Source organism: Cupressus sempervirens, chromosome 7 (assembly GCF_028749045.1).
Source record: "Cupressus sempervirens isolate cs-2001-9-10 chromosome 7, ASM2874904v1, whole genome shotgun sequence".
Lineage (NCBI taxonomy): Eukaryota > Viridiplantae > Streptophyta > Pinopsida > Cupressales > Cupressaceae > Cupressus > Cupressus sempervirens.
In genome coordinates, this window is record NC_143124.1 from 630,302,104 (window position 1) to 630,374,192 (window position 72,089).

A 72,089-nucleotide genomic window follows, 5' to 3' on the forward strand; every position below is an offset into this window, starting at 1 on the left:
ATATTTTTTTAATTCCTTAATACATTAGCCTTAGGAGATAATTTAATTTAATTAAAGTATAAATACTTTAAATTAAATTAAATTTTAATTAATATGTTTAATGTGACTAATATGAGTCAATACTTTAGGAATTACATAAATAACATGATTAATGTGGATTAGGGTTTTCTACATTTGATAATTAAGTTAAGTAGCAATAATCATAACTAGAATTTCCTAGTGACATAGGACTTAGGATTGATTGAAACAAACTAGAATTGGTAATCATGGCAATGTGCCAATTTTGGGGTATTACAAGGGTTAGGTAAGAATCAATGATTGTGCTTCACCTATTTTTTCACTTGGAACATCCCTCAATTTGATTGGTTGCATGTACTACATAGGGTTTCTTAATATAGATTCATTCTTATCATCTAGAATTGCAAAACAATCCTTAAGTCAGCCTAAAAATGGTTTACATAGAAATTTGTGCCATTACAAAAAACTATGTCACCAAAATTATTTACTTGGCACTTAAATCCTTTGATGCTTAGCATCCACTATATCTTCAATTTTGTAACTAATCTCTTGAATGAATCAACATCCACTATTCACTCAACATCTAAATCACTCAACATAAACTAAATTGATTTTCATTGGAGTGACTCAAGACTAACTATGTGCTTGACACATACTGGTGCTTAGCATATACTACATATTTTGCTTGACTTACATTATCTGACAACTTATGCTTGACATATGTTACTTACTCAACATGAACTTTTAGGAATATGACTTAAGTGTGTAGTCAATCTTATGTCAAAACTAATCTAAGATTAACAAAGACTACAAATTGTAAGTTGGATTTATATTTACCACTTCCTATCCCAGATAAACCTTGGCATTCAATTTAAACGAATTTTATGTCTAGTTTTCCTACTACTTAATATGGGCATGATTGTGTATATATTGTAGTTGACACATTTTCAAAAATGGCAATGTTGGTGGCTTGTATAAAGACAATCTCTATAGAAGCAACTGCAAAACTCTTTTTTGAGCATGTTTGGGTTCATTTTGAGATACCAAAAAAGAATTATTTTAGATAGGAATAGTTAGTTTCTTAGTAAATTTTGGTCTTCATTATGGGCAATGATGGACATAAAACTAACAAAGTCTACTACTTTCCACCCCCAAATAGATGGTCAAACAAAGGTTTTGAATCAAATGATTATTTAGATCCTACGTATGTATCACTCCAAACATCCTCATACATGGGATGAGAGCCTTCCCTATGTACAACATAGCTACAATAGGGAAATTCATAGTTCAACTGGCTATAGCCCATTTGAAGTTTGTCTCAAATATCAGCCCTTAGCACTAATAAATGTTTCTATTCCTATTATACAACTCAACCTGGTACCATGCTTGGATAAGGAGAAGGACAAAGCAATGAAGCTCATTGACAAAATTCATCATTTGCAGTAGCAAGTTCATGAAATTTTGGAGCAGACCACTAAGGAAAATAAAGAGAGACATGATGAGCATCAAACTCCTCATCATTTTCAAGTTTACATTTGCAAAAGGAGAACTTACAAGGCCCTCATAGGAGGCTTCCTCCTCTTTGCTATGGTCCCTATAATATTATAAAGAAATCTTGTGAAAATGCATTTGAAATCAACTTGCCTCCATTTTTGGGTGTTCATCTAGTCTTCAATGTAGAACTATTGAAGCCATATTCCCCTCCTTTACTACATATTGTATATGTTGCTAAAGAAATCAATCATATGGAGTTGAATCTAGAAGCTTTCCATCCACTTCAAAGTGATCAAATTGTGGAAGTTGTCATGAAGAATTTGAGGAACTAGGAAATCTATTTGTACCCTGTACAAAAAGCAGGATAATCTATTCAACAAAGAAAATGCCTACACTTGAACAAATTCAACTTCATTTTCCACATTTGATGCAAAGTGTGGATGAAATGGGGCTCATTGCCTCTCAAGGAGGAATGAATGATCAAAACACAATCCGAGAAGATGCAGAGGATGTTGGCACAAGAAAAAATGGGAAAATATCAAAATCCATTTTTTGGTATTTTCTATATTCTAGTATTTTGCATTTTTGAAGGCCTCCAAGGAATTTATGGGCTTTGGAAAGGCTAGGAAGTCATAGTGGAATACTTAAAACTTCAAAAAATAAATATAGAACTCTAGAAGATTTTTCCATAATTTCTAACAATTTGTGATTTTTAGCTACGAGTAGAAAGTTATGACTTCTACAAGTAGATGTAATTTTTAATATAGATTTTTGTAGTTGTAGATTTTATTTTGTAATTAATTAGCTTGTGGAATTTTTGTTTTCATATCCAAGGGATAATGGTGACCCTTGGGATCCATCAAATTTGTATGAACTCTATTTTTTGAAATGAATGGACCACTTTTTAGCTTGTAGAAACATCTACTGATGTATTTTAATTGCTTTCAATTTAGTCACAATACCATAGGTTCTACACCATGTATTGTAATTTGAAACCCTAATTCATGTCAGTGGTATTAGAGCTTGTTTGCTCATGGATGGATTGAACAACAAAAAATAATTATAGTTTATGCTTTTGGAGTATTTTGGCACTTTCATGAATTGAATTTGGTTTTTCAGTAATTAGAAGTTTTTGAGGTGTTTATTGCAAGATTCTATAGATTAGTAGTTTGTGATTTTGTAAGGTTCTTATTAGTTTTTGAAATTGTTTTGTGTTTAGATTTCTTGTTGTTCTAAATTAGGCAATTGAGAAAATGGAGACATAGCTCATCTTTCTACCATAGGATCTATAGGGGCTCTTGGGATTAGGAAGATGACTCCTTGTACATACTGTATAGAGAAGGAGGGGCCCTAGAAAGAAAGGGAATTTTTGTTGTTGTGATGACCTAGGCAAACCAGTGATGCATGGCTAGGGATCACAATATGCAACAGAGGTGTTAGGAGGGATTGAATGCTTGGAATTCTTAAATAGAAGTTTGGAATGTGATAGTGGGATGTTTTTTGAAGTCCCAACTTCAAGGGGAGGTATTGGTGAAAGTTCTAAGGAGGGTAAAACTCCATTCTTCCCAGACTAGTTCAATTTCTTACAAAACCCTAATTTTTAGGCACAAAAGTAGGTCATACTATATGGATTTCCTAGGAGCCTAAGACCCAACAAATACTTTAGTACTCTAAAAGGGTATCTAAATCCATGTTTTGTTTAATCCCCTGTTAAGGATTTTTGCAAATTAATCCAATTTTTCATCAAATGGAGGGCTAATTGCTTGTAGCCTTTTTTCAAGTAGTTTTGAGCAATTTTATGTGTTTCTTGAAACTTGATTAGGGTTTCAATTCCAATTGTGATAGAAAGTATTGGAGAGTATCCTAGTGTCTTCTAAAATTCTCATACCTTCATTTGGGGTGTTAGTTATGAAGTTGGGGTGGATTGTGGAGTTAATGAAGAGGAAGAAATAAGGTTAAAGCAAGCCCAAGAAGTAGTAAAGGAATGCTTTTTCTACCTATTTGGTGTGCACTAGTTGAATGGAATAGGACCTCATAGATAGGATCCTAAGGAGAGTAGGGTGACTAGCAACCCTAATGGGTCAAAATAAAGACCTAAGGAGACCCTAGAGGGAACTAGGGTGGGAGAAAAACTAGTTGTTACTGTTAGCATAAATGTTGATAATACTTCATTGGGGGAGTAACCTAAGAATTGGAGAGTATTGACATGTTGCTTTCATGAATGTGTTTGTAATTGATGTCAACTTAGCATAGTTTCTGTAAAGATTGGTTGAGTAATAGATATAGATCAATGGTTTGATTTTCTAGTGATGCACAATTATGGACATGTTTGGCACTATGTCTTGATGATGTGGTTAAGTGCACAAAGTCTAAGTCAAAGATGTAAAAAATTTGTACCTAATTTAAAAAGAGTGGTTTAGAGACAAACAATTGGGAAAATAGTTCCTAATATTTGTTTGCTAGATTACATTTGAGATGCAGTAAGAATATGTGCAATCAAGCAGTGATAGAGGATAGTTAGTTGATGATGTCAATGAGTGCACAAGTCCTGGTATTGCACATGTGAATTTTTGTATAGATCATGAGGTGACAGTACTATTTTAATTCTAATTAATTAATTATCTTATTCTAATTAATTAGGAAAGCCTAAATGCCAACTCAAGGAATTATTATAAAGATATGGTATAAAGGAAAGATGTTTTCCTTGTTTGTAAGGAATATCTATTGTTGGAAGAAGTTTGAGTGTGAAAAGAAGTGGAGTTATTACTAAATGTGTTTAAGTGATCTAAGGGATTAGTGGATGTGATATTTATGATCTGGTTACAAAATTAGAAGGAGAAGAAGTTTGGTTTATAGGATAGAGAAAGAAGAAGGAGTAATACAGTACAATTCTATTATTTTGTAAGGGATAATACATAGATCATTTGGACAGTGGGTTCATTTGTCTTTCCCTTGAAGCTATTTGGGTAGTGAGTCTAGTTGTCTTCTACAACTCCTAATAGGGTTGGCACAACTCTTAACAGGGTTGGAATCTCCTAATAGGGATTCAAAGTCTTCTATTAGGGACTCATATGTACTAAATATATTCATAGACTCCTAACAGTGTCCATCTTCTAATAAGGAACATTTATATTAGTACATCATGTTTCGAGTACCATCCCCACTAGGGTTTTCCCTCTAATAAAGGGCTTCCCTAGTTAACATATTTGGTGTTATTGTGTATGAGTACCTTGTTGTGGTTTCAATTTATATTACCTCATATGATTAAGGTTTTTTAAGGTTGATAATTGTGATAATAGTTGGATAACTTATTCAACACCTCCCCTTTATATAAATGGACTGTATATTCTAACAATTGTTATCAAAGCTTTGGGTCCTTGAAGGATAAGCTTAACATCTTTGGGAGATGAATGGAAAATTGTTTTAGAAAGGATAGTCCTAGATTTGATGGGGCCAACTATGATAGTTGGAAGGAGAAGATGAAGACTCATCTGTTGTGCATGGGTCCAAGATATTGGATCATGAGAAAGAGTAAGAAGACAATTGTTGAAGAAGAAAAACTTGAATGATGTAGTGAAGAAGAGTGAGATATATTCATGTGTAACATGAGAGAAAGATAATCTCTACTAATAGCTCTTCCAGAGAATGAATAAAATCAAAAAAAGTCACTTGTAACATCTTATGAAATTTGGAAACCATTGAAATCTACTTTTGAGGATGATGATCATGCAAAGAGAATGAGATTACAGAATTGGATATGTGCATTTCAAGATGCTATAATGATGGAAGATGAATCTGTAAGAAGTTATATTGGTAGAATATCAAAAATTATTGCAGGAATTTTGGTCTCATGGTTGAACCAAGGAAGAAGATGACATAATATGGAAGATCTTAAAAATTTTGACACCACCATTCAAATAAGTATCTTAGATGATTCAGTTGGTAATTCCCTACACTAAGGATTTTACAAAAGAAATATTGCTTGGAAGATTAGAATCCATAGAAGTAGCTCTGAGATGATCAAAATATCTAGCAAGAGTCAAAACAACTTTTAGTGCCCTAAAAATTTGACCTAATCTAACAAGGAGTGAAAGCACATGTGGAGATTTTGCAGTAGCAACAGATCTGATGAAGACAAGAAGATTGAGGAAGGAATAACCCTTCTTGTGAGAAGAGAAAAATATGGCAGGAAAATATTTAAATTTTGGACTTGTGATGAATTTGGTCATTATGCATCTAAATGTCCTAAAAGAGAGAAAAAGTATAAAGGGAAGTTCAAGCCTAGAAGAGATAGAGATAGAAATTGTTTGTATGCATATGAAGATGAAAAATTTGCTAAGAAAGGTCAAAGTGAAAGTGATGATGAATTGATATTTGTGGCTATCAAGGAAGACAATCTTGATAGAGAAATTAGAGAAGAGAGAGCTCTAATTTCCCAAGTGAAAAAGCAATCTAATTGGATAATTAACACTGGTTGTTCCCAACACATGATTGGTGATATTAATAAGTTTCTAAAGTTTAGGAACCATAATGGAGGTATTGTTAGAGTTGGTAACAATGCAACCTATCATATATTAGGAATTAGATCCATTACTCTTGATGGTAAAAATAACAATGATGATGTTTATTTTGCTGATGGATTGAAACATAACTTGTTGAGTGTTGGACAGTTGGTGGACAAGGGTTATTAGTTAAAATTCACTAAGAAGACATGCATTATCAAAGATAGAGATGGTAAGTTTATTGGAATTGGCACTAGATCTAGAGGTAATGTATTTCAGTTGAATCCTATTGAAATGACATGTTTGGTAGCTAAAGTGGATAATAGTTTCTTGTGAAATAGAAGATTTTGTCATATAATCTTTGATAATATTGTGAAGGCTAGTAGCACTTTTTTAGTTAGACTTAACTAAGATTAAAAAGCCTACTAATTTTGTGTGTAAAGAATGTATTTTGGCTAAGCAGAAGAAAGTCTCACTTACGAGCAAGAAGTGCACTACCATAGAAAAGTTGGAGATCATTCAAACAAATTTGAGTGGTCTCTCTAGAACAAGAGGATTCTATGGTGAAAGGTATTTTATGATTTTTGTTGATGATTTCACTAGAATGATGTGGGAAGCATTTCTTAAAGAGAAATCTAAAGCTTTTTAGAAGTTTAAGATATTTAAGAATAGAGTTGAGAATGAATCTAGTATTAATATAAAGTGTTTGAGATTTGGTAGAGGAGGAGAATTAACCTCTAGAGAAATTAACATATTTTGTGAAGAGAGTAGAATCAAAAGGCATATATCTTCATCTAGAACACCTGAGTAGAATGTGACTACTAAAAGAAAGAATAAATCAATAACAGAAGAAACAAGAGTGATGTTGTTTGAGAATGATGTTTCTAAGACATTTTGGAGAGAAGCAATCGATATAGCAATATACACTTTGAATAGAGTACAAATCAAAAAAGGTATGAAAAAGACACCTTATGAATTATGGTTTGGTCATTCACCATTAGTTAAGTACTTTAGAATATTTGGGAGAAAATATTATATTAAGACAGATGATGACATTGGTAAGTTTGATCCAAGAAAGGATGAAGGCATGTTTCTTGGTTATTCATTGAAAAGGAAGGAATACAAATGTTTTAACTATAGAACTAAGGCAATAGTTGAATGTGTTAGTGTAAGGATTGATGAAAAATTTGGAACTAATAAAAGATGATAGAATATAATTTAGATGATGAAGAAGATAATTATGGAATTTTTAGACAAAATGCTGAAGTTTTCTTTGAGACTAACAATGATTTGCAAAATGATATTCTAGTTGTTGAGAAAAGAGGAGAGAAGAGATAAGAGTTGAGATGTCAACTCCTACCTCCAATAGGAATTTGACAAAGAATCAACCTCCTAAGTAGATAATTGGAAGCAAAGATAAAGGTGTGATGAAAAGGAATGGAGTAAATAAGGAGATATGTTTGATATCTCAAGTTAAGCCTAAAAGAATAGATAAAGCATATAAATGTGATCATTGGATTCAAGAAATGAAGGAAGAATTGGATCAAATTATGAATAATGGTACATGGGAGCTAGTTCCTAGACCTAAAGACAAGAATGTGATAGGAACCAAATGGGTGTTCAAAAACAAGATGAATGAACAAGACAAAGTTGTAAGGAACAAAGCTAGACTTGCATGTAAGTGATAATCATAGCAAGAAGGCATAGACTATGAGGAGACATATGCACCTATAGCTAGAATGGAAGTAGTAAGGATGTTCTTGGCTTATGCAAAAAATAAAAAGTTCAAGGTTTATTAGATAGATGTTAAATAAGCCTTCCTAAATGGAGAACTTGAAGAAGAGGTATATATTGAGCAGCTTTAAGGTTTTCCTTTATCAAAAGACAAATACGTGGTATGTAGACTAAAGAAATATTTATATGGTTTGAAGCAAGCACCTAGAACTTGGTATGCAAGGTTGGACAATTATTTGGCAAAGCTTGGATTTGCTAAAGGTATGGAAGATAGTAACTTATATTTGAAAGAAGTTGAAAATGGTTTTCTAATTATTGTAATATTTTTTAATGATTTCATTTTTGGAGCTAATTATGAAGCAAGTGATAAGTTTTTTGAAGAGATGAAGAATGAGTTTGAAATTGAGCATAATAGGAGAATTGAAATTTTGTCTAGGATTATAGATTTTATAGAATAGTGATGGTATTTTCACTTCACAAGCTAAGTACTTGAATGATTTGTTGAAAATGTTTCATTTGGAAAGTTGTAAACTTTTTGGTATACTTATGATAACTAGTCACAGGTTATCCACCAAAGATGAGACACCTACATTAGAGCAGAAGAAGTACATATCCATGATTGGAGGTTTGTAGTATCTAACTCACACCAAACTAGATATAACAAATGTAGTTTGGATTGTAGCTAGATTTCAAGATGATCCTAAGGAATATCATTTTGTAGTAGTAAAGAGAATATTTAGATATTTGAAAGGGACATCTGACTATGGAATTTGATATGAAGAATCGAGTGATTTCACTCTATGTGCATATACTAATGTAGATTGCATAGGAAGTATAGATGATAGAAAGAACACCAGTGGTGGATCATTCTTTCTTGGAGGAAGATTGGTTTCCTGGTTAAGCAAGAAGCAAGAATATATTTTGCAGAGTACTACTGAGGTAGAGTATGTTGTAGTAACAAATAACTACAATCAAGTTATGTGGATGAAGTAGATGTTGAAGGATATTAGAATTGAGTTTGAAGAACTTTTTATCATTTAATATCATAAAAAAAGTACATTGAGTATGTCTAAGAATCTTGTATTTCATTCTAGGAGCAAGCATATATCTATTAAGTATCATGTGTTGAGAGAGAATGTATAAGAAAAGGAGATTGGATTAGAGTATGTGAGTACTAAAGATCAAATTGCAAATATCTTTATGAAGACTTTTCCTAAAGATAAATTTGATTACTTTAGAGGTATGCTTGGGGTGATGCCCATGCCTACTTCTAAGTAGATGATATAAAGGGTGCATAAGTCTACTGGTATAGAGCACTATTGTTAGCATGGAATGAATGTTGATGCTTCCCATATGGGGGGTATCTATGATGATCTAAGTCACTCAAGACTCTTGGTATTTGGTATTGACTAGTGCCTTTGAATGCTTGAGATGGTTAAAGACTTGGAGTAGCTTATTAGCAATTAGTATCTATCAATTGGTATGAAGCAACATTGAGATTGAGGTCCTTGACATTGATGTCAATGGGGGAGAGTATGCATGAAAAAAAAACATCTCCTAAGGCATGGGGGGGATTTTACATGAAAATAAAAATCTCCTTAGTATGGGGGAGAGATGTCTTTTTACATTCATGTAAGTAATCTAAGGGATTACTGGATGCAAGATTTGTGATTTGGTTACAAGATTAGAAGGAGCAGAAGTCTAGTTGATAGGACAGAGAAAGAGGAAGGAACAATACAATATTATTCTATTATTTTATAAGGAATAATACAAAGATCATTTGGATAGTGGGTTCATTGGTCTTGCCCTTAAGTTGTTTAGGAAGTGGGTCTATCTGTCTTCCACAACTCCTAATAGGGTTGGAATCTCCTAATAGGGATTCAAAGTCTCCTAACAGGGACTCATATGTACTAAATATATTCATGGACTCTTAGCAGGGTTCATCCTCTAACAAGGACATTTTTATTAGTACATCATCTTGTGGGTACCATCCCCACTGGGGTTTTCCATCTGATCAAGGGTTTCCCTAGTTAACATATCTGGTGTTATGGTATATGAGTATCTTGTTGTGGTTTCAAATTATATTACACATATGGTTAAGTTTGTTTAAGGTTGATAATTGTGATAATAGTTGGATAACTAATCCCCCCCTGCCTTAGTTATATTAGTGGACTATATATTCTAATAGTTACATCACCATTTAAACATTCAAAAAGTATCAAAATTTTCTCTCAAAAACATCATTTTCATCATTCTAGAGTAATCATCAACAAATAGAATAAAATACTTTTAACTTTGTAGCTTTTCACATCAATTAGTCCACATAGATCATTATGAACTAATTCCAAAATTTCTTTCTGAGTATGAGTCTTATTCTTAAAACTAGACTTTCCCATCTTTCCTAACTAACATTGTTTGCAAATCACATTATTAGGTTTCTTTAGTTTTGAAAAACCTCTGACTCTTTTCATCTTATTGATACTAACCAAGTTGTCATAATTTACATGACATAATCTTTTGTACCATAGCACACATCATCAAATTGTACAACAAGATAGGTTGCTTTAGTCATGTTAAGATAAAATAGATTACCTCTTGTCTAATCACCACTTCCAATGAGTTCTCCATCAACATCATAGATCTTAGCCTTCTTGTGTTCAAACTTAACTTTTTATCCTAAACTATTCAATTGTGACACACTCAATATATTATAGTTAAGTCCTTCCACCTAGTAAACATTGTCACACATGATCTTGTCTATTAATCTTATTGATCTAATTTTACCTTTCATTGGACATGGGGCATTGTGAACTTACTTTTTCCACTAGTCATGTGATGAGAACATATACTAACAATGATCCATCTATCACTTTTGGTTACATAAGATACTAACGTATTTGCCTCATCTTCATTTGAATCATCTTTGTTAGCAACATAGACAACTTCATCATCATCATTTGACTCATCATTAGATTCTTCTTCAACAATGCATCAAGCTTTCTTTCCCTTGTTTTTATAGCCTTTGATACTCCCATCTTTTATACTTTTGTCTTTCTCTTTGTTTTCATTGTTTATCTTCTTAGAATATCTTGCTACAATATGACCAACTTCATTACAATTAAGAAATATGATTGGTAACTGTTGGGGACCCATTTTGTATGAGGCCAATTGTGGGAATCCATTGCATGATATCCTCTCTTGAAAAGCTAATCCTTTTAGGGATCAATTCCAAGGTTCCATATTTGTCCTGCGACGTACCAAAATTCGCTAAGTTGAAGATAAATGTGATTGTTCACAAGGAGGCTTTTGCTAGTACTAATCACTTTCTTTTGTTCTAAAATCAAAGTAGATTTGCTTGCTATATTAGAATCACACACAAAAGAACATTATTTTGTTTTTTGTTTTTTTGAATGAATGCAAACTACCAATGTAACTAAAATGCATTCCTATTCTAACAAATAGGGTTAGTAAAGAAAATAACAAAACCAAAAGAAAATAACTTGAAATTGAAAATCTTAATTGGACATAAGCTACAAAACACAACACATTGTGAGTTAAGCTTTTGAATAAATAGGTGGAAAAAAAGTGCTTCCTAGAATCCACTAGTGCAATTGATGATGAGAAACTTTAATGACCGAATGATGTTTCACCTTCCATCAAATCACAAGGCCACAAAGAGTGCACTCATGCGAGATAGAAATCTATGCAAACACAATTTTTTTGATCTCTTCGCAAGCTCGTTACATCAATAGAATTTGTATACCTATAGCAAACACTAGAACTATAGAATTGCACAACCAGAAATCATGCAACAAACTTTTTCCTCAATCACAATTTCGTGATAAAATCCGCAAACAATGACACATTCAAGAAAGAATCATTACACTCCAAATGCAAGCACCAAAAGCATAATTTTATTGCATAATAGTGGTGGCCCTTGTTACATTTTACAATGGGGTATTTATAAGAAATCATCTCCTCAATTTGTGTTGAGAGTGAAAGATATCTTTCATGCAATAAAAATTCTTTTAACAATAAAAATAAACTAAATATATACAAACTAACCATTAATTTGGTGCTTAGAGGGATTTCATCCATATTTTATTCCTTTATGGGATGCAAGAGCCCTTTACATGTCAAAAAAAAAGAAAGCATGAGAGAGCAAGTAGGAGGAAGCCTTCAATCAAAGTAGGAGTGTCTAGAGGTGCCAAAAGTAGAAGGTGATCCTTCACTAGGCATGTGTCGAAGTTAAACTTTCATTAGAATGCATTCCCGATGCATGGAAATCATTACTTTTGGAACTAGTAGTTAACTATCTATGCACCTCTAAATTATAGACCTACAGACTTGTGTACCTGAGGAGTTATGCAGCTCTAAAATGCAGAGCTATGGACCTATGTACTTGCGGAGCTACGCACCTCAAAAATGTGAAGCTACACACCTTGATAGCTCAAATCACCAAAAAATCAAAGTTGTCAATTTTGGGAATGATTTCTAGGTTATGCTCAAATGAGCTTTTAGATCACTTTTGTGTAAATACTTTGCCCCTTTTTGATGATTTATACCCTCTTTATAGCCAGTCACTTTCATAAACTTGAACTCCTACTTTGATCTAAAATCCCAAGGCACTTGCATTGAATCTTGTCATTAATAGCTACACAAGATGAGGAACTTGTTCCACTTCATGTGTCCAACATCTATATATTCAACCTTTGTCTTCTCTTCAACTACCTTGTCCTTCCTGGCGAGAAACCAAGTGATGCAAATGATCAAATATTTGAAACTTTTTCATATTTTTTCACAAGTTTTTCTAGGCATTTTTAAATGGCTTTTTAAGAGGTCTTCTACTCAAAATTTCAAGTCAAAACCTTCATTGATCCCTAAAATTGGGCAATTAGAGGCTCACTATTTTAGGGACTAAAATTAGATCTTCAGTTCTTCTTTCCAATGATGTAAACGGTTCTAAATTCTGAGCTCCGAGTCAAAAGTTATGATCCCGACAAGTTAAGGATACCCTTTTTACCTACAAAAAGAAGAAAATATTAGTTTGTAGAGTTGAAAAATACTTAATTAAGACACACCCTAATGACACTAGAATAAAAAAATACTAAAAAATAGTTGTGTGGCACACATGAGGTGAATGGGAGGTGCGGTGGTGCATGTGGCACGAATGAATGCACAGAAGAGTAGAGTGTCCAATGCAGTGTGTAGTGCATTGTGGCACGTGTAGCATGAATGAAGTACACACGCAGTGTGTATGAAGTGGTAAGGTGCATCGCACGTGCAAAACACTTTGGAAAATGGCACACGTGGTGTGCTTTGGCACATGTATGGTGTGCTTTGTGGTGATTTCTTATTTATTTATTTTTAATTTATTTTTTAATTTTTTTTCAAAATCATTTTGCAAAAAATAAATAAAATAGAAAAAAAAAATGTGAAACAATGCATGGGCATGCCATGTGGCATGAGGGTTCCATGAGGGCACAGGCACCAATGTATGGGCAAGAGTGCCAATGGGCAGGTGTAAGTGCCACCACGTGGGCATGGGCATGGGAGCCGCATAGGCACTATGAAGGGCACCACGTGGGTGCCGTGATGAGCACCATGGAGGCACTATGTAGGCACCAAGAAGGGCATTACACAGGCATTGCATTAAGTGCCATGTAGGTGCCATGCTAAGTGCCACATAGGCACATGCATGGGCATCAAACAAGCTCCGTGTGGGCATTGCACTAAGTGCCACATAGGCATGAGTGCCACCGCACAAGTGTAGCACATGTATGCACCCATAAGGGTGTGGTGAATGAAAAGAAAGAGAGGGGGCAGGAAATCACCTCTCCCTCCTTCAAACCCCTCTGAAAAAAGTGAAGATGAAATAGGGAGGAGGGTTTTATAGCCTTTTCCTCCCCTCACACAAAATGCAATGCGCGCCATGCCTTGGTGTGTGCGTGTAGGTGAGAGGAGAGGAGATTTTTTTCTGAACTTTTCTCATTTTATAATGTTTTTGTGTTTTTCAACTCTATGACTCAAACATTTAACTAAATTTTCTTCTCTCGACTCTCAAACTATGAGTCCCCGAGTCAAAAAAAAGTAGGGTGTCCCCATTCCTTACGAGGAATGGAGCATGTGTTGTGGACACCACAATAGTAAATTACCTTTGTATTTCCCTTTGTCTTTGTGAAATCTCCAACTAGCAATGCTTCTAGTTTCTCTAGATCTTCATCATCTATTTTACTATCACTAGAAACATGCTTGACCTTTTTATTTCTCTTATCTTTAAGCTCTTTGAGTGCTAGTTTAGCTTTGAAAGTAGAGTCAATATTTTTAGATTTGAAATTATCAAAATTTGGAAGTTCAAAAGTAGTGAGTCTACCAACCAGTCCTTCAAGGGTCAGATCACTACCAGGAGTACACCTCAGTTCTTATATAGTAGAGACTCTAATAGCATAGATAGGAAGCATAGTTCTTAACACTTTGTTGATCATAGTTTCATTTTCAATATTTCCATTAGATCCTCTAATTGCATTTACAACATCTTTGATTCTTCCACAATACTAAACTATAGTCTCACCTTCTTGCATTTTCATATCATCAAATTTTCCTCTTAGACTTTGTGCCTTGGCTCTTAGCACATTCTTGTCTCCTCAATAGATTTTCTATAGAGTATCCCACATTTATTTAGCATTAACAAATTATTTGATGTCATAAAACTCTAAATAGCTTAGGGAAGATGCAATCTCCATCATTGCTTGATTGTGTTCTCTCTTTTCTTTCAGTTGTTGAGCAGTAGGGGCTTCAACCACTTCAACATATTTAGTGGTCACAATTAAATGTGCAAAATATCCAAGTCATCCTAGAGATGCAACTTCATCAAAAATTTTCATGAACAAAAAATTTCCTTGTTTAGCTTGGGCACATCTTTTCTATACATCTTGATCTTTAGCTTCAAGTACCTTCAAAAAATTTCCTCACAAGCACCAATTTCTCTAATACCAATTGTTAGAAAGGACAAGGTTGTCATTGAACCAAAAGATAGACATATTCAATGCCTGATACAACCAATAGTTTTATAGAACCACATAAGGTAGTTAATTCATGTCATGACTCCTACAAGGGATGTTGGCCCACTGCCAACAATCCCCCTTCTAGTGTCACTCATCATGATTTGTAAGATTCAGACCTATAACCAAGATCTGATACCAGTTATTGGAATAATTTAGAATGGTTGAGGGGAGGTGCGAATTAGTTATCCAAGGTTCAAATGTATAGATAAAAAAATTTAGTACTTAACAAACATATGTGCATGCATTGATTAGATCATCCAATATCTCAAACCTTTGTATATTACTATCCTAAGTCAAATGAGCTTTACATAAATATAAACAAGAAATACTAAAAAATCAATCACACAATTTGAGAAAAGGATTTAATGTGAAAACCCAATTTGGGAAAAACCACCAGTAACATGCTACCAATTTTCAATCTTCTAAAGTGAGATTTGTGAGGAGAAAACCATGTTAAAAGTTACAATGCACATTGTTAAATGTGACCTTGATTAAAGGATTTCTATCTTCCTATTAAAAGTGATCCTTGCTAGAGGACTTTATAACATTTCATTAGAATGTCACTCAATTAAAGGATTTACTCATGACTACTAGGTCAACCTTAATCCAAAGGATTTATCTAGATTGATACAATTTCTAGAAATAATAGTAGGACTTGATCTGATAAGAAAACAACTCACTTGGAAATTTCAGATTTCTCATTTAGCTCTCCATCTTGCCTAGAATTCATTCCCCTTTGTCTCTAATTTCTTTTTCACCCTTTAAGCCTTCACCTCCTTATGCCTTCTTACTTAGTATGCTAATTATAGGTTTATTCCTTTGGCCGCCATATGAAGCAACACCTTCAGACTCCTTCTCTTTCTTTCTCACACTTTGTTTCTAGCCTTGTGTCTCCTTATATAGAGAATTTGATCTTTTCTCACTTAATCACAATCATCCATCTTAGGTTTAGGTTAGATTCATCGAATCCTCCCTTCTTTCCATTATGTTCCCTATAGAAACTTCTCTTATAATCCTCATTATATTTTTTTTCAAATAATTTATCTTGAATTATGTGCCACCATCTCATCATACTTATCTTCAACATGCTTCAAATAATTCAAGAAATCAATTTTGTCAACTCAAATTTGTCAAATCTTCATTGAAAATCTTTATACTATCACTCAAAAATAACATGTTGTCACTTGACAATAACATGCTTCTGATGCCCAGTCAATACTAGGTTGCTTAGTATGAACTAAGTCTTACTCAATCATTAATTCCATCTCTGACACTTGACACAAACTAAATTTTGTTGACACTCGACACAAACTGAACTTTTCTTAGCTTGACGATAACCATCTTTTTGCTTGACTTGAACTAAGTGCTTGGTTTACACTGTTTGCTTATTTAGGCTTGGCAGACACATTATTTTTTCTTGGTCTTCTTCTTGTCTTCACTTAAATATCCTTTCATTTTAGACTTAAGTAGATAAATAATACACTATATCATCACTTGGTCTTAGTACTCCTTTTATACACCATATAACTCAACCTTTCTCTAGTTACTCTTATTATCCTTTCTTTTCAAATCATCTTCATCAATCAAACAAATGATAGCATTCTGACCAAAGTTAGTAATTGTCTTACCAACAAGTAGAATGTTTGACATTAGTGACAAAATAATGATTATTCACATTATAGGTTTCAATAGTCTCCCTCATTTCTATACTTCAACCACCTTCTTTTACAACAATCTCCCTCATTTCCATATAGCTCAAACTTTCTATAAGTACTCTTATTATCCTTTCTTTTCAAATCCTCTTCATCAATCAATAAAATGATAGCATTCAGACCAAAGTTAGCAATTTTTTGACCAGAAAGTAGTAGGTTTGATATCAGTGACAAAATAATGATTGTTCCCGTGATACGTTTCAATAATACCATGATCCTTGGCTTGTTTGATGATGGAGGAGAGATGGGTGTCACTGTCAGCTTCTTCTTTTTTCCTTGAACCTTCTTTCTCAATGGCATGAAAACTAGGGACTTTCCCTTATCACCTTCTTCTTCTTCCTCTTCCTCATCACCATTTTATTTTTCTTCATCTTCACCAAGACCTTGTGTCAATTGTAATGGTTCTTTTCCCTTTCCTATGATTCTCAATTTAGCTTCAAGATCTTCAATCATTTTCTTCCTTTTCTTCTCCTTGGAAGCTATCTTTCTGTTCATAGTAATTCTTATTGGAAATATGGTTATATAGATGTATTGCTGATTTTCATTTATGGCAACATGTATTCAACATTTTATTTATGCATTTAGAGATAGAAAATTATATAAGTGTTAGATAGTTTGCAGCAACACAAAGATCAAATGTGATGTGTATAGATGACTCATTGAGAATTAGCTTATGAAAAATTTAGGGAATCTCTATGATATTATCATGATGATGTGTACCAATGTACATGAGTGTATGGATAGTATAGTGCAAGATATGGTTAAAGTACTAGTATAAGTATTTAACAGAACATAACAGCGCATATCAGTATTCAGAGTTGTACGACTTGAGGAGTTATTTTGGTTACAAAATAATTACTAAGTCATGATGATCCAACTATGTGGATATTATTGCATAAGTTATTTTATGTTATGTCAATCATGTGAAGACATGAAGGTTGATTGGGAAAATAATTATGAAGATGTGAGGTATAAGTTAAGATCTTATCTTGTGAAGATAAGTGTGGTACAAGAATGATATGTGATATGTGATTTGTGCAATATATGTGATCTATGCAATATTTGTGAATCTGGTGATATGTAAATTTATTTTTGATTAGAGAAAGTGTGAAATACAATAGACAATAAGTATTGTATGCATATTTATTCTTGTAAAGAACTAAATTGTATAATTGCATGTTAGGGCAGTGAGCTCTTCTTGCATACTTTGTATTTGTTCTACCAAATCCTAATAGGGTTGAGGCTTTGTAGGACCCCTCCTAGTTAGTACTTTTTTAAATATGTTTTTCTATGGTAATTTTCTATATAAGATAATATTAGATTCTTTATGCTTGAGGCACCTGTGTATACATTGTGTCTCTATATGTATATACTATAACTGATAAAACTAGAGTATTAGAATAAGACGAGAACCTATTGCACATGTGTTAATATTTAATGATTCAAATGATCATTTGATGATGTTAAGAAACTATTTCTTATTTATTTATTTAATTTATTTTTGAAGATATTTATTTAGGTGATAATTTTGATGTTGATACTTGAATTACGGTTAAGTTGATTTTGGTATGTAAATGTTTTTATCAAGCTTTAGCCACAAAATGTAATTTTAATTGAAAACAAGATGATTATTTGGACTACTCCTAAAAAAAAACCTCATCACCCAGTATTATTTTATGATGAGATGGACTCCAACCAAGAAGGCAATCTATAGAATCAAACTCATTAAGGCATGGAGTATCAAGCAAACAAATCCATGCATTCATGAGTGAATGTACTTCAAATGAGATCATAGTACCCTTATCTCTTTGATGAACTCTAGGAGGATGTTCATGCCTAGGGGAGGAGGATGTAACACCTCATCTAAACTCATCATAGCATAGCTTCTTATTTTCATTTTAGATACTTTGTATTTTGAGACCTTGTTATATGTAGGACTATTTTGGATTGCTATTCTGACTATTTGATACTATGAGACACTTTATTTTATGGTGATTATTTATGATGTTAGAACTTATTGATGATGCTCGATGATTATTTACATTCATGTACTTGGTTGCTAATTTTATTAATGTGTAGGAAATTATGTTCTAATGCAAATATCATATGGATCATATATGTGAAAATCATGACATGTTGTAAAATAGTCATATCATGTTTAGTTTAATTATGTTAGTATTATATATGCATAATAGCTTAGAAATAGAAATATGTTATTTGAAATTTAATCAATAAATATTTTATGTTTCATTAAGTTATGAATATAGATTTTATAAAGGATTTATACATGCATATGATTTATTTATCTTGGACTACTGATATGCAATTTGAGTGTGTAGGAAATAACCATAGTAAAATAGAGAACCAAGACTATAGCTTTGTATTCACTAAGAATGTCAAGGTTACATCTAATGAAGAGATCTTAACCTCATTGTTAAGTATTTTACTTTGTGAACATGATATGAATGAGTGTTTTAGATTATATTCTTTTTGTGAAAATTGATTTGTCACTCGTAATGTTAAATGTATATTTTATAGTGTCACTTGACACTTGTGTTGTTATTTGTTTAAGTGGAAAGTTAGGAGAATAAATTGGAAAAAGACACCCAACCTTATTCCTAACCAGTTAGAAATGTTTAATTTTTTATCCCCTTACATAAAAATATCTTATGAAGGCTTTTATTAGATTAAATTCGGATTTTAAGTTTAAGGTGACTTTAGAGGGTTTTATTAGAGTCCTAGGGTGTTCTTTTGGTAAAATTAAGTTACCTACATGTTAGTACTATATGTTAGGGCTTTAATTTTGACTTTACTTTAGTTTAAATCACTTTTTAACCCTTTTAAAATTCCATTTTTCAAGTATTACGAAAATGAAAGAAATCTTACCCAACTTCTCACCTTATTTTCAATGAGTTAGAGTTCTAATCAAATAGGAAAACTTAGGTGGAATAAAGGGGATATTTCGATCTCATAGTGGAGAAAAAGGAGTTGAGTTTTTTTTTTGTATTAAAGGGGATTTTAAAAATAGGGTATTCATTCACCCACTCTCTAGTTTTAGATATTTTCTATTTTAGAGATTGGATCAAGGAATGATAGAGGGCTCTTATTAAATCGGCTATTTTTCCATAGCTTGGAGAAAGGTTGGAGCTTTTCCCATGTTTTAGAAATTATATGTTGTATTTTTAAAAATAAAAATAAAAATAAAATATGTGTAGATTTTTCTATAGATGCATGTGTATTGTTCATTGTCCCTATTATATTATTGGGTGTGGATGAATTTCTATTGCCTTATTTGTACTTTGATTTTGAGAGTATGATGTTATGGATGTGGAAGGATATCAATCACCCTTGGGAGGGAAGAAGTGGTCTTCGAGTGAAGGGGTTAGTTGGGCCTATCCCTTGAGTGCAAAGTCTATTCCTTGGAAGGAAGAGGGATAAGCATGTAGTATGGGTTGCATGTGCCAATACATGTTATGCACTTTGGGGGTGATAAGGGGAGAAATTTTGTGAGAGTTGATATTTATTTTGTATTCCTTGTGAAGGAAAATTTGGTTTCCTACATTTGGCTTCTCCTTACGGTTTCTAGGCACACCTTCACCCATTCTATTGGTTACTTTGGTAACCTACTATATAAGCTCAAAAAAGGTGTTAAATATTACATCCTGTATTATTGATTTATGTGTTTGTGCTTGATTGTTTCCTAGTTGGTCTTGGTTCTCCAAGATTGGTGGGTGGTCTCATAAGGATCTAGGCTAGGAGGTGAGCTCTCCATGGTTTTCAGAGTTATTTTCTATAGATTTCTAAATGGATATGGGTTGAAGAAAAGATTGGAAGATTTTCTTTTCTATTGAAGATTTGAAGATGATTTATTATGAACATTTATAAAAGTTATGTATTGTAAAAAAATCAAAAGTAGATCTTCATGGAATTTTGTTATTGTAAGGATCCAATTATGATTGTAATATTTGAAAGGACTTTCCAATACTATGAATATATTTTACTTTAAATATTTCTTGAAAATGAGTAAAAGTATTTGAAAAATTGTAGCAAAATAATCAATCAATAATTTGATATGATTTCTTAATTTTTTTTTAAAGAATTAAAAATTGAATATTATGTATGTGTGTCTTGTTCAAATTTTGGGCATGAAAGGCTTCTAATAAGGCCTAGTCTCCTAATATGGATATGTACTTCATAGAATCCTAACAAGATCAATATCCTTAACAAGATCCTATTGTTTAGTGAATCATCTAGTGGGTATCATCCCCACCAGGGTTTTCCCTTGGCTAGGGTTTCCCTAGTTAAAAAATAATAGTGTTCTGAGTTCTCTATGCATGTGGTTATAATTACTATCTAGTATTGTTGGTTTACTTTCATTTGCAAGTTATAAAGTAATTAAAAATATATAGTTGTGGGAAATTTTTTTAGAATAATAATTGACCCACCCCCCACCCCACTCTCGGTATTATCTATTTCTAACAATTGGTATCAGAGCACAGTTAGTCAGAAGAATTTTAACAGCTTGAGTAAGATCCTTAAAAATATGGAATGGTTGAAGAAAAAACTTGAAGAAGATCTTGAGTAGATTGACCTTCTTACTGAAGAAAGAGATAACCTAAAAGATAGATATGAATATGCAAAAGTTATCATTGCTAAACTCAAAGACAAGATTGATGATCTAAAATCTAGCAAGGAGTCAATTGTGTATACTAGTGATTATGATGAAGTAGGAAATATCTAGAAAGAAAATGAGATTTTGAAACATGAACTAAAAATTGTTGAACTTAAGTTGAGTCTTAAGAAAAATGGTGGCAAGAATGAACCTGAACTGAAAATTGAGATTGCAAACCTTAGATCACAGTTAACAAGGTACATCTAAACTAGATACTATCAAGATTGAACATGTAGAATTAGAAAAGTACAATATCATTGTGGAAGGAGAATTAACACAATCTAAGAAATAGTTAGAGAAACTTTATTCTAGTAGTGAAAAGATAGATCAGTAGATATTTCACCAGAGACCTTCTTATGACAAGAAATGACTTGGATATGTGATTGGAGAGAAATTCGCCAAGAAAGTTGAAATTAGAAGAGAACTAGATCCATTTATTGAATCCCCTAAGGAATCTAATCTGAATAAGGTAGAATCAAGCACATTTACTAAAGTATCTTTTTTAAAAGGAGGGTAAATGCTTTGACCTGGAGCTATGAACTAGTGAGGCCACAAATGGGGGACCTCATCCCCATTATATTCAAACCTTGATGGAAAGGATAACAACTCAACAACTTAACCATCACAACACGCCATTATTGGCTACATTTACTAAATTATCAAAGGAAGTAGAATTAATTAACTTATTAGCAAAACATGATGAACCTTAGAAAACAGAGCAAGTTGATAAACCTAAGCAAGATGAACCACCCAAGGAAGTAAGAAGTGAGTTCAAAAGTAGATGCTTGATATGTAATGAAGTTGGACACATGAAAAGAGATTTCACATGTAAGTCTTTTAAACCCATTACTGATTTCTATTGTTATAATTGTCATGGTTATGGACATAAGGTAGTAGAATGTAAGAAACCTAAGTTTGATGGTAATAATGAAAATAACAGAATGTTTAGGAATACTAACCCTATAGGTAATGAAAGAGGAAGATCACAAAAAAACCCAATGATGGAGATAAATCTAATAGAGAGAAGAACCAATTTGTGTGTTACAAGTGTAACAAACCTAGATACATTGTGAGGAATTGTAGAGAACATAAGAACCAGAATAGAACTAATTAGAGAAGAAATGGACTTGTATGTTAGTTATGTAATAATTTTGGACACACGGTGAGATATTATAGAATGGATAGAAGGAACCTTAATAGGAGAAATGATAATGGTAGTCACAACAGTCAGAAGAAAGAAATTAAGGAACATGTTAATGAATTCAAAGAAACATTTGTGATAGCTAAAAATTTGAAAATTGTTTATACAATTTTGGAGGAATAGTATTTTGATGCACCTAATAAGACATTGAAGTCAAAAAAATTTTATGCTTCATCCTACCTAAATTAAGAAGCTTTAGTAGAGATGGTACAATAGTTGGCCAAGAACTGATGTTAGAGAGAGAGTTGGAAGTTGCATAGTTAACAAGAGGTTAAAGACATAGAGAGAAGGCTATGGTCAAGTGCACAAGTCTTGATATGATTATAGTGGGCAAGAATTGAGAATTCAAGCTTACTAGTAAATAGAGATAGTATTTGAATTTGTGGTAGATACACATTTAATGCACAATGTGATTTGAAATGATTTAAGAATCACAAGCAAGATTGTGTGTACCATTTGTTCATGTGAAGTGTATTGAGAGAATTGGAGAGAAATTTGACAATGAATTGAAGTGTGAAGTGAAGGTTTTGAAGTGAAAAGTTATATAAGCCCTAAATTGTGATTTTAAGGTATTTTGTGAAGTTTGAATCTAGTTTTTTAGTGTTTATAGTTATATAGTTTAAATGGCTAGCCAAAATGTGTATAATGTGAGTAATAGACCATAGTATGTTTTCAAGAAGCATCCATTTGTGTCACTTTTGGATGACCTAATGGGTGCATTTTTGCAAGTTTTAGAGTATGTACTACATGTTGACGATATCAGAAGCTATATTCACTGGAAGATAGAAAGTATTGGTGATGATGATATCATTAGGATTTAGGAAAAATGTGTATCAATGAATTGTCCTTGAAGTCTAAGTATATGCACCTAGATGGATTAAATCTAGTGGAGTATATGTTTTATTTGAAATTCAACAATCATGATTGGAACTAAATTATTTTGAGTAGGGTACATGATGATATGTTGTAGTTAGGTGATGTGTAGATTGTTATTGGCAATGACCTAATTCATAAGGTCATAGGATTGAGTAATGAAGGCTGCAATCCTATTAATGAGAATAATTTCAGGAAGATGCTTGAGATGAACATGAACACTAGGTTTGATGGAAGGAACATGAAGGTAGACTCCATTCAAGACAAAAGAGTAAAGATACTAAGAAAGATATTAGGGTACAAGTTCAACCATGGATCAAGGGTTAACTCTATAACAACTAAATTTATTCATACAGCTTATATAATTTGGCAATGCAAGGAATAAAATTTAATTTATGCAAGATTATTATATTGCAATTATTGGATAACATTGCAAAGTTGAAGGAAATAAAGAGTGTAGTTTTCATTTTTGAGTCCCTATTGACTCATCTATTCTTTTATGCTACAAAGAAGTTCCTTGGAATGACAAATTGGGATAGCAGTGAGTGTACAATTAAGATGGTGAATCAATGCTATAGATCAAAGTTAGTAGATGTTAGAGATAATGACATTGATAGGATAATGAAAAACTTTTAGAAACAAATGAAATACAGTTATAGGCTACCTCCCTCCATGGTGGAGAAATATAGGGATAGATTATGCTTCATAGTGGAAAATGATAACATCTATATGGAAGTTCTTGTACCAAGGGTTAAGTTTATTGAGCCCATGGGATATGAGATGAGGGAAAAACTCATAGAAGGGTATGTGTAGATCATACTCTAGTCAGATAAGGACATAGAGTGCCCTACATGGGGAACTTACGAGGAGAAAATGAGAGTACTTCACTTTGAACTACACACCAAAGAGAGGAAAAAAAAGTAAAGAAAATTATTGATTTTGTCCTTAAGGAATCAAGAATGACAAGAGAAGAATGCAATGAGGTAAAAGGTATTACGATGGAGATGAGAGCAAGTGAATAGACTAAAGTAATTGCAACAACTCCTATTGTTTTTGTAAGACCTTTAGAAGGTGTGATAATAGCACATCCATATGCACAGATCCCCATTGCACCTTATGCAACAGTCATCCAAGTGCAACCTATAAAGACAAGAAGTGAGTAGCCTAGGAAGTAGCAAGAGGTAGAAGCATATATAATAGAGAGAAAATTTGAGAGATTGGTCAAGGTAAAGCAAGAACCTACACCTTTATCAAAGAAAAGGGTCAAGTAGACCACTAGTGGACTAGGAAAGAGGAGGAAAATGATGCAAGTAAGTGATTGAGAGAGTTCTGAGGATGAAGCTAGAGATAGGCCAATAGTGCAAGATGCGTAGGAAGGCAAAAATATATCTAGAAAGAGAGCATGAAAACCAAAGGTAGAAAACCTAAACATACAAATTATTAATGATGACAATTTTTTACAGTTGAATAAGTATTATAACTTGTATAGTAATATGGATAGAAGGTAGTTAGAGAATGCATGTGTAAGAAATATGATTTTGAGGTATAAGAAGTTTGATAGTATTCAAAATCATATACTAGAAGGTCTATATAATAGGCTTATAAATAGGCAAAAGAGAGTTTTGGAAGAAGATATGAATATGAAGATCTCTATGATTAATAAACTATGTGAGGTTGACTCTAAGGAAGACTCAAACACAATTTTGAAGGGTATTGAGCCCTTATTAAGGAAAAAAAGAAGAGAAATTCTTTTGAGGGGAGGTAATTATAAGGATGTAAGAAAAGAAACAAAGGAAGCAATTGTAAAGTACATGACCATAGTGCCAAAGGTGAGTGTGCAATCAAAGCTTTATAGCCCAGTCAATACACAAGAAAGTACACCATCCAGTAATGAGGAAGAAGTAGAGGGGACACAACAAACACTTTCATCACCAAATATTGTTATGGGTACTGAATACATGCAAATGGATAGTATGCACATAATTGTAGACACAAAAGAAAATCCATTTGCAACTTATGGACAAACTATTGTTGGAAATATTATAGCTTACTCTAACTCAGATGATGATGGAGAAGTGGAGAAAAAGAAGAGAAGAAGAAGAGAAGAAGAAGAAGAAGAAGAAGAGAAGAAGAAGAAGAACATGAAGAGAAGAAGAGAAGAATAAATAAATAGAAAGGTTAACAGAGGAAAAGAGAATTAAAGAAAACAGGAAGAAAGTTGAAGAGGATGTAAGGAAACAAGCATAAAGATTGGAACAAGATAAGAAGAGAGTTGAGGAAGAGAAGAAGAAGGCTAAATAGAAAGAAATTACTCTTACAATCTCTCCAATAGTAGTAGAAATAGTTTCAATGTCATCAGATGATGAAGATCAACAAGGATTGATGAGCTCACTAAGCAAGTTGTATGAGAAGAAAAAAATAGTAAAGTCTTTGGAGAAGACATTAACTAAAGTTTTGGATGGATTGTAGAAGATAGTTACCACAATATAGAAAATTAAGAATTTGAATCAAAGGACAAAGAGTTGGTAAAGATCTTTGATGAAGATTTCACAACTCTAGAAAAATTAGCTTCAATGTAAGTATAGTCAAAGCATGATGCATCATTGTTTGATACAATGTGCACTAAAGTGAGAAATGATTTGAAAGCTCTTGATGGAAGCATCAAGAAACTAAGAAAGTACAATGATGAAGGGAAGAGATTGTATGGAAAACGTGCATTTTCATACAAGTACATGACTAATTTTGAGATCCAAATAAAGGGAAGGTTGAATGAACTTGAAACACTCACAGCTAAGTTACAACTTCCAGAGACTAGTTTTGAGGACTATAAAGTAGAAGTTGAGAAGATACATGATGTGATTAGAGGCTTGGAATCTGCTAAGGAGAAGGTAGAAAAGAGATTCTCTAGTCTTAGAAAAAAAATTTCAACAAAGATCAATATTTTAAAGAGTCAATTGGAGGAATTTCTTGTAGCTAAGAATTCCTATGACAAATTTGCCTATTCTGAATTGAGCATAGTTGAAGTGGCATCTTATGCACTATGTGCACTAATCAATATTTTAGATATAGTGTAGGAGAAATAGAAGAAGGAAATGGAAAGACTGAAAATTGTATATGTAGATTGCTTTTCTAGGAGGTCAAGTTGATCAAGAATAGACCACCCAATTTTTGTTGATATAGTTTTATTTTTTGACACCTTTTCCATTGATGTCAAAGGGGGAGTATTATGTAGAAGGAAATTGTATAGTTGTGTATTGCATGTGTAAGGGGGAGTACACTTATGTACTTATGTATCAATGTAAAGGAGATATAAGGAATGTAATGATCCATCAAAATATGAATAAAACTATTATGTTTTGAAGGAAATTTTGTGTACTTACTTTTGTTATCTATTCTTACAAAGACAAAAAGTATTGTATGTATATCTATTCTTACAAAGAATTGAATTGTATAATTTCATGTTAGGGCAGTGAGCTCTTCTTGCATACTTTGTATTTTTTCTACCAACTTCAAATAGGGTTGAAGAGACTCCTAATAGGGTTGAGGCTTCTAACAAGGCCTAGTCTCCTAATAGGGACTAGAGACACTATATGTACTTCATAGACTCCTAACAGGGTCAATATCCTTAACAGGATCCTATTGTTTAGTGAATCATCTAGTGGGTATCATTCCCACCAAGGTTTCCCTAGTTAACAAATAATGGTTTTATGATTTCTCTATGTGTGTGGTTATCTTCATTGTTCATCATTTTTGGTTTACTTTCATATGCAAGTAATAAAGTAATTAACAATATTCAATTGTGGGAAAAAGTTTGTAGAATAATGATTCAACCCCCCCCTCCAATTAACCTATTTCTAGAAATTATTTCTTTGGCTTCTTAATATTTACCAAAAGGTTTGGCCTCAACATCTATCTCTTCTTTCAATAGTGTATCAATGTTTGCACTCACTATGTCACTATAAATCCCATAGTTAAAACAAGCAATGAAGCCTTCCTCAACTTCACTACTTGTACAAAAGTGTTATCTACATCTACAAGAAATTTTTTTTCATTGTGATATTTCATGAACAACTCTTTAGGTATCCTCATTCCTCTTTTCATCCTTTTCTTGAATTCATCAAAATAAGTATTCATTAGATTCTCAAAATTTTCTCCTAATTGAGTAATATACTCATTTATCTCTCTTGTCACTGGTTGGTCTTGCTCCCATACAACACCATTAATAACAAGAAAATACTTTTTTATATAAAATAAAATACACAATGAGGGAGCCAAATTTACACATTGAATTCTTTTATTTTCTTATAGATGTCAAATTCTCAGCAAGTTGTAGCCTCTATTGCTCAGCAAGATCATACTCATGATCTTTCATTACAATCTTTCATGCTTGATCCACAACCATACAAGGCACACTATTCAATAATATTGATTTATAGAATTTGTGAGATATAACCCTCACTAAAAATTCAGTTAGTGGATCAAAGATGTTTGTAATGGATAGACCACATCCATTCCACTTGACTCATGTGTTTGCCTCAATTTCTTTATGACTTAGGCTTTGCATGGTTTTCTTCCTATCTAGGGTTGGATAGCATGTAACCATATGAATAATATTCTCCATAATCTCCACTAGTCCATTGTATAGCTAGCATTTCATGTCATGGATTCTACTCAAAACAACTTTAATCCATTCAACCTTTTAATTCTTCAAGAATTCTAGGGCACAAGTTAACCCTTTTCTCTCAATAATTTGAAATTGGTCCTTCAAGATCCCTTCATTTCATAGATTCGCATAAGATTCTTTGATTTCATAATCTCTTACTTCTCCAATTTTACACATATAACAACTTCTAACATCATGGATTATAATGACTTTAGGTGGTATCAAGGATAGCACACCCATTGAGTCTCCTTTCATAGCAATATCTAGAATAGCACAAAAAATTGGTGGAGGAAAAGAGTCACTCTTCACCAGTTGGAATCTAATAACTTCTTGACTCATTTTGAAAGTTGATGAAACATCCATAATCATAGTTAGGGTTTGAAGTTCTTTCTTCTCTAGATAGATAGTGTCATGCCCAAAATTTACAAGGCAAAACACAACCAACAATTTTTTTTTTGAAAGGTAACTGAATGGTAATATTTATATAGGTCTATACTTTATTATGAAAATCTTATCAAAGTATGAGGTGCCTGGAATATAAAAAATCATATTTCCTAAAAAATCTTAGAATGTTTCTTATGCATTCATTGAGTTAATGATAATTTTATTTGTTGTGGAAAATTTGTTTTCATTCAAAATTCTGCACTCAAGTTTCCCTGGAAGTCCGATTGCTTTCTAACATTCATTGGAACTCTGAGTTATAACATAGGAACTAGATGTTTTATCATTTTGACTCTAAATTCTATGCCTAAAGTAAGACAATTCGTGTAGGAATGTGAAAGACAATTTTTCCATCCATGTAGTTGCAACAATTCAATAGTTTTGCAAATATGAAGATGTTTATAGCTATCTGAGATGTTTTAAATTATGAGTTGACTTACCATATGTGTGTGTGTGTGTGTGTGTGTGTGTGTGTGTGTGTGTGTGTGTGTGTGTGTGTGTGTGTGTGTGTGTGTGTGTGTGTGTGTGTGTGTGTGTGTGTGTGTTGTACACTTGATTTGTGTCACACTCTAAACTATTCTATCCAAACGATTCCATGAGTTGGAATGCTTAGGTGCCGGCTTAGAGCTCCCTATCCACGGAGTGCAAGGAGCTAGTATTCAAACATGAAGGCTCTCAGCCAAGCCTTAGAAATGTGCTTCTTGCTAGTAAACCATGCAATGGGATGTTCTTTGAGACAAGAGATGGAATGCAAGTGTCTACAATGAGTTCCTCAAAGATGCAATGCAAGATGGAAGACTAAACTTGAATGGAAATGCAAGATGCAGCTATGCTAGAATGTGAATGAGAGTGTTACAATACCATTATTTAAACTATGTGAGATTATTGCAAGAATCAAAGCTAAACTAACATGCAACTATGCTAAGAATTCCATATGATCTTATGCTAATATGATGGAATGAGAGAATGAGACAAGAAATGAGAAGTTCTCCACAAAGCTCCAAAGAAACCTATTGGAAAACCTGCATCATAACAATATTCAAAAGATGGATGGATCCTTTGAGGGGGAAAGATCTCTCCCTTTTAAATTTTTATGGACAGTAGAGATCAAGATGAAGGTGGTGGATGATCAACGGTGGAATTCGAAAAGAGGAGTGATCCATGTGCACACACAAGTCAACCAATAGAATATAAGTTGACTTGTCACATAAGACAAAAGTCTCACAAGCCTTTTCTTTTAATTGTAAAATAGAAAAAGGACTTTATGTGTGCACTTTAAGTGGGTTAGAATAATGGGGTGTTTTATTTAATTAAAAGGGGACATGTTCTTTTAATCAAATAATGAACTTAGGATAGCATAGTCAAACTATAGGTTATAATCAAATAAATTGATTATTAGCAATTTGGTCTAGGTAAATGATTAAATTAATTTAGCCAAAATGCTGAGAAGGGGGCTAATAGTCTAGATGATCATTTTTAGGTGATTATATGTGTGTGTGTGTGTGTGTGTGTGTGTGTGTGTGTGCGCGCGCGCGCAACCTAAACCCATTAAGGCCTATGTCTAATTCTACTCTATTTTATTTTATTATTTTTATTTTATTTTATTTAGGTATAGAAATACTAATGAGCTCTTACGCATTTTATTTTCATTAACTTAATCCCATAATGTTATTTTTCTATAGAAGAAGCATACACACATACTATTTATTCAATTTCAATTTCTTTAAAACCTTATTGTTAGTTATCAAATTTTTTAGTGTTGATTAACATCTAAGTTGGATCATTTCTATACGAAGATAAATTCGTTAAGTTTATATCATATCTAAGGGTCATACCATTATTAACAAATGAAGTTAAGTAAATAAAGAATTATAAAAGTCCAAACAAGGATTAAAATATAATCACCACTATTTAGTCTCTTAACTATCTCTACACTATCCTATTGTCCTACCTTACCTCTTTCCATGACTACGATATGATGACAAAATAAAAACACCATAAATACTTATAGATTAGTAACCTAAATCATACTTTATTATCTATGTCTCCACCCTACTCAACCCTTCTCCCTAACACTTTAACAAGTAATACAAATGTCTAAACCCAATCACCTTATAAAGTCTCATATATTAACTTAACACTAAATTAAGTGCTCTATTACTATGAGCTATGATTCCTATATTTTCCAATCATCCTTCCTATTCCCTATGTTTATTTACAACCTAATCACTAATTCTTCCATTAATAACATTTCTTACCCCTTAACCTACCTAACCCACCTACCACCACTTGACTCTACTTAACATTACATCCCAACATCTCTTATTTATAATGCATCTTCTCTTCCAACTAGGCACCAACTATCAATTTCCAAGGATCCCAACATCTTCTTGCCACATTATCCTAAGACTACTCTCCCGTATTCCAAAGTGCCAAATCGTCTAGGGTGGTGCACTTACCTAAACCAAGGAAGGAGGTGTCCAATGTAGGTGTTTTGACTTAGGTCAGAGTAAAGGTAGTTTTGTCTTTTACCATATTACATGCATCCAAGGAAAGGCAAGGAGCACTTAGGAAGATGGTCCTGCCATGGAACAAAGTCAAATTTTTTTTTTTCAGGTGCTAGGAAAGTGTGGGGACCATCATTTTCTCCTCCCACCCAACATGTTTTCTTTAATGAATTTTCTTTGTACCTTTATCAAATGGTTCCCATACTCATATTTCAAGTTTCTTTATTTTATATTATTTTTTTGTTTGATTTTCTTTTCTTTTATAGGGAAATGTTTATATGGTACTTTCTTCTTTACCTAGATCTAAGGGAAAATGAGCACCTAGGTTTCTGACATGAAGATTTTCTCTTGATATTGTGACATAATTTGATTGGTCTTCATTCACAAAATACTTAGGAGTTAGTTGGCTATTATTATTTGAGTCTTCATCTTTTACCATAGTATATTGTCTTATTATCATGCTATACATAAGATTCTTAGGATATTCTCTATATTATTTTAATGGTCTATAATCTTGGGGAAGGAATTATTTTCTTTCCCCATACATTTTCCAAAGGACATAATATACACCTACAGGATTGTTTCCATATGTATTTGGTCTATGTATTCTTCTCAAGCTAATTTTCTTTTAATCCTACCATGATATTTATTGCAATGATACATTAGGGGTTACTAAATTATGTTATGATAGTCTAAATTAATGATCTTATTGATTCATTTGGACAATAATCTCAACACAGAAACACATATAGAAACATGACATAACTCTTATATGAACAAAACTGATTATTCTTATCTATGGATTTAGAAGATTGGAGAAACCTTATGTATACAACTCATGAACTGTCAAGTATTTTAATTTCCTGATTAATATTCATAACATGATCATAAGTCAAATACAAATCCATGATCTTAGAATGCATATTCTATAATGATGCTTAACTCTTCACATCAATACACTCATATTCAAGACATTAAGACAACAATATCATTACAATGAATTTCTCTTCCATGATACCCTCATAATACACAAGGTGTTGGAATCAACGTATCAATTAAACACAATGGAGATACTTTTTAACTACACATTAATGCTCATAACCTTTCCATTTGATAGTTTAACTAAGATAATAACATCCTCTTACAATACATTTAGACTCACATAACAAGATGGATTTTTCTGCTCCATTATCAAACCAACTACAAAAGTATTTCCTCCTCTTATGCAATGAAATCTTCATGAATTCCAAATACCCAAATGCATCAAAACCTACAAAGATTAAAATCATAGAACCATGGAGGCTCACCTCCTAACCTAGGCCTCAAGGAGGCCACCCCTATGCTAGGGGAAACAAGGATCAACTGAGATTCATTCAACAACATCACAATAACATGAACCAACATGAATACCTCAGTTTGACAACACATTTAAAATTCCCAACCAAGGCTTGCAGAATGATTCATAGATGGAATCATAAACATTGGGTGGAGGTTCAAAGAGGAGAATGCCATATCCTTGTGAATAAACAAATCTTCCAATTGTAATATTTCAATAAGGCTTCCAAGAAATATGCCACAACAAGGTTATCAATAACACATGCCTCAACAAGGCTATCAACACTTACTCTTCTTCACATATACATACTTATACCTCCCATAGAACAATAGAAAGGCATACAACTTCAGTGGAGCCCATACTCCATGAAAACTATCCCCTCTCCAAGAGAAGGATTTCTTAACTTCAATGTAAAGCGCAACTAACCCCTTCACCCCAAGGCTTCTCTTCCCTCCCAAGGGTAAGTGAAGCATTCACACCCAACACAACATTCAATCCACCACAAAAAAATTCAAGAAACAAGATCAAATGATAGTAAATACAACATGCTCATTTACATACACAACAACTAATACATACACCACATGCAACACATAAACCTTACAAGAAAATTTTTGCAATCTCCATAAGAGATAAGAAAATTCATGGCATGAAGCACTAACCTCCTTCCAAGCTAATGGCTATGAAGTGGTGATGACGGGCTTCCCTCCTCTAAAACCCTATTTTTCTCTACAATTAGAGAGTGGGTGGACAACCATTAGGTTTGGCACAAGCTCCCTAAAAAAGACCTCCACTTCTATCCCCACCAACTCCTCTTACACCCTTGTATCTTTTTGGTGTAGGAGCATCTAGTGGTGTAAGGGCAATCCTGTATCACCCAAAAATATGCTTAAAGATAGTTTCTATTTAATGTGTTTTTATTTTTGGATACCCATTTGGGTCAAATAAAGGTTCCAACTCTCATAGTTTCACTATTAATTTTTTGGTTAGAGTTTTTAAGAACCTTGGTATATGTGTAAATGTAGAAAATGGGTTATTTTGTAATAGATCCAAAATTATGATGAGTTAGAGGGTGTAATTTGGAGGGATGATTATAATTGTAATTTAAAGTACTTAAAAAAAAATTCAAGTCAAAAGACTTTACGATTAGAAAGTTATTACAGTTTTAAGTTTCTTGGAGACCTCTTAAGAGTGCTTCAAAGTCAAGTTTGAGGCACTAAATGGCCTCATATGGGCCTGAAAAATGGGGGATGAGAAAAACTTGTAGGGCTGTAAAGTGCTTTGAGAGATTTCTGGAAATGTAAACAGTTTGTCAATCGGAGTCTTGTCTCAAAAGTTATGCCTCCCGAAAGTTGGACTACCATTTCTGGATTCTTCTAATTTTACACTGACTTCTAACATGACTTTTGGAACCTTTGATTTTTGTGGTGGATGTCAACTGGCATATTCTAGAATTTATTCCTAACCCTAAATGAATTGGGGTCTATTTAAGAACATTTTTGGCATTGTAAAGGCAGTTCTTAGTGGAGTTAGAGAGAAGGTACTGTGTGGAGGATTTCTTTCTCCAGAATCATACTATTATAAGCCCATAGGGAATTTTTTATTGATAATAATATTTTTATTTTCCTATGTTTTCATTCTAGTCTTTGGTTGTGTCTCTATTAAGTGGTATTAGAGAAAGTTTTCCTGAGTGTGTACGTAGAGCACCGATTGTGAGGTAGATTGACTAGGATTGTGTGGTTGTGGGTTTATGACAAGAAGATGCCTCCATGAAGGGAACGTGGTGGAAGGGTTGGAGTTGTTACTCCTAAGGTTAGAGCCCTCTAGAGATAAGTTCAAGCATTATAGTAGGAGATCCGTAAAGGACTGAATGTTGCCATAGGTAATGAAAGTGAGGAAGAAAATGAAGAAGAAAATATTGGACACGAAGGGGAAGGTGAAGATGAAGTCCTAAATTAGGTAGAGGAGAGGCTTTTTTGGGTCATTTCTAAGCTTGGAAAAAGACCTAAAATTGATGTGGGTATGTTTTTGGGAACCCTAAACCCAGATGAGTTGATCGATTGGATTAATGAACTAGAGGAGTATTTTGAGCATGAAGATATCAAGGACCGAGAGAGGGTTAAGTTTGTAAAGCCAAAATGAAAGGCCATGCAAAAATCTAGTGGGAACAAATTCAGCTGGAAAGGAATAGAAGAAGAAAGGAGAAAATCACAAGGTGGGATCACATGGTGGACACACTAAAGAAGTAATTCATTCATGTTGATTACGGGCTTGATTTGTTCAAGAAAATGCAAGAGTTAAAGCAAGTAGGAAAATCTATCCAGGAATATATAGAGGAATTTTATCAACTTCTTATTAGGGTAGGGCACATAGAAGCTAATAAGGAGAAGGTTGTCTATTACCTCAATGGGTTATGACCTAGCATTCGGGAGGAGTTCAGTCTAGTTAGAATGATTAGCATTGAAGAGGCATACTAGTTTTCCTTGCGAGTTGAAGAGAAGCTAAAAAAAAGGTTTGAAAAAAGGAAAAGAGGGCATGGTCAAGTATGAAGGGGCAGTGGTAGATCACTTGGAGGCTAATTTGAGACCTAGTAGAAAAATAAAGATGTGGGTACTAGCAAGAACCAGAGGAACGAGGGCTTCAAGTGCTCCCATGATCAAAACTTTGGAGATCAGAGAGGAAGAGGAGGCTTCTATGGTACCTATTTTCATTGAAATGAAGAAGGTCATTATGCATTTGAATACCCTCAACAACAAGGAAGGATAAATAGGAGAGTTGATGGTCAAGAAAGGGTTGCTCATGTGGATGAGGATGCACATTCATTGCATTTTGAGGATGCAAAAAGAGGAGAGGTTCTCATAAGTGAAAGGGTCTTACTAAATGGAGAGACTAAACCTAGACAAAGGAGGAGTTTCTTTTCTACTAGGTGCAAGTGTAAGGATAAGTGTTGTGATGTGATTGTTGATGGTGGTAGCACTGACAACTTGGTGTTTGAGGAGATGGTATCTAAGCTAAAGCTCAAAAGGGAGAAACACCCCCAACCCGTTTAGATTTATTGGGTGAAGGATGATCATAAGGTCTTGGTTAGTGAATAGTGTTTGGTGAAGTTCAAGATTAGGAGTTACCATGATGAAGTTCTCTGTGACATTATTCCAATGGATGTCTTCCATTTATTGTTGGGAAGAACATGGAAATTTGATAGACATGTTTTACATGATGGTCATGAAAATATATACTCTTTGACAAAGGATGGATTTCACCACAAACTGAAGCCCTTGATAAAGGAAGGTGAAAAGGTATGCAGTAGTGCTAGGATATGTCTTGTTGATGGAAGAATTTTTTTGGATGGTATGAAACATCAGTGTATGTGTTATGCTTTGATTCCTAGAAGAGATAAGGAAGGTAGTAGTGAAATTCCACTTGAAGTTTTAGGCCTATTAAGTGATTATGGAGATGTCATATCTGATAATGTTCTAAAAGAGTTGCTACTAGTAAGGAAAATTAGTCATCAAGTAGATTTAATCCCTCGAGCTAGTTTTCCTAACAAGGTTACTCATAGGATGACTCCTACTAAAACTAAGGAGCTAAACAAAAAAGTTCATGAGCTATTGAGGAAAGGTTTGATTCAAGAGAGCCTTAGTCCATGTGTAGTACCTATAGTACTAGCACCAAAGAAGGATGGAGAGTAGAGAATGTGCATAGACTCTCATGCTACAAATAGAATAACCATCAAGTATCGATTTCCTTTGCCAAGAATGGATGATCTTATGGACTACTTGAGTGGAGCTCAGTACTTCACAAAGATAGATCTCAAGAGTGGCTATCACCAAATATGAATACGAGAGGGATATGAGTGGAAGACTACATTCAAGACCAAGGAGGTGCTATATAAGTGGTTAGTCATGCCCTTTGGACTGACCAATGCACCAAGCACCTTCATGCGACTTATGAATGAGGTACTAAAGAAATTCTTGGAAAAATTTATTATTGTCTATTTGGATGATATTTCAATTTTTAGTAAGAATTTGGATGAAAATTTATTGCACATTCACAGTGTCCTTGAAAGGTTGAGGGAAGAGAAAATGTTGATTAATTTGAAGAAATGTAGCTTTGTAAAAAAAGAGTTAGTCTACTTGGGGTTTGTTGTATCATCTGAAGGTCTCAAAATGGATCCAAAGAAGGTAAAGGCCATCTTGGAATGGCTTACTCCAAGGTTTACTACTGAGGTGAGATCATTTCATGGTCTAGTTAGTTTTCACAGAAAGTTCATTAAGAATTTTAGTGGCATATGTGCACCACTGACTGAAACAATAAGGGGGGATAGGAAAGAGTTCAAGTGGACTATAGTAGTTGCAAGGAGTTTTGAACTATTGAAGAAGAAGGTGATAGAAAAACCTATGTTGGCACTTCTTTATTTTAGTAAAGTGTTCTAGGTAGATTGTGATGCTAGTGGCAGTGTTATTGGGGTTGTATTGAGCCAAGAAGGTAAGCCTATTGCATATTTTAGTGAAAAATTGAATGATGCAAAGAAGAAGTATTTTGTTTATGATTAGGAGTTCTATGCAATCATTCAGGCCTTAAAGAAATGGAGTCATTATTTATTGCCAAAAGAATTTATCTTGTATACTGATCACCAAGCATTTTAGTACCTAAATATCTAGGGTAAATTAAACCAAAGACATATGAAGTGGGTAGAGTTCATGCAGAGCTATACATTTGTGTTGAAGCATAGAAGTGGAAGGTCTAATAGGGTTGCAAATGCATTAAGTAGGAGATAGTTGTTGCTTACAGTAATGCAAGTTGAATTTGTTGGGTTTGATGAACTCAAGAATCTATACCCAGAGGATCTTGATTTTGTTGAAGTGTGGAAGGTTTGTAAAGAACCTGTTACTATAGATAGAACCATGTGGCTAGATTATTTGATTCAGGATGGCATGTTGTTCAAGGTTAGTCAATTATGTGTTCCAAGGAGTTCCATGAGGGAAAACTTGATCAAAGAGAAACACAGTGGGAGAATGGAAGGACACTTTGGTCGAGATAAGACCATTGCCATTCTTAGAGAACATTATTTTTGGCTTCAAATGTCACAATATGTGAAGAAATTTATTCATAGTTTTCAAGTATGTCAAATAGCCAAAGGATTTAGTCACAATACTAGACTTTATCAGCCATTGCCTATTTCATCAAAGCCTTGGGAGGACATAAGTATGGATTTTGTTCTTGGATTACCAAGGAAACAAAGGGGTAATGACTTAGTATTTGAGGTGGTTGATAGGTTCTCCAAGATGGCACATTTCATCCCATGCCACAAGAATCATGATGCTGTACATATTGCAGATTTTTTTTTCAGAGAGGTGGTGAGACTACATGGTCTCCCAAAAAGTATTGTTTTCGACAGAGATACTAAATTTGTGGGGTATTTCTAAAGGACTTTATGCAAGAAGTTGAGGACAAAATTGAGGTTCGGTCCTACATATCATCCATAGATTGATGAACAAATAGAAGTGGTAAATAGAAATTTGGGCAATTTGCTGAAGTGTTTAGTGGGAGATGAGCCCAAGGGATGGGATTTGGTTCTACCACAAGCAAAATTTTCTTACAATAATTCTGTAAATAGGAGTATTGGAGATCACCATTCCAAATTGTGTATGGAAGTAGCCCAATGACTGCACCATAATTAAGGAAAATGGAGCAAGGGGAGAGGACTAGTGCCAAGGCAAAAGAATTTGTTGAACATATCAATAGCCTACATGAGGAGGTCCATGCTCACATCACCAAGACGAATCAATAGTATAAAGCTAGGGTAGATCAAAGGAGGAGACATAAAGAGTTCCAAGTAGGGGATCTAGTTATGGTACACTTATGAAAAGAACGGTTTCTAGTGGGTACTTACAACAAGTTGAAGATGAAGAAACTTGGCCCTTGTAAAATTTTGAAGAAACATGACTCAGGAAATGCATCTGAGGTGTAGTTTCCAGATAGGATTCACATTTCTCCTATCTTCAACATTATAGACATAATAGAATATCATGATGATGGTTTAGATGAAGGGTTGATGCTAGAGCCATGTCCAATTCCTACTTCTAAGAAGGAGGAGATAGAAGAGATTCTAGATAGTCGTGTGGGTAAGAGTACCAAAAATAGGCAGTATGAAGAGTACCTGGTGAAGTGGAAAGGATGGCCAATAGAGGACTCAACTTGGATATCAATAGTGGAGGTTTCCCATTTGGGTTTTCCTCTACCATAAATTGATAGGGTCACTTTTCAATCTATCCTAGGTGTCTAATGTAGGAGTATCCAATGTGTAAGGGCAATCCTGTATCACCCAAAAATATGCTTAGAGATAGTTTTGTTTAGTGTGTTTTTATTTTTGGATACCCATTTGGGTCAAATAAAGGTTCTAACTCTCATAGTTCCACTATTAGTTTTTTGGGTTAGAGTTTTTAAGTACCTTGGGATACATGTAAATGTAGGAAATGGGTTATTTTGTAATAGATCCAAAATTATGATAAGTTAGAGGGTGTAATTTGGAGAGATTATTATACTTGTAATTTAAAGCACTCTAGAAAAAGAATTAGGTAAAAATACTTTATGATTAGAAAGTTATTGCAATTTTAAGTTTCATTGAGACCTCTTAAGAGCACTTCAAAGTCAAGTTTGAGGCACTAAATGGCCTCATACGGGCCCAAAAAATGGGGGAGGAACAAACCTCATCCATAGGGCTATAAATAAATTTGAGAGCTTTTAAAAAATGTAAACAATTTGTCAATCAGAGTCCTAGTTCAAAAGTTATGCCTCCTAGAACTTGGACTACCATTTTTGGATTCTTCTAATTTTACACCAACTTCTAACATGACTTTTGGAAACTTTTGTTTTGGCGTTGGATGTCAACTAGTATATTCCAGAATTTATTCCTAACCCTAAACAAATTGGGGTCTATTTAAGAACATTTCTAGCATTGTAAAGGCAATTCTTAGTGGAGTTAGAGAGAAGGTACTATGTGGAGGGTTTCTTTCTCCAAAATCATACTATTGTAATCCCATAGGAAATTTTTCATTGATAATAATATTTCCCTTTTCCTATGTGTTCATACTAGTATTTAGTTGTGTCTCCATTACTTTCTACCAATAGGGACTTAACCAAGTGGTGGGATGAGGGAAGAAGTCATGTGACACTTTGATTTTCGAATTGGCTTGAAAATGAGTAGTTTAGAGGGCTTGCTAAATCCCCTAGGCCAACTTATGGTTATATTTTGACCCCCAGCCTATACTAATACCATGTGGGTGACTTATTTTTACCAAAATAACACTTGGGAACCACTTTTAGGATATTTAAAGTTACTATCAAATTTAATTTGAATTCCATCATGAAGGTGACTCATCCTAACACTCTCCAAGGTGGGTTAACTTAATTCATTAATGGGGAATTAAATTTAGGTTAAGTGACTTCATGCTCAAAAACCCTATATGACATGTCATCTACACATAGACAACACAAGTGTCAAATGACACACACACAGATTAAAACACTTCACACATCACGATGACATGTTTCTAATTAATCACAATCTTAAACTTATAACACCCATGCATAATCACATTATGAAACAAACACAATACAATAAGGTTTTGAATCTTCCAAAGATTCACCTTGGCTTTACCATGTTCTCATGGGTTTGAACCTTGTTTCCCTGAATAATTTCCATGGCTCAATTTTCTTACACACTCAACTTAACCATCAATAGTCCAATGAAATATTATAGAAATACATACAGATAAGTGCAAAATGATCCAATATCACATAATTCGCATTAACATATACAATTAACTTCATCTAATCATTTCCATAAAACATTAAAAACATTGCAAATATCAAAATATGTGTATCAACATTTATCTTTCTTAACATAATGAAATTACCATTCCAACACTATTACAATACTTGTCTATCATAACCATGAAACACTGAGGTCATAACTATTACATCATTAAAACAAATAAGTGGATCCTAGTAAATGTCTTAAGTGAAGATCACTAATATGGGAACATGTAGCTAGTATCTTTTTAGTCAGGTTAAACATAACAACGTTCATAGCAATACCCCTTTATTACATTATGAGGGCGTGTGTGTTCTAGGGTTAATCCCTCTAGCTATTAGAATGTTCCAAAATTATGTCGTCATGATTTAAAAACAATCTACGAATGCAACCATTTATGTTTTGTTGTTGTTATAATCCACATCCATTATTATTTCTTACAAGAGAAAATGTTAATTCATCTTTCCTAATTTGACTAGTGAATCATTCCATAAATCCCTGGATTGGGTCCCTAGCTTGAACATATAGAGCTTCATTTCCATGTGATCTTATCTATTCAACCTAATGTTATTAAATGGGTATTACACTTTTAATAACCAAATTCAACTTTAGTCTCAGTTAGGATCTCCTAAATCATCAAAAATGTCAATCATAATCTAATTAGCTCTTAATCATATTTTTTTCATCAAGATCTATTATAGGGTACTAGTGTGGGCGTTATAGATAGCACAGTTCAGATCTTCACTCATTCAAGCTCCTCAATCAAATCACTCTTGAAATCTTTGCTAGTTGCTAAAATTTCCAAATCGCTTTGTGCTCTCAAAAATATGAATGTAAGGTATGTGATAATATATTCAAAATTCATTATATACCTTCTTTTGATCAATTTAGGGTATCCATTGATGTTGTGTTCTTAGGTGAGTGGAAGCCAATTATCTCGATTGATGTTGATGCCTTTCAACTAAATCTTTGTATTACATCTTGGTATCTTCCATATTACTCGATATTTATCATTCCATTCAATCTCTATCATTCATTTTTTGAAGTGCTCAGCCTATGCTACAATGCTTGGTCAACATAGATAATTTTTACTCACACTCAACAACCTTTCACAATTTTTTTCTTATGCATCTTCACATATGTGGATATGAAATTTTGGCACATTTTATGTAAGGAATTGATGTATGGTATATCAATTAAGTATATAGTTCCATACATACCTCTCTTTCTTATTTTGAGATGACATGATCACCTTCCCCATTGGATTGGGTGACCTCATCTCCATTTTCTCCACTATTTCCATCTTTTGTTTTGCTTTTCCATTTTTGATTCATTTCATTCCTAATTTTCTCAATGTTCACTTTGCCTTTATCTTTGTCTTACTTGAGTCTTGCAATTCTTCCTTTGATGTCCAAACTTGTGAAATTTGGAACATGCATTATTAGGTGCATAATTCTTCCTTTGATTTTTTTAGTAAGGTTTTGTCTATGATCTACATTCATATTTCTATGCTCATACTTCTGACAACTATAGCAATATCCTTCAAATTTAGGTGTAGCAAATGCATTCCATAGTTTGATCTACACTCATGTATTTGGTGTCCTTGTTTCTTGTAGTAAAAATACTAACCAGTAAACTTAGGTTTAGAATTTTTATACCATGTTTATTTTGATAGATATTTACAGTATGACCAAGTTTTCCATAGTGATAGCATGTTGGTTTTTCCTTTGAATTTTTATTCCTCAATTCTCCATTCCTAGATGATTCTCCTTTCTTAGTACATGAATATCTTGATTCATTAGAACAACTTGATGACTTCATAAGTTATTCAAAGTAATTTATTTCCTCCTTAGGTTTGTTGAATTTTGATGTAGAGTATGTAGCAAAAGCGCCAAACTACCCTTCCAACTCCGATCAACACCTTAACTTGCTTCCAACCTCCAAAAAAAAACTAGGCCTTCTTCCAAGGTTAATGACTGACCCAAATGGGCTTCTAACATAGGTATACTCTACCTCCAAGTGGACTCCACTTCACAAGCCCAATCCTCAAACCTAGGGTTCACAAACAACTTGGGACAATCAGACTTATTAGGGACTCCCTAACACCAAATAGGCCTAAAATGGAAAATGCTTCTTAAATTGGGTTAGAACTCCATTCCCCTAATATAAATGTTTCTTACTAACTCAAAAAAATAAGAAAACCCCCATTTTGAAGTTTCTCAATACCCAACACTAAAAATTACAAATTGTTACTAGCACTTTTATTAGAACAATTCCTAGTTTCAATGGTCAAACTCCCAAAAAATAAAAAGGACCATACAATGTTTTCACATCACTAAAAAAACTTCAACTACTCCTATGAGATTCCAAAATATCAATTACCAACTCTACTCTAGCATCAAGTTATGCTCGCTTTGTGTCACAGTCCTAAATGGCCAGTTTAGACTGGGTTACAAGGAAAACATAAATAAATGGGTTCATAAAATTGGTTTCAACCCATTTTATCTCTTCTACATCTTTTATTTTTTCTTCTACACCCTTCACCTAGGTCAAATCAATCAACTTGTGAGCCTGATCCTTCGTTTTCCTTCAAAACTAGACTAGACATAAGACTATGTTCAACCTAGGGCTTGGTGGTAAAAATAGCTGCCCAACTCCTACAGCCCTAAAACTCTGCCATATTCAAGTAACCTCTCCTAACTTTCATTCCACAAAGTGGCATTGAAATCCCACGGTCAATTTGTAAGTTAGGATGCCATCTTGTTGAAACCCTCAAATGTACAACAATTTTAGACCTACCTCTGCTAAAACTAGTATAACTTTGAGCACAAAATAGATAAAAAATTAAAACCAATTTCATTAGAATGTTGGCACAATCCTCATTCCAACTGTATAAGATTTGTACCACTACAAATCCATACAGGCCATACAAAATTGAAAAAACAAAGAAAAATGTAGAATTTTTGAGTTTTATTCACTAAATATTGTTCACTCGTCCGTACAATGGCCTTCCCCATGTGTGGAGACCTTAAATAAGTGCCTTACAATAGTTATAACTTCCATTTGGATGGTTGGAAGACCATACAACTTCCTTTTTTAAGTTTGACAACAAATTTGCAAAAAATGCTTTTTAGCAACTTTTTGCATTTTGCAACTTTCTTGCACCTTTGCACTTTTTTACAAACCTTCAATTCAAAGGTGTTCTAATGACTCAAATCCACCTAAAACATTCTAAAAATAGTAAAATACTCAAGAATTCATAAATAATGAATCCTTGGTTACAAATGGTCACTTGTCTTATAACCACACCAATGTTCCATTGTACCTTACAATTGAGTCTTCATTACAAATATGGACCAAACTTCATTCACAACAAATCTAACATAATAAACACCTTGGATTCATGCCTAAGAGCCTTAGGTGCCCTACACCATACTCCTTAGGCCAAAAGAAACTCAAGTCTCTTGATTTGGTAATGTGGAAACATTGTATCCCATCTTCTTTATAGTTGATTCAAGCAGCCAACTTGCATCTTCAACTGGTCTACCTGTCCATTTGATGAGGTAGTCCATGTACACCTTCCTCCTAGTCCTTTTTCCTTCTCTTTTATCCAAAAAAATTTCTATAGTGACTACCCCTACCTTGGGAAGAGAGTCCATGATCTCTTTATCTACTGTGGTTGATTCAATTCCACTGTTTTCAGTCTAAGAACCTCTGTAAGGATATAAATCAGAGACATTAAATGTATTGGAGAGCCCTATGTCTGGTGGCAACTCTACCTTATAGGCATTGTGTCCACATTTTTGCAAGATCCTAAAAGAACCTATTTTCCTCATCATCAACTTAGTAAACTTACCTTTAGGAAGCCTCTCCTTTTTAAGGTTCACCATAACTAGATCTCCTATTTAAAATTGAAGATCTCTCCTCTTAGTATCTATTGCATACCACTCTAATGCAGAGTATGCAACAAAAGCACCAAACTACCCTTCCGACTTTGATCAACACCTTAACTTGCTTCCAACCTCCAAAAAATAACTAGGCCTTCTTCCAAGGTTAATGACTGACCCAAATGGGCTTCTAACATAGGTAGAGTCTACATCCAAGTGGACTCCACTTCACAAGCCCAACCCTCAAACCTAGGGTTCAGAAACAACTTGGGACAATCACACTTATTAGGGACTCCCTAACACCAAATAGGCCTAAAATGGAAAATGCTTCTTAAATTGGGTTAGAAATCCATTCCCCTAATATAAATGGTTCTTACTAACTCAAAACAATAAGAAAACCCCCACTTTGAAGTTTCTCAACACCCAACACTGAAAATTACAAATTGTTACCAGCACTTTTATTAGGACAATTCCTAGTTTCAATGGTCAAACTCCCAAACAATAAAAAGGACCATACAATGTTTTCACATCACTAAACACCCTTTAACTACTCCTACAATATTCCAAAAGATCAATTACCAACTCTGCTCTAGCATCAAGTTATGTCCACTTTGTGTCACAGTCCTAAATGGCTAGTTTAGGTTGGGTTACAAGGAAAACATAAATAAATGGGTTGATAGACTTGGTTCAACCCCTTGGATCTCTTCTACACCTTTTATTTTTCCTTCTACATCATTCACCTAGGTCAAATCAATCAACTTGAGAGCCTGATCCTTCATTTTCCTTCAAAACTAGACTAGACATAAGACTATGTTCAGCCTAGGGCTTGGTGGTAAAAATAGGTGCCCAAATCCTATAGCTCTAAAACTCTACTATCTTCAAGTCACCTCTCCTAAATTTCATTCAAAAAAGTGGCATTGAAATCCCACAGTGGATTTGCAAGTTAGGAGGCCATCTTGTTGAAACCCTCAAATGTACAGCAATTTCAGACCTACCTCTGCTACAACTAGTATAACTTTTAGCACATAATAGATAAAAACTTCAAACCAATTGCATTAGAATTTTTAATCAATCCTCTTTAAAACCATATAATATTTTTACTACTACCAATCTGTATAGGCCATATAAAATTGAAAAATAGAGAAAAATGTAGAATTTCTAAGTTTTATTCACTAAATGATGTCCACCTGTCCGTACAATGGCCTTCTCCATGTGTGGAGACCTTAAATAAGTTCCTTCCAATAGTTATAACTTCCATTTGGATGGTTGGAAGACCATACAACTTCCTTTTTTAAGTTTGACAACAAATTTGCAAAAATTGCTCTTTAGCAACTTTTTGCATTTTGCAACTTTCTTGCACCTTTGCACTTTTTTACACACATTCAATTCAAAGGTGTCCTAATGACTCAAATCCACCTAAAACATCCTAAAAATATTAAAATACTCAAGAATGCATAAATAATGACTCCTTGGTTACAAATGGTCACTTGGCTTATAACCACACCAATGTGCCATTGTACCTTACAATTGAGTCTTCATTACAAATATGGACCAAACTTCATTCCTAACAATTCTAATGTACTAAAAACCTTGAATTCATGCCTAAGAGCCTTAGGTTCCCTGCACCAAATTTCTCTATAGATTCTTTCTTAACTTTTAGTTCATTCCTTAGTATGTCCTTTTATGATTTGAGATTTGCAATTTCCACATCCTTGTGATTCAATTCCTGATTTACATGCATTAGCTAATTCATCATGTCCAGTTGTGTGTTGATGAGCTTCAACACATCTGATATCCTTTCTTTAAGTTTGGTAGCCATTACCCTTTTGTCATCTTTAACCATAGTATTGTCTTCTTCAACTTTCTTCTTTTTTTTCAATCACTTCGCATAGTCTTACTAATTAGATTTCATGTTCTCTTTTTAGTCCTTTTATTTCTTCATTTAGGAGTTTGTTCTCATCAAGTAGATCTATAAATGTTTTGTCATTTGGAATGATTAGTTCAAATAGTCCTTCAATCTCAACTTCATATGAAAACTATTTTATCTGAATGGAAATTTCCTTTCTCCTTTTTAGGAAATCCTTTAGATCTTGTCTTGCCTTCTCAAGTTTCTACAATATAAGTTGGATGCCAATCACCTGATTGTCAAAAAAATTGTCCACTTTGAAAGCCTCCATATCCAAGATCTAATCTCCAAGTGATAAAACTTCTCTTAGAGAACCAATTCTCTAATACCAATTATTGATTGATGGATTAATAAATAGGATTAAAAAGATAGTAAGAGGGGGTGAATCAAAATCTTAAACACTTAAAATTTTCACCAATTCACTCACATTTATCAGTAAACTTATGCATGTAAAAATTTTAATGTAATTTTTTGTAACATATAAATCTAATCAATCACATGCATAAAAATGAAACACATAACACAATATTTGTTACCCAGAAATCCTCCAAGGTGAAGGCAAAATTGGGCTGGCGATGATAGCCACAAATCTTCACTACTACAATAATAAAGTTAACTAGTTAAGGTTAAAATGTTTGATCATAAGATATGATATATGCTATGAGGGGTATGCCCTGTTAAAAGCTTAAGAGACTATGAGGTCTTATCTTGTTTGAGGATTTAACACTTACAACAAAGTAAGGAGTCTATTAGGAGATTTTTAAAGATCTATTAAGACCACTATGTTAAGAGATTTATCTTGATTCAAGTCAGTCAAAATTAATTCATTACCTAACTCTCAATTTTATTTGTAAGTTTATTTCAAGTCTTCTTTCTAATTGGTCCTCTCCTCTGATATGATAATACATGTCTTTCCCTTTCACTTCACTGCCATGAATAGGTCACTTTCTTTGTTAGATGATAAAAAAACCCTTCATTGACTTTTGATCTCAATCCTTCACTTTAATCCTTTATTATATGCATACATTTCTCCATTCTTTCCCTTTCTCTTATTTGCACATGCATCTCTCACACTCTTCATGATCTAGGTTAAGATCAACACTATTTAAAGAGATTTTTTTAGATTCTTCTATAATAGCCTCCCCATCTAAATCATTGATCACGCAACATAGGGATCTATGATCCACATCATGTAAATGTTTTGTAAAAACCTCTACATGTATTAAATTTTCCTTCCAAGTTGATCTAATAATCATTTTTCATAAAACTCTATTCCATTCCTGAGTTTTATGTAAACTTTGTATTGCTCAGTCTTTATTGTTTCATGATGCTTGACATTTTTATTTCTTGGCCTGTATTACTCTTCTGATGCTCAACATGTATTATGCTTAGCACACACTATGTAACTTGACACTAGTATACTTGATACTTTCTTGGTCATTGATGAGCTTAGTTTGTATTGAAATACTTGGTGACCATACACTTACTCAGCTCCTATAGAGCTCAATACATACTTGCTTATGTGCATGACTCGGCCTATATGGAGTAGCTCAATCATAGTGATGACCATCTAACTCTACCTTGTAAATTATTAAGTGGTTGACACTAATAGACAATAATGGTAGAGATACCAATAAGAAATACATGATTTTCCTCAAAGAAGTTTGAATTCTATTGCTTGATATTTTCAACAACCTTGACAAACATGCCTTTGATTACTAGTTCTTGCATGTCCAATACAAATTCAATTTTATTGGCATGATTGAAATTCAAACCACCCTAAATAAAAGATCAAAATGAATTGATGGTAAGTATCTAAGAAAATGTGATCTCCTTAAGGAAAAATTGATCTTGTCTATTCTCAACTACAATGATCAAGAGTCTTACTAATGATGCTAGAAAGAAGTTGATTATGATCTATTTTTTCGGTAGAATCCACCAATAAATTCCTTTGTGATTCACTCTCATTATGTCTCCCTTTCCACCTAGGATGATTTTCTAGATGTACTCCTAATTTATTAGTTTTACCAGTTTCACTAGTTTTGCAAGCTTCACCACTATGAACATGTTCGATTGGAGATCTCAATTCAATATCTTGATATTGCTTCTATGAAAAAATTTCTAGGAGGTCATAGATCACCATGTCATTTGCAATAGTTTTAATAACTACTTGCCCTTCCCCATTCCTAGTGTTAATAGTAGAAAACTCCATTGAACATGTATCATCTGGTTTGGTATCATCTGCAATAAGCTTTAGTGATCTACTTTTGAGAGAGATGTCTAAACCTATCAGCAAAAGTCATAGATTATGACAATTTTTAGTTATACCTTGCTAAGGATAAATTATTTATTTCAAAGATTATTGGTATCTCAAAACTAACAAATGGCACTACTTTGAAAAGATATCTTTCCTTTTCCTAAATCTATAAGTGACCTTACCTAAGGGAGAAATTATGCTCAAATCTACAATGCCTCTATATACACAATATTCTTGAACTTGGTCATCAAGAATTTGCATGTTCAACTTCATTCGGCTAAGTTCATTATACGAGGAGAAATACACATAAGAAAATAAATTCATGCAAAAAACCTATGACATCTTATTGAAAAATCATTTACATTTTGATCTTTTCATGTTACAGGGATGTGTAGACAAACATATTGCACTTCTAACATGACAGATGGAATTTCTTGAATATAAATAAACTCTGACATCTGACCAAAGTCATGCACAAAAATCCAATTCAAGCTTGCTTGTATTGATGTCACTTAACTTTTCACAACTACATTGTTGGTAAAATGAATTCGAGTCTATAAAAAAAGCATGGAATTTTTGATGTACTTAAGAGAAGGTAAATTTAGTCTTTATGTAGTAAAATGATAATGAATTTTTTTATAATAAACAATATCTATCCTATGATGGATGAAATGTAAAACCTGCAGCATGTCACAAATACTCCAAACCTTGTGCATTTATGTTTCTAGTTGCATCTAAATGAATCTTTCCTCTCAGAGACTAAAATAAAGAACTTCTTCAAGGAACCTAAAATTGATGTTAACACAATTACATCTACCAAATCATTTCATCTTTTACCCTTATTAAACACGTGGCCCAACCAATAGGCAAAGCTCATCTAGTATAGAATTCACAAAAGAGTATCAATACTCATATATAGAATTTAACTTAAAACATAATAGAATCTTCAAGGAAAAAGAATATTCCCCTAATTTGTATACAAACTACTCATATAACATTCACAAACTAAAACATATTCTTATCATTGAAATTTATTACATAGAAAATTTTCTAGTGAAATACATTTTTCATGATTAGGACCAAACCTAATCTTATAAATACTAATAATCATTCTTCATCTCATTTGACAAGAAATATCTTAAATATTAGTGCAACATTTTATAGCATATTTTAGAGCTACTAAATGACACTGGTGGTGTAAATTGTGAAGGGGATAATGGAGGTTCAAAAATGGTGAAGCTAGTATAGATAAGCACCCAACTATGGCTCATTCATCATAAACTTCCAACCAAAACTGAATTGGCCAAGTTGTCAAAAAATTTGCTTCTACTCAGATATTGGCAAACTTTGCTTGAAATTCCACTTTAGACCTTAGAAGCGGTGCTGCTAGTGAAACCTCTACCCAAGGCATTCAAAAGTAGAATTGATCACTCTAACTTGTGCCAAGCTTGGTTAATCCATTGTGAAATACTACTTTCATCACAAACTTTTGCAACAATTTTTTTTCACTACTCTATCTAGCTAGATTGGTGGGGATAGAAAGAAGATTTTACTTAAAAGAAAGAAAAATGCTCTTAGAGAAGCTTATGAGAAACGTGTTGGAGAAGAAGCAAGTAGAGATCCTATCAAAGTGAGGTTTTTAGATTCAATTTTGTAGTCACTTGATAATGTAGAGGCCAAATGAACTATTGATGATATATATATGCAAAATTTAACTTGCATTTTCCTCCTAGTGAGGTGGAGGTAGAATAAGGAAAGTTCAAAAGGTCAAGCCTGAAATCTATGTACAAAATTTATCATAATTGTGGATTGGCAGTTGTAATAAAAGATTTTGGTAGAAATCTTGATCAATTTGGAAAAAATCTATCACTCAAGCATAAGATAGCCAAATTATGTATACATTTACTCTATAATCTTCACCATTATAATTATCAGTTAGGGTGAGAACGATATCTCAATTTTAACTAAGGTATCTAATTTATCAATTTTTTCTATAGTTACATGAAATTGAAAACACTAGTAATATACTAGATGATGTTGTGGCCAAATTACTTAATGGAGAATTTGAAGACCCCTAATCAATCTTAATAGGAACCAAGCACATGGTATTTATTTTAATATAACTTCTTTTCTCATCTTGTTTGTCTCATTTATAGTTTAGTTAATTCAGAGTGTTGCATATGGGGGATTTCTCTAGGTGACTCTTGAGCTAAGTTGTGCACCAACTATTAAGGAAGTTTTTCATTGTATCTATATGGAGCATGTAGTTTTATCTACAAAGCCCATAGATGATGGCAATAATAGGATCACTGAATTTCATCAATTTTTTTGGGTGAAATGGTTAGTGAAAAATCCTATAAGAATGTTTGATAATGCAAAATGGTTTCTCATTTAGAAAGATGAAATAGAGAAAATTCTTTAAGTTTCCACCTATCTTTCAAGAGATATAATAGAGAAATATATAATGTCTGAATTTGAAAACTACTACCTTAGTCATAGGGTGACCAAAACTTCTCAGCTATGGAATGTACATCATAAATTAATACTAAAGGATGCCCTTTATAGCTACATTCTACCTAGTATGGAGAAGGAATCTTAGATTTTATTATCTATAAGAGAGAAAAGTTGTCTAGTTGAGGATTAGAAGGAATATCTCTGGAAGAAAGTGTCAGTTGCTCCACATCAGCATAGTAAATCTGATAACAAGGAGCATTTTGAAGAGAAATATGGAACACACATAATGTCCTACTACCAGGGGTCTAGTAAAGATCCTACAACATTTTTTATGCTTAATTCTTTAGGTGAAGTTCTAGATATTCTTTCCACATCATATTTAAGTGCCTGATAAAAGAATCCAAATGTGCACAAATATAAGGAAAATGACTATCAATTGCTTCAAAGTTTATTATCGATCAATGACCTCATGACATTATTTTGGGAGATTCAAAAATACATTGTAAATACTTGAAGGATGATATGTTAGAGGTAAAAAAAATTCAATTATTTTCTATAAAGAGCATACAATATTGTAGTTTTTGCATAGGGCATTGATTTCTAGCTAGTTGTTATGAGTGTGCAACTTGCTTTGTTGATTTTAAGTTTCTTCTTTTTGTTTTTTAAACTAGGCTAAGTTGAAGGTGAAAAATGATAGTTCAAATGACCCTGTATAGGGAGTGGATTAATTAGTAGTTATTTATGGAGATGAAACTCTTCCTCACATCTGTAAAATGTCTCACATCTCCCAGGATCGCTTGCATAAACATAGTGGTATGTCTAGAAGTGAGAAGTTTATTTCATTACCTTTCCTGAATGAAACTTTCCTACCATGTCTCTTTAATGTAAGACCATGAAAATCATATTTTAATTTATTATAAAAAGTTAAATTCATTTAACATTTTATTCTAAAAGCCTCTATTTATTTATAGTTAATATGCGTTATGTTGTGGCTCTTGGTTGATATTTGTAAAACCCACTGGCCTTGGTAGTATCATTATGTGGTCCTATTAAAGATATGTTGTCATTAAAGATTCATTCTCTAGAATATTTCCTCTCTACAAATGATAGATATGAAGGTGTTGAGAAGCTGATGATCACAGTGACAAACCAAGTTGGTGTTGAAATGAATATGGCAATACCACATGAATGGATGTTTCCCCTCTACAATTTATTGCTAGCCTTGGACTAAGAAAAGTTTATTCTACACAAAAGGATATTTTAAGCATTCGGTAGGTTTACAGTCATAAAGAGTTTTCATCTCTGGGAGAAATCAAATGACTTATTTTTATAAATGTTGTTGGCTTCTTGAGGGAGAGGCTACATCTAGTAGCCAAGTCATGGATCCATCTTATGACACCAAAGTTTATCCTAAGTCATATGAACTTACCAAGAAAATGGTTAAGAATATGTATTGTAAAGATGTAGGGAAAGATATAGATGAAATTGATGATGTACAAAAAAATGTGGTAATTATACATATTAGAGGCCATCTATATCTACTAAAGGACCTATATATTGATGACTATTATTATAACATGGAATAATAATCAGACAATAAAAGATAAAAAACCCTTTGTGATAATAAGTTTGAACTAATCCATAGATTTTAGGATTGGAAAATTCCATATAGATAGCCAAATCTAGGTAAGAAATTTTTTATTCTTACATGAGAAAGTGAAGAAACCCTTCCAAAGGGTAAAAATGTTCAAGAAACCATGCAAAGAGTTCTAAATCAACATGTTTTTTTGTAATATGAAAATAGGCATAACAAGGACGATTATGGAGGATGATCTTTTTGATGCTACATCTATGGATCACATGTAATATGTCACAGAAGGTAGAATTCTTACCTATCAAGTCAAAAGTATGTAGAAAGAAATATACTTGGTCTATTTTCCATGCAAACTAAGTGAATTGAGTGACTAGTTTTGAAGTAGACATGGTAGGGATTATTATTATGCAAGTGAACAATTCATTTTATGGAGTGAAAAAGAGAATTAATTTTCCATATTTGGGATTAGGCACCATGGGAGATGTCATGCTACAAAGACTTTCTTTCGAACATAATGTTGTCAAGTTTGTTATTAGTGACATACACTTATTTAGATTGTAAGTATATACTAAGCTTATTGTATAGTTAACAGTGTTAACCAAGCATTTCGGTTGTTATTGAGTTCTACAGTTGGTACCGAGTCCTTTGGACAAATTCCATTGTATGCCAAGCAATTACAATTATTGTGAAGATCAGTAGTGTAAACAGAGCATCTTAGTGTATGTTGAGTTTACTAGTGCAAACCAAGTTGTGCAGCATTTACCAAGTTTGTAGTTGATGTGATGCAAGTCTACTGTTAATCAAGCTACTCCGTGTTAACCAAGTGACTTAGTTTATACGGAGCTTGAGGTGATAGTGTTTACTAAGTTATGTAGTGGTAACTAAGTGATTCAATTTATATGATGAGTTTCATAATATTTTTTGAGTCACCAGTGCAAACTGAGTTCAAGACTACTTGGAAGTGATCAATATGGACTGAGCCTCTATGTCTACTGAGTGCATGACGATGCCAAGTAGTGATAATGGATGTATAGTATTAGAACCTCACTAAGTTAGTCTTTAGAACCTAAGTGTCTACATTTGAGCCAACTTTGTAATATTTGTGTAAACTTGTATTGTGGCCAACTTTGTAATTATGTAATTGGAATGATATATATGTAATGTATTGTATCATATCCAAGATATGTATGGAATTGAAAAAGAAGTAATGTAATCATTATAAAAGAGCATAAGTTTGAATTACAAAGGCTACAATAGTATAAGGAGCAACAAAGATTCATCTATCATAGCAAGGTGATTTATACACTTGGAGGAATCTCATTCAGTAAACCAAGTTGTAGATTAGAGATCAGCTACTGCATCATCCTAATAGGTGGATAAGTAAAATCCTTTAACAAGGTATACCTAACAGTCTTATGTAAATCTCTTTACTGAGTGCATACTTCATTGTATGTTTGTAAATCCTTTTGCAAGGTGGACCTATCAGCCCTTATTACTCCTAACAGGGTAGATAATTAGAAGTGATCAATGTAAGCTTTAACAAGACAACTTTATACTATAGTACTAAAGCTTGTGGGTATCATCCCCACCCTAGTTTTACTTTCTATTTGGAAGGTTTTTGAGTCACCAATTTTATGTGTCAAAGTGTTATGTATGCTTTTTTCTCATGCATGAAGTTAGATTATAATTCATATAAAGGATTAATTAATAAATGGGTTGAAAGTTTTAGAAGTTATTGATTCACACCTCCCCTCTTCGTAACTTCGCTTTTCATAATATTTACAACAATTGGTATCATAGCATTATGGTTCTTTGAGAAAAGTTTAACAACTTGAGCAAAGATCAAAGGCTATTGACAATGAGATTCAACATTTATCCCTTCAACAAGCTGACTTCATAAATCAACTCACCAATACAAATGAAGAAAAACTAACCTTGAAATTCAACACTTGCCTTTTATTGATGAAAGACATAGAGCATGTTGTGAAGAATCTAACAAATACATGGAAGAATTTATATCTTCTTCATATACCGGGTGATTTTCTAGTTAGCATAAGTGACAAAGATGATGATGATGATAAAGAAGAAAAAGATGAAGAGGAAAATGATGAAGAGACAACACATTTTGATAACATTGATAATGAAGAGGAATAGGAGCAAGAGGCTACAGAGGAAGAAAGTTAGGATATAGAGGAAATTGACCTAGTTAATATTGTTGCAGTAGTTATAGCCTCACTTCCTCATTCTCCAAGCAAAGTATTGAAAACATCAATCATGAAGACAACCTCTATAGGATTGATTGTGTCCAACACTCCAAACACAACCATCCAATCAATCTTTGCACTAATTCAGCTCAGCACATAATTGACTGAAGTACCAAGTACTTCATCTACCAAGCTGTAGACTCTTCCCTCTTCAACATTTTTATATACATCACTTTTTTCTTTAATAGGTACTTCTACTAGTATTTCTACAGTAAATACAATATCAATTTTTGTAGCAAGCCCCACTATTTCTACTATTGTTTCTATTCCAAGTACACAAGCAATAAGTGCAAGGAAAGTTGAGTCCAAGCCTCAACCAAGCACATTTTTTTTGGGTAAAGGTAAAGAAAAGGAGGAGGATGTTGATCTTGATGAGGAAATTGTGATTCCAAATTATGATATTTCAAAAGTAACTCCTGATCAAATGCAAACCTTTGAAGAATTACTCCAAAAGAAAAACCAATTGGTAGATACTAAGAGAAGAAAGAGATAAATAATTAAAAATCATTGAGGATGTCAAGAATATTTTGGCAGAGGCTATAGGTATAGAGATTGATTCTTCTCAACTAGTTTTGTTTTAGTTGGCATAAGCAGTCCAGAAGTATAATGAAGATCTAGATGGACAAGATAAATTATTACAAAAAGTATAGAAAAAGTTTGAAAATAAAGTGTTAAAGCACATTGCTCAACAAATTATCATTTACCAAGTAGAATCATCTACTATTTTGGGTTCTTTGGGAACTTCTTGTACAAATGTAACTTTACTTTTTGGTAAACTATGTGATATTCCTAGCTTTACTATGGAAATAAAGGACAAATTATCCAAGATTGATGAAGATCTTAAAGAAAGTACTCCATAATTATAGCTTGACCCAAGTTCAAGCTCTGCACATTTCAAGAAGATTAAATGTTTCATAGATATGCAAGTTGAATTGCTAAGAGAAGAAGAAAGAATCAGGTCTACATTGGTAGATATTCAAAATATGATACTCCCCAACATGGATGCATTGCAAAAGCACATTGCACATTCAAAAACCATCATCCATGATAATAATTTCTCTATTGTAGACCATATGGTTGAACTTTCAGCAAAAGTGCAGGTGGTATTGCACACATGTAGGGTCTTGCAAGAGAACTGGGACAAGACTTTGGATAAAATACTAAAGGTACATTTAGATTTCTTGTCTCATTTTGACATTACTATGTAAATAAATATAGCATATTTCTTTGGCATTAATGTCAAAAAGGGGGAGAAGATATAAGATAATATAAAGAGGAGAAAGATGTAAAAAGATAGAGGGAGAAAATTGTAAGAAAGTATGGAGAAATATATATTGTATGTACAGTATACTATATATTATCTTTGAAGGAAGCATTAGCATGTACAGAAATATATCTCTTACAAAACCAATTTTGAAAAATTTCAAAAATAGTATACTCTACCAATTTGGAGACATAATGTGATGGATAAAGGTACTCAAGAACTTTTTGAATTCAATTTTGATCAATAAGTGTATTTGTCACTAATGCCAAAGGGGGAGATTTTGGACATAATAGTCAAGTTTGTTATTAGTGACATACACTTATCCAGATTGTAAGTATCTACTAAGCTTATTATATAGTTAATAGTATTAACCAAGCCTATTAGTTGTTACTAAGTTTGGACAAATTCCAATGTATGCCAAGCAGTTACAACTATTATGAAGATTAGTAGTATAAACCAAGCATCTCAGTGTATATCGAGTTTACTAGTGCAAACCAAGTTGTGCAATGTTTATCAAGTTTGCAGTTGATGTGATGTGAGTCCAGTGTTAACCAAGCTACTCAGTGTTAACCAAGTGACTTAGTTTATACCAAGCTCAAGGTGATAGTATTTACCAAGCTATGCAGTGGTAACCAAGTGATTTAGTTTATATGATGAGTTTCATAGTATTCACCAAGTCATTAGTGCAAACTGAGTTCAAGACTACTTGGAACTGGATAGTATGGATTGAGCCTCTACATCTATCAAGTGCATGATGATGCTGAGTAGTGAAATTGGATGTCGAGTATCAAAACCTCACCGAGTCAATCTTTAGAACCTAAGTGTCTACATTTCAACCGACTTTGTAATATTTGTGTAAGCTTGTATTATGGCCAACTTCATAATTGTGTAATTGGATTGATATATATGTAATGTATTATATCACATCCAAGATATGTATGGAATAAAAAAGGAAGTAATGTAATCATTCTAAAAGATCATAAGTGTGAATTAAAAAGGCTATAGTAGTATAAGGAGTAGTAAAGATTCATCTATCACAGCAAGGTGATTTATACACTCAGAAGAATCTCATTTAGCAAACCAAATTGCAAATTGGAGATCAGCTATTGCTTCATCCTAATAGGTGGATCAGTCAAATCCTTTAAAAAGGGAGACCTAACAATCTTATGTAAATATCTTTACTAAGTGCTTACTTCACTATGTGTTTGTAAATCCTTTTGCAAGGTGGACCTAGCAGTCCTTATAGCTCCTAACAAGGTAGATCAATAAAAGTGATCAATGCAAACCTTAATAGGCCAACTTTATACTGCAGTACTAAAGCTTGTGTGTATCATCCCCACCCTAGTTTTATTTTCTATTTGGAAGGTTTTTGGGTCACCAAATCTATGTGTCAAAGTGTTAAGTATGTTTTTTTTTCTCATGCATGAAGTTAGATCAAAATTCATATAAAGGATTAATTGCTAATTGAGTTGAAAGTTTTAGAAGTTAATGATTCACTCCTCCCCTCTTAGTAACATATATTGTCATAACATTTCCAACACATAACCACTCTTTTGAACCATCTTTTAGCTAGTATTTTTAGTCCTTTAGCCCCTCCTTCTAATATTATCTATGCCATGCATCAGGGCTTATAACATATAATTGCTTCATTATTCCTCAACCAAAATCATGGTTTGTTTCATCAAGCTTTTAAATCACAATTTGACCAAGGTTTGTGAATTTAAAAAAACTTATTATGAAAAAAGAATACATGAACAAAAGCCCTTTGTATTGGTTTCAGCACAAAATGCCAAACACTATTTTTACCTTGCTAAGTTCTACCTCACAATATTTCAATTGTATTAATATTTAACGAAACATACAAATTATCACCCAACCTAGATTTTCTAAGAAATATTTTACCCAAAAATATTACATGAAAAACTATTTTAGAATATTTCCCCTACCCTCTCCTCTTTAATTTTAGTACAAACATGAACTACAATGCCCCCTTATGGGTTTCAACCTTAAAACCTCTCATTTCCATCAGAACAAACACATAAGGACTCTTCCAATATTTTATATTATAGCTTAGTGTTATGCCAAAATATCTAAAGGCATAGATTCTACAACAAAAATTCAACAAAAGGGGCTTCTCTTGTAATAATCAAACTTACCATCTTACAAAAAGCATTTAAATAAACCAAAAATTACATTTTTCCTCATCGTTAAGCATTAAAAAAAAAAGAAAAACCATTTGATATGTCTTAAAACTACTTAGAAGCCTAAAATTTCAATCTCTACAATAATTGCTTCAAGAAATTAAAAAGTGCACCTACATTCAATGACTCATCTTCATGTACAACTCATTTATTGCAAGTACTCTACATCAATCCTTTGTCTTCAAATTGGAATCCTTTCATGGTAATAAAAAACCAAAATTTTCATAGATCATCACATTCTATAGCTACTAAACTTCAATAAGGCATGTGTATTTTCTCCATTTGATCTAGTGAATTGATTTGTTAGAGAAACCTCTCTTTATCGAAAAAATAGATGAGAGTCAATTGAGTTTTTATTGTTTGTAGGGATGGGATAAATTCCTTTTGTAATTGTGTAATTAGTAGAATATTAGGATAGACTATGTTAAACTATGGCATTTCTTAAGGTTCAAACACTTTAGTTTCTCTATAAATACATGTTAGAGTAAATAATTAATTATTAATTATTTATTCTATTTACTTAAGCTTACTTAGGTTAATGCATTTATTTAATACTTAGTATTTAATGCATGTTGTGGTTAGTTGTTGACAACATGAGAGTTTGTTCCCTTCTAGCATGTTCCACTTTTTGTGGATATGTGTTGAGTTGTCATCCTTATCTTCTACCACCTTCCAGCTTGTTCTACAAGCTTCCATGAGGTCTTTATAAGTGACCTCTCTCTCATTGTATTTTCATCACATTACTTCTCATTGTAAATACATTTTCATTGTGTTTGCATACTTGTGGTCTCTCATGTCCGTTTAGGGTTTTTCCCTTGCTCCATGCTCTTCCTCTTCTTGGCTTCTCTTTTACAGGTTCTCGCATGAAGGTGATCTTGGGCATCTTCAGAGTTAGCTTTCTTCAACTCTAACATGGTATCAGAGCCTTCCTGTTGCTGCTTGGTTGAAAAAATTTTGAAGCCGTGATTTGAAGTCACAAACCCTAGTTTGTTTGTGTATTTTTTCTTCAAATCAGGGGATCAACAATTTTTTGGAGCACATTGGGACCAAATGGACATCACCATTGGATTTCAAATGTCGTTTTTAGTCAGGATTCATATAAAAATTTTCATTTTTGGAGACAGAGCTCTGGGAGGCAAATTTTTTTTGGTTGCAGGCACTTCCGTATGGATGTACGGACGATTCGGCATTTAAAAAATTAAAAAAAACAAATTGCAGTGCACACCACCGAGCAGCCACCATCGCACCACCTGGCAGTCACTCGCACTTTGCCTACTTTGCCAGTCTCTCCCGCCCAGCTCCTTTGGTAGCACGGTCGCTGTTTCACCTCTGAGCGGCTTTGTTTTCGGCTATCGCCTCTCCTCTACGAGCCGCTCCACCTGTGCATCAGTTTTTGCTACTCCACCGGGGCCACTTCCGCTCCTGTGCTCTGCCTGAGCCATTTGTCCAGTCAGCTTTTTTGCTGAGTAAGGCACAGTCAGTAGGCTGCGTCAGCAGCTCTGCAGGTGACACGTGGCCTAGGTGCCATGTGGCACTTGGCACATGGACCTTGCCATGTCACCTGTCACATCATCCATACATGCCATGTGGCAGCTCTTTTTGTCACGATGGCCTAGAAACCATCAAATTTAATCCCCTATTCTGATGATGTCATCATGATGTCATCGGCATCCAAGACCTTGCATGCACCTGTCCAAGTTCTATTTTGAACCTACTTGTAGTTTTTTGGCCATAACTTTTGTATACGAAGGTATTTTTCTGATCCAAAAGAAGTGTCAAAAAGCTGGTTCTGAGACAGAGATTTTGGTGTAGGTATTTTTTGGTTTTGATGCATTTTTATTGCCTTTTTTTTTAGTTAAAGTTTGAAGTTCTTTTTTTGACTCTGGCAAGCATATCTTTTGCATCCCATGCCTATTTTTTGAAAACTTTATATTTTTGGAAAGCTTGTTCTGTCATCTTTTTAGAAATATAGTCCTTTTCCTTAGTTTTTGGCCTCTAATCTTTCTATCATAGTTTTGGCATTTTTGCTATATGGTGGATATTTTGAGTGTTTTAGGCCGAGGATCATTTTCTTGGCATGGTTTCTCTTGTTTTTAGTTGTATCTTCTTTTGATGCAGCTCTTTTTTAGTTTTGATCATTGTAGCTATCATTTTGAAGCACTTTTATCGCACTAAGATAAAGTGCCACTTTTGCATTTCGAGGATCATGAACGTTGTTTTGAGTCAATTGTACATGCACTATTTTATAAAGCACCATGGGGGGGATTGTTGTTTGCTATTTTAAGCATTCTCCCTTTGTCAAATGAGTGTCCCTTCCACGACATTAGCCCCATGCAAAGTCAGTTTGATCATGTCTTTATTGGTGTCTGTACCTCTTTCCCTCTCTCGTTGTTCTTGGTTCGTTTGTAGGAGACTTTGGCCCACCTTCTTAGTTGCTTGTCATCACACCCCATCTGCATTAAGGGGGGGTTATGCTGTTGTTCTAATGCATCCGTGGTTTGATGGTTCGATAGTGTGAACTATGTATTCAGTGGTTGATCCTATGTACAAGGCGATTGCAGTGGCTGGCTACCTATGCATTTCGGTGAGATGGATCATCTACCATATAAACATGCTCAGTTCATGCCTTCTTCTTCCATGGAGATTCTTTAGATCAATAGTTTGACAAATTTGCAGCTTCTTCATGCTTCAGTGATGCTCTTAATGATCACTCCTTGTTCTTGTTTTAGGGGACATTTCCCTAGTTGGAGGCTTCTTCAATTCTTTACTAGGTTACCTCTTTTTGGGGGAGGGTTTTTCCCAAGTGGTTTTCTCTCTTTACCCATTTTACAGAGGTTCCATTTTCTTTACATTGTACTTGGGTACCTAAAATGGCCTCGTTGTCGGGACCCATTTTGCATTTCATCTTAGTTTTGTGAGCTTAAGGCATTTCCCTAAGTTGCACTTAAGGGGGGGTGTTAGAGTAAATAATTAATTATTTATTATTTATTCTATTTACTTAAGCTTACTTAGCATAATGCATTTATTTAATACTTAGTATTTAATGCATGTTGTGGTTAGTTGTTGACAACACGAGAGTTTGTTCCCTTCTAGCATGTTCCACCTTTTGTGGATATGTGTTGAGTTGTCATCCTTATCTTCTACCACCTTCCAACTTTTTCTACAAGCTTCCATGAGGTCTTTATAAGCGACCTCTCTCTCATTGTAAATACATTTTCATTGTGTTTGCATACTTGTGGTCTCTCATGTCCGTTTAGGGTTTTTCCCTTGCTCCATGCTCTTCCTCTTCTTGGCTTCTCTTTGACAGGTTCTCGCATGCAAGTGATCTTGGGCATCTTCGGAGTTGGCTTTCCTCAACTCCAACAATACATACATAAAGAGTATTTGTATTGGTTGCAACTAGATAATGGGCAGAATATGTTTTTTTTACAAACAAGATAGAGCACAAACAAATCACTTAAAAATGTATAGTGAAAATTTCATTGTTTTTTGTATTCTTCATGATTAGAACATAAAATTTTTAAAATACCTAGCAAAATAATGAAGACACAAATCCCCTGTCATACTCCATAAACCCTAGCTTTAGCTTTGGTGCTGAGAAAAGAAAAATACCTTAAATGTGAAAATGATGAAATGAAATTGGGTATTTGGTATTTTACTAAATTTTGTGAAAAGGAGGTTTTCTCACCATGCAAGTATTTCTAAAGTTATTAATCAATTTTAAATCTTTTATTCATTCTATTTTTTATTTTATTTTTATTGGTAAATAGCTGAAGCCTAGATTAATTATTATTTGTTGTAATTAATTATTTTTATGTGTTAAGTGAATTCAAACCCAAGACCTCCCACATGAGAGGCTCACAAATCACTGTCGTGTTGTAGGCTCTTTCCTTTTTTTAAAATTTTTTATTCATTAATAATTACAATAAATAATATGTTCTCAGTAATATATAAACCATGTTCAATATATCTTATTTTATTTTTGTTTAAGAAAATAAAATATTTTTAATTTTTAATTTTAAATAATAATTTATGTTGTATGACAAAGTGTTAATTTTATCTTAAATATTTTAACTATTTCAATTTTTATTTGACTTGGAGTAGTTCTAAGATTATTTCATCGGCTCTATGAGCATTGCCTACATCTAATGAGCACTAAGTGATGACATAAAGTTTATCTCATGTGAACCACTACTCATGAAACATGGCCCAATAAATTTGACTCAAAGAATTAGACAATTAAATCCTTGTAGAAATATCACAATTTTAAAACACTTCACTCCCACAAATGTTTTTGCTTCAAATATGCACCTGCATAATGCTTACAGTCAAAAAATTATTTGATGAATTTTGCAACCTTTTAATGATAAATCTTACCATTTAGAGATATTGGTGAATAATGATTAGCTTCATAGGCACTAAAAGACCTTTTTTTTTACTTTAATTTTAAATTAATTAAATTAAATTTTTGATCAATTAATAATTACAAATCTTAATTTATCATGTTTTTCATTTTTATGTTTAAGAAAATTGAAATAATTTTAGTTTTATATTTAAAATTATTAATAATAATATAATTTTTTTAGCAATATATCAAGTTTCTAAAAGATTTTAAACTTGTGAATTTTTTTGAGCATGAGTAGTTTTGTGATGGGTATTAACGTCCCATATATTCTCACTACTTCACAACCTTTGTAAGCATTAGCAACTAGATCCAATACTAGTATTATTAATTAAGTGACACTCATTCATTCATTCTCATGATGAAATCATATGGGTTCAATATATATGTGATCCACAAGTCATGAAACATGTACTTATATAGGTCAATGAGTTTAATAGCAATTATATATTGAGATTATAAAATACTTAATTGATAATAAATATTTTTCATATGTAGAGATAGACTTGGAGTTTCTTTCAAGTGTATGAAGGAATTTTATTGAATTCTTCAAGAGTTCATAGATAGATTTTAAGGAGTTTGAGTGTAGATTGATGTGATTTTGAGTTTGTTTCTAGTTCAATATAAATCAAGAGGACATTCAAGGAGGTTAATTGATAATGATGTATTAATAGGAGACACATTTCATCAATGAGTAATAAAAGTTATTACAAAATTAAAGAATGTTTTAATATGGTAAAAATCATTGATCATTCATTTAGTCATTATTTTGGTCACTAGTTATAGTGACCAATAGTTTAGTCATTTATTTAATCACTTATCTCTATCTTACATTAGATTTTATTAGAAGACCAAATTAGTCATATATTTAGTCACTTATACTCATTAATTGCAAAATATTACTAGAATTCGATCAATTTTAGTCACATGACTAAATTTATTATTCTTATGACTAAATATTTTGGTCACATGGTCATTTATTTACCAAAATTCTTCTAGTAGAAGTAAGAAGATCTGAACCCGTGCTAGCCAAGTATTTAAGAGGACATCATACACCAAATTAAATCATTGGAGATAAAGATTCAAGAGTTATAACAAGAAACAAATTAAAGAATGATACATGTGTTTTTTGTGAGTTTGAACCTAGAATAGTTAAGGATGTACTAGAGAATGAAGACAGGATAAAAGATGTGAGTGAGAAAATTGATTAGATTAAAAAGAATAAGATGTGGAAACTAGTACCTAGACCAAAGAACAAGAATATGACTAAAAAAAGTGGGTATTCAGAAACAAACTGAATAAGAAAGGTGAATTTACAATGAAAAAGACAAGACTAGTTTGTAAGGGATGTGCATAAGAAGAAAGAATTGACTATGGAGAGACTTTTCCTCTAGTTGTCAGGTTGGAAGGAGTGATAAATATGCTTGCATATGATTCTTACAAAGGATTTAAAATTTATCAAATGGATGTGAATTTTTCATTTTTGAATGGTATACTAGAAGAAGTTTGCATTGAACAACCTAAAGGTTGTTGAACTTGGAAAAAGAAAGATGGTATGTAAGTTACACAAAGCTTGTATGGTTTCAAGAAATCCCCTAGAGCATGGTATGAAAGGCTACATACTTATTTGGTAAAGATTGGTTTTGAAAGAACTAATGACAATGGAAATTTGTACCTAAAAAGTGAATCTAAGAACAAGGTATTGTTAGCTGAAACTTGTGTTGATGATATCATATTTGGAGGATGTTATTCATTGTGTAATACTTTTTCAAATGAAATAAAGAAAGAGTTTTAGATTTCAATATTTAGAGAGATTAAATTCTTTTTTGTTTTACAATTCTATCAAAATAAATGAGGAATATACATAACACAATCAAAGTATATCAAAGAGATATTGATAAATTTTGGTGTGGAAGATTTAAGACTAGTTGGAACACCTATGGAAACTAGACACAAACTATCAAAGAATAATGATTCTCCATAGATAGATTAGGCATTGTATATATTAATGATTGGAAAATTGCAACATAGTATTTATAAAAGACCTAATATTGCATTAACAGTTGGAACAGTTGCAGTATTTTATGCTAATCCCAAGGAGAATCATATGATGTCTGTGAAGAGAATAATGAGATATCTAAAAGATGCAAAAGACTATGGCTTATGGTAAAAGAAGAATGACAAGTTTGAGATGTAAATATATATAGATGTTGATTGGGATGGTAATGTTGATGAATAGAAAAATCACAATTAAAGGTACTTTTTTTCTATGAAAGAGATTGATTTCATAGACAAGCAAGAAGCAAATTTGTATTTAACAATCTATAGTACAAGTTGAGTATGTTGTTGTAGAAGTGAATTGTTCAAATATTGTTTGGATTAATAAATTGTTAAAATGAATGAAGGAAGATATTACTAAACCTATAGTGATCTATTGTGATACTAATAGTTCTATAAATATTTCAAAGAATCCTATGATGCATACAAAGACAAAGCATATTGAGATCAAGTATCATTACTTGAGAAAATTGGTGCAAGATAAAGAAGTGAGACTTGAATATGTGAACAAAAAGGAGTAGATACATGACATATTCACTAAGGTACTACCTAAAGAAGCACATGTTTACTTAAGAGGAAAGTTAGGGGTCATTTCCATATCTAAAACTAACTAAGAAGAGATATAGCATTGAATCAAATGTTGTTATTAGAATATCTTACATATCGATGCAGGAGATCACACTTTAGGATCTCTCTAAAGGTGTGATGATGTAGAAGCATCTTGAGTGTAAGAGAAATCTTGCATCACTTGAACATATTTTTATTTTTAGTCTTTTATATTTTAATAAGGATTAGTAGACAAGGTGGTTAATATTTATGGGAACTTGCTATTTTTAGTAATTTTATCATACAAGCTTGAAATGTTATCATTTTCTCCATGAAGATTCATTTCATAATCATAAGCCTACCATAAAAATTTCATTGCTCCAATTTAAGTATCAGAGAAATTATTGCAGATTTTTGGTAGAAAACTTAGGAGAAAAATCTTCAATCTCACCATTGGAGGCTTTAGAGTTCTCAGATGAGGTTAAGAAACTTGATGGAAGGATGATTGTGCCATTTTGAGCCTATAGATTAGGAGTTGGCATTTTTAAAAAGTGGTTATAATAACCAATCATAGCAACAGCTCAAGAGTTATGGCCTTCCAAAGTTGGGCTACTTGAAATTTCTAAAATAATTGTCAAATATGTATTTGGTCGACTCGATATGTATTGTTAGGGTCTGTCAGGCCTAGATATTAAGTTTGAATGTCTAGAACCTTCTTGGATGGCATAAAATTAACTATTTAAGAAAAACCTAAACATTATCTAGAACAGCTCAAGGTGGTAGTTCATGGCTTAGTCTTGCAGATTACTATAATGAAGGAATCCATGTGGGTTAGCATATTATACTTATGAAATCTATAATTCTACATTTGTGATGAAAATAAGAAGTCCATATTTTTGTTCTCACATTTTTTAATATGTTTCTTTATTTTTTGTATGTGTTATGGTATTAAGGGGAGCACCTTTCATCAAGTGGTATTAGAGCCCAGTTTTTGAGTGTGTAGACAAATCACCAACTATGAGGTAGTTCACACTAGGACTATAGTTTGGGCTAAGCATATAGATAGATTGCTAATTATGAGGTAGTTTGCACTAGGGTTTCAATGAAAGTGCAAAAATGCCTCCACAAAGAGAGTGTGGTAGAAGAGTTGTAGGTATTAGACCTTAGAGTTTTAGAGCCCTCCAAAGACAAATGAAAGAATTGGAAGAACAAGTGTGTAGAGGAATAAATCTTCCTATAAGAGATGAAAGTGAGGATGAGGATGGACTAGAAGAAAATGTCAAAGCAGAGGTAGTTCTTTCTAAACCTAGAGGAAGAGAGGCTTTTTAAGGCCATCTCCAAGATTGGAAAAAAGACCTAAGTCTAAAGTTCCTACATTTTTGGGAAATCTTAACCCAAAGGAGTTGATCAATTGGATCAATGAATTGGAGGAGTACTTTGAGTATGAATATATTGAGGAGCCTAATAGGGTCAAGTTTGTGAAGGTGAAACTAAAGGGACATGCAAAGAACTAGTGGCAAGAGGTTTTGTTGGAGCAAAATAGAAAGAGAAAGGACAAAATCACCAAATAGGATTGGATGATATCTAAATTGAAGAAAAAATTCATTTCTATGGATAATGAGCTTGATCTATTTAATAATATGTAAGGTTTGAAGAAAGTTGGAAAATCTATTCAAGAGTATACCAAAGAGTTCTATTGAGTTCTCATTCAAACTGGCCATGCAGAAGTTAATAAGGAGAAAGTGTCTTGTTATCTTAATGGGTTAAGGCCAAGTATTTAGGATGAGTTGAGTGTGGTTGGAATTAATGGTATTGAGGAGGCATACCAATTTCCCCTTAGAGTTGAGGAAAAATTGAGCAAGAATTTTGAGAACAAGAATAGTGGAAGAGTTCATGGTGGAAGATTTGGTAGATGATCATATGAAGGTTATAATGATGATCAAAAGAACAAGGATGAGGTTGGAAGTAGCATTAAAAACATAAGGGAAATAATTCAAATCATTTCCATGATCAAAACAATAGAGATCAGAGAGGAAGAGGTAGAGGACAAGGATCTAGGAGAGGAGGCTTCTATGGAAAAATTTTTCACTATGGAGAAGAAGGGCATAGAGCATTTGAATATTCTCAATACCAAGGAAGAACATATTTAAGAACAAAAGACTAGGATAGAGTTGTATATGTTAATGAAGATGCTAGATCATCACATTCTAAAGATGTTGAAAGAGGAGAAGTCCTAGTTAATAGAAAAGTCCTGCTGAGTGGTCAGAATGAACATGATCAAAGAAGGAGCTTGTTTTACACAAGCTGTAGATCTAAAGATAAGTGTTGTGATGTGATCATTGATGGTGGAAGTATTAACAATATAGTGTTAGAAATTATGTTCACAAAGTTTAATTTGAAGAGATAGAAGCACCTACATCCATACCATAGTGCTTGGGTGCAAGATAACCATAAGGTCATGGTCAATGAGTAGTGCTTAGTGAAGTTCAATATTGGAAGCTATTAGGATGAGGTACTATGTGGTATCATACCTATGGATATATGTCATATGTTGTTGGGTAAGCTATGGAAATTTCATAGGCATGTTGTACACAATGGGCAAGCAAATACCTACACTCTGACCAAGGATGGAGTGAAGCATAAGTTGAAATTATTGAAGGATAAAAATGAACAGGAATGTAGTACCACCAAAATAAGTTTTATTGATGGAAAAAAGTTTCTAAAAGGTATGAAGCTTGGGAATATTTGTTTTTCTATAGTTCCAAAAGATAGCAAAGAAGAAGTAGAGGAGGTACCTGCAGAAGTTGTAAATATGTTTGGAGATTTTTTTGATATTGTATTAGATAATGTACATGATGGATTCCTCCAATGAGGAAGATTAGTCACCTAATGGATTTTGTTCTAGGAACTAGTTTTCTAAAAAAAGGAAGTGCATAGAATGACACCAGTAGAAAATAAAGAGTTGAATAGATAAGTTCATGAGTTATTGCAAGGGGTTGACCTGAGAGAGTTTGATTCTATGTGTTGTACTAGCAATATTAGCACCAAATAAGAATGGAGAATAGAGGATGTACATAGATTTTCACCCTATCAACAAGATCACAATTAAGTATAGATTTTATTGCCAAGGATGGATGATATTATGGACAGTTTGAGTGGGGCTGAGTATTTCATAAAAATAGATCTGAAGCGTGGATACCATTAAACTCATAGTAGAGAAGGTGATGACTATAATATTGCTTTCAAGACAAAATAAGGACTACACAAGTGGTTAGTTATGCCTTTTGGGCTAACCAATGCATTGAACACTTTCATTGGGTTCATGAATGAGGTACTCAAGGAGTTTTTGGGTAAGTTTTTCATTGTTCACCTAGATGATATTTTGATCTTTAGTAAGACATTGGAGGAGCATTTGATCCATATTTTCAAGGTGTTTGATAAGTTGAGGGAAGAAAAGTTGTTGATAAACTTGAAGAAGTGCATTTTCATAAAGAAGGAGTAGGTGTGCCTAGGATTTGTAGTCTCAAAAAAAGGTCAAAAAATGGACCCAAAGAAAGTGAAGGGTATCCTTGAATTTCCTACTCCAAAGAGTGTGACAGAGGTAAGATCTTTTCATGGACAAGCTGGTTTTTAAGAAAGTTCATAAGAAGTTTTAGCAATATTTGTGGACCCTTGACCGAAACAATGAGAGGGGATGGGAAATAATTTAAGTGGGCTCTAGGAGTAGATAATATTTTTAATTTGTTGAAATAGAAAGTTACTAAGAAGCCTATTTTAGCACTTTCTAATTTTAACAAGATGTTTCAAGTAGACTATGATGCTAGTGGTACTACAATAGGACTTTTTTTGAGCCAAGAAGTTAGACCTTTTACTTATTTTAGTGAGAAGTTGAATGATGCAAAATAGAAAATATTTTATTTATGATCAAGAATTTTATGTTATAGTGAAAGCATTAGAGAAGTTCTTCCTAAGGAGTTTTTTTTGTATACTGATCATCAAGCTTTGCAATATTTAAATAATCAAGGAAAATTGAACCAAAGGCATGTGAAGTTGGTCAAGAGTTTTTTCAAAGTTATACATTTTTTTTAAAACACAGGAGTGGGAAGTCTAACAATGTTGTAGATGCTCTTATTAGAAGACAAATTTTGCTAACATAAATGCAGATAGAGGTGGTTGGGCTTAAGAAACTCAATAATTTGTATCTAGATGATCCTAATTTTGGTGAAATGTGGAAGGTTTATATAGAATCTGTTACACTTGATAGGAAAAAGTGGTTGGATTTCATGATCCATGATAGTATGTTGTTGAAAGGAAGCCAGTTGTGCATTCTCAAAATTTTAATGAGAGAGAATCTCATCAAGAAGAAGCATATTGGAGGGTTGGCTAGAAATTTTGGTAGAGATAAAACCATAGCTTTGGTTGCTAAGATTTATTTTTGGCCATAGTTGTAGCAAGATGTGAAGAAGTTTCTATAGAGTTATAGAGTATGTTAGATGGAAAACAAAGTGAAGTAGAATACAAGGTTGTATCATCCATTACCTATACCAGAGAAGTCATGGGAGGATGTCATCATGGATTTTGTTATTGGATTACCAAGTACATGGCAAGGGAATGATTCTATTTTTGTGGTGGTTGACAGGTTTCCAAAGATGGCACATTGTGTTCCTTGCAAGAAGACTAATGATGATGTTCATGTGGCAGAGTTGTTTTTCAAAGAAGTGGTGAGACTAGATGGTCTTCTAAAGAGCATAGTTTCAGATCAAGATACCAAAATTTTTGGGTATTTTTGGCATACATTATGGAAGAAATTGAAGACAAAGTTGAAGTTTAGTTGATCACATTATCCACAAACTAATGGATAGACAGAAGTTGTGAATTGCAGTTTGGGAAACTTGCTGAGATGTTTGGTTGGAGACAAGCCAAAAGGAAGGGATCTTATATTACCATTGGTATAATTTGCATATAATAATTTCGTCAATATGAGTACTATTAAATCACCATTTTAGATTGTTTATGTGAGTAGTCCTAGAAATGCTCATTAGTACAAAAATAACAATATATTACTAAATAAAAAACTAAAAATTATAGATATGTGACAAATTTTGATCATGTGATGAATGGTGGTGTATTGCTAGACATTTATCTCCTAACCAAATTTATGACTAAATGATTTTAATCATTGATTAGATTATTAATTTAGTCATTTATTTTTGTTACTTGGTAGTTTATTGTTGGAAATATTCTAGACTATGCTAAGTTACTAAGAGGGGAGGGTTGAATCAGTAACTTCTAAAACTTCTGCAATTTTAACTCTTAATCCAATAGTCCAATTAGCATTTAATTCTTCACATATAATCTGATCTAATTGCATGCATAAGAAACTATAAAAATGAAAGCATTCATAACACTTTGACACAAATATTTGGTGACCCAGAAACCTTCCAAATAGAAAGTAAAACTAGGGTGGGGATGATACCCACAAGCTTTAGTACTGCAGTATAATGTTGGCCTATTAAGGCTTACATTGATCACTTCTAATGATCTGCACTATTAGGAGCAATAAGGACTGCTAGGTCCACCTTGTTAAATGATTTACAAACATACAATGAAGTATGCACTCAGTAAAGAGATTTATAAAAGACTATTAGGTCTACCTTGTTAGAGGATTTGACTGATCCACCTATTAGGATGAAGTAGTAGCTAATCTCTAATCGACAGCTTGTTCTATTGAATGGGATTTCTTTAAGTACTAATCACCTTATTGTGATAGATATCTCTTTGCTACTCCTTATACTACTGTAGCCTTTGTAATTCACCCTTTCTACTCTTCTCTAAAGATTACATTGCATTCAAACTTCACTTTCTTACACACTTGGATATGATACAATGCATTACATATATCAATCAAATTATACAAATTATAAAGTTGGCCACTATACAAGTTTACAAAAATATTATAAAGTCAAGTCAAATGTAGATACTTAGGTTCTAAAGACTAACTTAGTGAGATTCTAATACTTGGCATCCATTGCCAATGCTCAATATTTTTATGCACTCAATAGATGTGGAAGCTCAGTCCATACTGATCACTTCCAAGTAGTCTTAAACTCGATCTACACTGGTGACTCGGTAGATACTGTGAAACTCATCATATAAACTAAGTCTCTTGGTTTACATTGTATGACTTGGTAAACACTATCTCCTCAACCTTGGCATAAATTGAGTCACTTGGTTAACATTGAGTAGCTTGGTTAACACTAGACTTACATCACATAAATTGCAAACTTGGTAAGCAATAAACAGCTTAGTTTGCACTGGTAAACTTGGCATACACTAAGATGCATGGTTTACATTGTTGATCTTTACTATAACTATAATGACTTGGTAAACATTGGAATTAGTCCAAAGGACTTGGTAGCAACTGTAGAACTCAGCAGTAACTGAGATGCTTGGCAAACACTAGTAATTGTACAATAAGTTTGGTAGCTATTTACAATTTGAATAAGTGTATGTCACTAATAACAAATTTGACTGATATGTCAACAATTTCCCCCTTTGGCATTAGTGACAAAAATACTTATCAACCAAAATTGAATTCAAAAAGTTTCCTACATACCTTTATCCATCACCCAGTGATTCTTAGCTCAGTAGAGTATACTACTTTTGAAATTTTTCAAAATTGATTTTGTAAGATATATATCTGTACATGGTAAGGTTCTTTCATATAGTATACTATACATGTCTTGTACATATCTTTATCCCCATTTTTTTTACAACTTATTACATTTTCTCCCCCATAGCTTTTTTACATATTTGTCTATTTGTCTCCTCCTATACATATTTCTCATATCTTCTTATTCATAGTATGTACTCCCTATACATATATCTTTCTCCCCCTTTTTGACATTAATACCAAAGATTTATTGTATTTATTTACATTTTAGCACCAAAAAGAGATAAGAATTTTGAATGTACCTTGATTGTGATTGCAAAATTTTTATCCTAGTCCTCTTGCAAGACCTTACTTTTGTGTAGTGCAATTTTCACTTCTATTGATAGCTCTATCATATGGTCTACTATGGAGAAGTTGTTTTCATGGATGAGAGTTTTAAAATGTGCAATGTATTTCTATAGTGCATGCATGTTGGGAATAATCATATGTTGTATATCTACCAATGTTGATATGATCCTTGCTTCTTCTCTAAGCAATTTTTCTTGCATAT

General features: G+C 33.1%; 1 pseudogene; it reads left to right on the forward strand.

The window, feature by feature from the left end:
• The first annotated feature begins 25,885 nt into the window (after window positions 1-25,885).
• Window positions 25,886-52,580, forward strand: LOC149548282 (transcription elongation factor SPT6 homolog; annotated as a pseudogene).
• The last annotated feature ends 19,509 nt before the right edge of the window (window positions 52,581-72,089 follow it).